The 72,089-nt window shown below is 34.9% G+C and overlaps 1 protein-coding gene across 1 annotated transcript; it reads left to right on the forward strand.

The window, feature by feature from the left end:
* Positions 1–21,554: 21,554 nt before the first annotated feature.
* On the forward strand, positions 21,555–45,349 carry LOC149539474 (uncharacterized). Its single transcript, XM_089800716.1, has 6 exons — positions 21,555–22,475; positions 25,887–26,069; positions 26,178–26,279; positions 26,624–26,929; positions 27,063–27,227; positions 44,643–45,349. Exons 1-6 carry the CDS (start codon positions 22,239–22,241, stop codon positions 44,862–44,864), a joined length of 1,215 nt encoding a protein of 404 aa, XP_089656842.1. The 5' UTR covers positions 21,555–22,238; the 3' UTR covers positions 44,865–45,349.
* Positions 45,350–72,089: the final 26,740 nt, after the last annotated feature.

Consider the following 72,089-nt stretch of genomic DNA (forward strand, 5'->3'; position numbering starts at 1 on the left):
TCAGTATTCTTTTTACTGCCATCAGATGATTTTCTCTTGGATTTATAGAAGATCTTGCCACTATTTCAATAGCTAATGCAATGTTTGGTCTACTATGCACAACATACGGTAACTTTTCAGTCATTGATCTATACATTGTCTAATTTACTTCAGGTGACTCATCACTCTTGGATAACTTATGTCCTATTACCATTGGTGTATTGACTGGTTTTGAATCTTCTAAGCCAAATGTCTTCAGTATCTCCTTGATATATTTTTATTGGGTCACAAATATGCCATGCTTCAATTGATGTACTTGCAATCCAACAAAGAATTTGATTTCTCCAAACATCGACATCTCAAACTCATGTTTCATTTGGTCAGCAAAATCTTTGCAAAGGGAATCTTTTCCTCTAAATATTATGTCATCAACAAAGATTTTAGATATCAGAATATCTTTACCTTTTTCTGCCTTGACATACAAGTTGTTGTTGCCATTTGTTCTCTCAAATCCTATCTTCACAGGATATTTGTGCAGTCTCTCACACCATGCTCTAGGTGCTTGCTTCAAACCATAGAGTGCTTTATGCAGTTTGCAAACCACATCCTTGTTGTTGTCATCAACAAATCCCTCTAGTTGTTCTATGTATACTTCCTCTTCCAATATATCATTTAGAAAAGTAGACTTTACATCCATTTGGTAGACTTCGAAACCTTTGTAAGCAACATATGCAAGTAGTGTTGTCACTCCTTCCATTCTTGCAACAACGAAAAATGTTTCCCCATAGTCCAGTCCTTCTTCTTGTGCATAACCTTTGCAGACTAGTCTAGCCTTATTTCTTGTGATCTCACCATTCTCATCTAACTTATTCCTAAATACCCATTTGGTACCAATCACATTTTTATCAACTAGTCTTGGGACTAATGTCTAGGTTTTGTTCTTCTCTATCTGATCTATCTCTTCTTCCATAGCTTTATGCCAATTATCATCTTGTAGTGCATCTTTCATTATTTTGGGCTCAATCTTTCTCAACAAACATGATTCATTTCTTAGTATGTTCCTTGTCATTGGTCTAGCTTCCTTGTCACCAATGATTTGTTTAGTAGGGTGATGTCTTCTCACATACTTGGATAGTCTTGGTTTTGTCCTTCTTTCTATGTTTGATCTTTCAATTTTAGAATAACTGTGCACATTTCTTTCAAATATTTCATCATCTCTTTCATGTGTACTAATTTCAGAATCAGAAAGTGCATTTTCTTTATTTTGCAACTCGGCTTCTAAATGTAGCTCGACATTCACTGGTTGTGACTCGGTTGATACTGAAATTTGTTGTTGATTCCCAACTTGATTTGTAGCTTCACCTTCAGTAGACATTCCTTCATAGAAGTATACAAAGGATTTGTATTCTTCTGGTTTCTTAGTTGCATCAACCTGAGCTTCTGCATGCTCATCAAAATTTACATTTGCACTCTCCACAATCTTGTTAGTGTTAGTATTCAAACACTTAGATGCTTTACTTCTAGTGGAGTATCCAAGGAATATGATTTCATCACTCTTTGCATCAAACTTGCCATTTCTAGAATCTTCATGAATATAACATTTACAACCAAACACTCTGAAATGTGTTACATTAGGTACTGACCATACCATAATTCAAAAGGTGTTGCATTTGTACGTTTCTTGACTTGTACTCGATTCAGGGTGTAGATAGTTGTACTTATAGCTTCTCTCTAGTAATTTAGAGCAACATTTTTCTCCATCATTAATGTTCTGGCACAGTCTATCACTGATCTATTCCTTCTTTCTACAATGCCATTTTGAGGTAGAGTTCTTGGTGTTGATGTTTGTCTTTTAATTCCTTTGTCATTGCAAAATGTCTCGAACTCTTTTGATGTGAATTCTCCTCCTCTGTTTGATCTTAGACACTTTAGACTCTTTCCTATTTCTTTCTCAACCCTGACCAAATACCACTTGAACATTTGAAATGCATCAATTTTTTTTTAAAACATGGCAGTCATCATCCTAGAGTAGTCATCTAGAAATAACATTATATTTATGTCTCCTTGGTAGCTTTGTACTTCTATTGGACTACATAAATCAATATGCACTAACTCTAGTACTTATTTGTAAGTGTAGGTTTTGCTTTTGAAACTTGATTTGGTCATCTTTCCTAGTTGACATTATTTGCAGATTGTATTTTTAGGCTTCTTCTGCTCAGGGAAAGCTCTGACTTTCTTCATTTTGCTGATGCTAATCAGATTATCAAAGTTAACATGACATAGCCTTCTATGCCATAACCACACATCATCAAATCTAACAACAAAACATGATGCATTTTCCATATCTAAGTAAAACAAGTTACTCCTAGTTTGTTCTCCTTTCCCTATCAGATTTTCATCAATGTCATAGATTTTGATAGATTTGTTTCTAAATTCTACTTTGTAACCTATATTGTCTAATTGTGACACACTCAACAGATTGTAGTTCAATCCTTCAACATAGTATGCATTATCAAATGAAAATTTCTTTGTAAGTTTAATAGAACCTTTTCCTTTGATTTGACATGGAGCATCATTTCCAAATATATCACTATTTCCATCATATTGAGTAAAGGTAACAAACTTACTACTATCTCCTGTCATGTGATGTGAGCATCCACTGTTTATGATCCATTTGTCATTTTTGTTCACACAAGTTACCAATGTTGTTGCCTCATCTTCATCTGGCTCATCCTTCATGGCTACATAGACTACCTCATCATCATTTTCATCAGAATCTTCTTCTTCAACAATGTAGCACTTTTTGCCTTTGTTTTTGTAATATCTGCTATCATCTTCTCTTCTGTTCTTGTTCTTGTTGCCTTCTCTATAGTTCTTTTTTTGTGTGCATCTTGTAGCAATATGCTCTACTTCATTGCAATTAAAAAAAATGATAGGAAGCTTACCTTTTAATTTACCTTTCCCTCTGTGAAATATTCTGGCCAACAATGCTTCTAATTGTTCCACATCTTCTTCATCTGTACTGTTGTCACTAGATATATACTTTACCTTTTTCTTCTTCTTGTTTGGTTTCACCTCCTCAGTGTCTTTTAATGATAGCTTGGCCTTGAAAGTAGATTCAAGATTCTCACGTCTGTAGTTGTCAAAGTTGGACAACTCAAATGCAGTGAGTCTTCCCACTATTCCTTCAAAAGTTAGTTGGTTTCTTGGTACACATCTTAATTCTTGTATGACTGAAACTCTAATGGCATAGATGGGGAGCAAGGTTCTTAAGAATTTGATATTGATAGTGTCATCTTCTAAATGACCACCCAAACTTCTTATTGCACTTACTACTTCTTTCACTCTAGAGGCATATTGAGCAGCATTCTCACCTTCCTCCATTTTCATGTCATCAAACTTTCCTCTGAGGCTTTCTCTTTTTGCTCTTTGAACATTCTGATCTCCTCCATAGATATCAATCAAGGCTTTCCACATCTTGAATATAGAGTCACATCCCTTGATGTCATCAAATTCAACATAGTTGAGGGCAGAGGCAATCTCCAGCATTGCCTGATTATGCTCCTTCTTTTTCTTCATATCTTTTGCAATGGGTACAACTGGATCAATATGTTCTACTTCAATTGAGGTTTGTGCATGATCACTTATTTATCTAAGGTGCAACTTCATCAACTTTTTCCATGTAGTGAAGTTATCTCTGTTGAGCTTGGGAACTTCTCTCTTGGACATCTCTGATCTTCCTGCTTCTAGTACCTTGAAACTAAATTAGTAGATGGCTTTAATACCAATTGTTAGAAATACTTTAAAATAACTAAGAGGGGGTGGGGGGGGGGTGAATCAATTATTCAAGGTCCAAATGTCCAAATAAAACATTTTCATCAAGTAGAGTGAGCCCATTAAACTATTCATGCATCCAAGCATAAACTTTCCTACTTAGCAAGTTACTAAAAATCAACATGCAAGAATAAAACATGAAAGATCAACACATAACACAGTGATTTACATGGAAACCCAATTTGGGAAAAACCATGAGTAACATGCTACTCAATTCTCACTCTTCTAAAGTGATGCCCTATGAAAGGCTTGCCCTATTAAAGGCTACAACACAGTTAAATATGACCTAGTTAAAGGATTTAACCACCTTGTTAGAAGTGGGCTTGATTAGAGGACTTTAGAACATTCACTTAGAATGCCACCCTGTTAAAGGATTTACAAATGGTTGTTAAATCAACCTAAGTCCATAGGATTTTACCCTAACTGATACAATTGTTAGAGAGTAACAATAAGGGCTTTTGACTTGATACAACTCACAAATTGACTTGCAGATTTCAGATCTTTTTTCAGCTCACAACATTGCCTGGCTTTCAGTCTCTTTAGCTCTGACAGCTTGTCCTCCTTTCAAGCTTTGTCTCCTTGAGTCTCCATGCTAGATGTACCAGTGCAATCTCCTATATGGCCACTTATCGAAGCAGAGCTTCTATGCTCTGTTCTTCCTTCTTCTTGATGCCTTCTCCTTGACACCCTTCAACAACTTCGACCTAGCAGCTCTAGCTTCTTAGCCTGTGACTCCTTAAATAGAATTCTAGAATACTTTTCCCTCTTGAATCTTCCTACTTTTAATTTTAGATCGAATGGATTAGGTAGGATTCAATGAATCTACCCCATATCTTGTTCCTTATAGAAACATCATGAAGAATCCTCCTAAATTCACCCAAAAATGGTTTAACTAAAATTATGTGCTTGCAACTCATCATCCTTATCCTCTATCTAGTTCACAAATTCAAGGTAACAAACTTGTCAGCTCAGATTTAGCGAATCTTTGACTTTTCAAATAATGCAACAGCTCAACACTATTGAAATTCTGGTGCTCGACAAATACTGTGTTACTCGGCACCAACTACATTTTATTGATGCTCGAGACCTACTATGGATTCACCCATCATCCACTAAGTTTTTCTAATGCTCGACACCTATTACTTGCTCGACTCTTTCTGTATCACTCGGCACACACTAGATTTTGCATTTGCTTGGCACTAATTGAAAAATCTGCTTGGTATAAACTAGCTTGCTTGGCACTCACTAATGAAATTAGTCAAGCTTTGTAGAAAGCCTTGTTATAACTTATACTTCTAAAATTTCTAAGTGTGGCCAACCCCTGTATCTTCAAGTACATTATCAATACATCATTTACCATTGTCTTAACTGATCCTTGCATTTCATTACAAAACCATAACTCAACCTTTCCCTTAGGTATTTTTGTTACATCTTGTTGATTAAATCCTCTTCATTAATCAACTAAGTGATAGTACTTGGATCTTATAAGCAATTATCATTCCAACAAATAGCAGGTTTGACATCAGTGACAAAACAATGATTGAAAACATTCTTTATCAACAATCGCCCTCTTTGCAAGCACTCTTCCTTCTTCAACAATGATCTTTTTCAATCAGATTTCCAACAAAATACCCATACTTATATGAAGAGTGGGAGAAAATGTTGAGATACACAAATCGTATAACAACAAGTGATGAATAAATCAACAATGTACAACATTTCTTTACAATTTCTTCTAATTTTTTCTTCTTATCAATTGACATGCAACGTTACATTGCATAAATAGATACATTTCATATATTAGTGCATAAATATTTACATTGAACAAATAGTAACTATGCAAAAATAGTTATATATGCTCAATATTGCAATACAATGGGGAACATGATGATATGCATTGATTTACTTGTATTGGACTACATTTTCTACATGCGTTGTTATGTTGTCATTATTAACAACAATAAATTGGATTGTTATGTTAATTATTGGTTGGATTCATTGATTCAAAGTAGACATTGATTTTTTTCTAATAACAACACACCATGACAAGCAATCAAACTATTACCACAATGGTAGTAAATTTGAATAGTAAAGTCAAAATGGTGTAGCTCACATAAATAACACAGTAGTCTTCGAATAGATGTATGCAAACAAGTATAGTGAGGATGGACAACAAATGAATGACAAAATAAGAAAGGTCACATGCAAGGTAAGTATTCCAAATGAGGGTGGCAAGAAGCATGAGTTGGTGCTAAAGTATTCAGAATAACAGTATGAGGAAGACTATGATGAACATAGGAAAATCTCCATACTTAATACAAAGAGGGGGAGAAACTACGAAGATTCACAAATAGTACAATAACAAGTAATGATTTAATTGACATTGTACACTCTTTCTTTACCATTCCTCCAAATTATTTATTTTTGACACATGTCATATATAGTTAGCTGCTAGAATATATTAGTTAACAAAGAGAAAACCCTAATATTCTGCTGAAACTTGCAATGTACATCAAACATTCCAAAAGATTGCAACAACAAGCAATGATTTTATCGACATTGTATACTGCCTATTTCTTGATTCAAAACCCTTGAGTATAATTAAAAAAATTGAAACCTTTAAATTTTACAAACCCTTATAAAAAATCATATCACATTTTAAAGATTCTCTTTTACATTTCATCTATACAATTCAAAACCATTACAAACACCTATTTATCATTCCCCTTTTCCTATAAAAAGTATAAACACATAAAACTCTAATATTCTCTTGAAACGTGTATTGTACTTCAAACATTCGAAAATACCACAATTGTAAGCAATGATTTTATCAACATTGTACAGTACTTAATGCTTGATTTGAAATCCATGAATAGAATAAAAAAATTAAACCCATAAATCATTACAAACCCTTAACTGAAAATGATGTCATATTTCAAATATTCCCTTTTACATTTCATCTATCTAATTCAAATCCATTTGAAACCCCTATTTATCACTCCCCTTTTCCTCCACAAATTATAAACATAGAGAAAAACTCAATATTCTATTGAAACATGTAATGTACTTCAAACATTTGAAAAAAGCACTACACCAAGCAATGATTTTATCGACATTGTACACTACTTATTCCTTGATTTGAAACACTTTAGTAGAATAAATAAATTGAAACCCTTCAATCATTACAAACCCTCTACTGAAAATAATATCACATTTCAAAAATTCCCTTTACATTTCATCTATATAATTTAAAAACATAAGAAACCCCTATTTATCAATCCCCTTTTCCTTTAAAAATTTTAAACACAACAATACACAATGATTTTGTTGATGTTGTACAGTATATATTTCTTGATTTGAAACCGTTCAGTGCAATAAAAAAATAGAAACTCTGAAATCATTACAAACCTTTAACTGAAAATCATGTCACATTTCAAAGATTCTTTTTTACATTTCATCTATATAATTTGAAAGCATTAGAAACCCTTGTTTATAATTCCCCTTTTCCTGTAAATATTTCTTGCATTTCCATTAAAGGTGGAAGGAAACCCTTTAAAAAATGGACATTCTAACAGTGACAAAATATGATATTAGTAAATTCTTCAAAGAACCATATGAAAAATTAGCAAATTATACAATAGAAAAGAATGATTAAAAACCCTCCAAGCACTGACTGAATAAAAATCGTTTAATCATTACAAACCCTTCAATCATTATAGACACATACAAGACCCCATCTGTCATCTGCAACCTATGAGACACTTCAAATTATTACTGGACATTGTACACATTTTCTTTACCCTTCTCCTAAATTACTACATTCTTTCACATGACATGCAATCATTTCATGATGAAACCCCAAAGTCATAAAATGAAAAATGCAGGATAATCATGGAAGCACTAAGTGAATTATAAATAAGAGCAAGAGTAAACACATAGAAAACCCCATAAAGCTCCTGAAGCTTGCAAGATACTATGTACTATATCTTTTAATTATCAATATTTTATGATTTTATTGATATTATACACTATATCTTTACTATATTATCAAATAATTACTTTTTCTCACAAGGGTAAGTGCACCAAGATGGTGTACAAAAAGGGGGTATAAGTGGACACATTTTTTTTCCCCCTTTCTATAATTAGGTAAACTTGAACTTGGATGATATATTTGAGGGTCGTCCACTCACAATTACAAGATGTGTAAAACATATAAATTGTAGTACCCTGAATTTACTTTCTAAAGTACTAGAGTTTTTACAAAATGGATAAGATTAGGTGGGTGAAAACTTCTGCACACGAAAAAATAGCTCCAGTTTTTTTTAGAAAACATAACATATATTTTTTTGTGCAACACAAAAGACATAGTTATATTTAGTATTTTGCAATCCTTTTGGTAGGATGATAATTAAGAGTCATATCTAGAAGTTGTATTTTTTTGATGAGTATTTTATTTTTTATGAATTATTGAACTGACTATATCCTAAAATTTTGGTACATATTCATGTGTTGAGCATAACTTACATCAAAATAATTGAAAATGGAAACTTTTTATAAAGTGTTTAGAATAAAGTATAGAACAATAATATGTAATTTATTTTAAATCTGGTTAAGTATCAAAATTTATAAAAAAAAATGGTAGACATATGTCTATGAAAAATGTCAAGGCATTGTTAAAGTAATTAAAGTTTACAATGTTAATGATGTCCAAAGATTGAAAAATTATATGGTTAGAAAACTAAGAAGACGTGTAAGACTATGGTGGTTATTTTAGAGATACCCACTTCACAATTAACAAACCTAAAGAAGACGAAGACAAGAATTCATCTTAGAAGATGAAAAAACATCTAAAGGAAAAAGATGGAGGGTAAACAGTCTCCCAAGCCTTTTGGTTGTTTCCCTAGGCTATTATCAAGCCATAACCTGCTTAGGTTTTTTGGAATCAAATAACTCGATCAGGTTATGAGAATAAGAAAATGCATCCAAAACCTGATTGGGTTTTGAAGAAGTAAAATATACTTGTTCAAAACCTGATCAAGTTTTGAAGAACTAAAAGTAGGCTTTACTTCGGAGGCCATAACTTTCAAGATTTTATTTGCCATAAATTTGAATCAAGCATATTCTAAAATAGGTAGTAATTATTTTCCAAATACACAATCAATAAGTAAACATGAATTCTAACATATTTGCGACTCTCTTTCTCTCTCTCTCTCTCTCTCACACACACACACACACTCACTAAAGAAATCCTAAGATATCGCTCTCACTGAATTTTGATCTCTCTCTCTCTCTCTCTCTCTCTCTCTCTCTCTCTCTCTCTCTCTCTCTCTCTCTCTCTCTCTCGCTCTCTAATTTGTTACTCTTAAGCATGATCTCTCTCTGAGTAACCCCTAAGCCCCCCCTCTCTCCATCCTATCCTCTTATCTCTCTCTCTCTCTCTCTCTCTCTCTCTCTCTCTCTCTCTCGCCCTTTCTCCTATCCCCTTATAGCTCTCTCTCTCTCTCTCTCTCTCCATCACTCCCTCTCTCTAACTTTCTCTATCCTATCCCCCCTCTCTCTCCCCCTCTCTCCCTCTTCGTATCCCCCCCCCTCTCTCTCTCTCTCTCTCATTCTCCCTCTTCGTATCCCCCCCTCTCTCTCTCTCTCTCTCTCTCTCTCTCTCTCTCTCTCTCTTTCTCACTCTCTCTCTCTCTCTCCATCCTATCCCCCCCTCTCTCTCTCTCATTCTTTCCATATCTCTCTCTAACCTCTATTTTTATCTCTATGTAACTCCTAACCCCCCTAACCCACATCCTTCTCTCCCCAACCTCTCTCTCTCTCTCTCTCTCTCTCTCTCTCTCTCTCTCTCTCTCTCTCTCTCTCTCTCTCTCTCTCTCTCTCCCCCTTTGTGTAGTAGTAATACATAACCCAATTGGGTTATCAGTCCATGTGGATAATTCAGTCAGGACTCAATAACTTGATCGGGTTATTGAAAATTGTAAATAAAACAACATGTCAATGATTATTATGTTGTTTCAGCATGGTCCACGAGATTATACTATTGTTTTATATGCATTTATGTACCACTATGCAAGTATCAACGTTTTTTGTGTTTGGAATGCTAAATTTGATCTATTTTCATGTGCCAACATTTTATTTTATGTTAGCATCTTGTGATTAAGCGTTAAAATTTTGTATTTGATCGTGTATTTTGTTCATGTTATTGTTTATAGGGTAATTTTCTTGGAAATGATGAATTTGTTCTATTTTCTTATGTCTACACGTTAGTTTATGTTTGTATCTTGTGATTGCGCATAAAACAATGATGCAAATTTGTTTAGTTTTGTATTTTATTCACGTTATTCTTTGTAGGGTAATTTGCATCTACAATAATGGGAAATAACAAGAGAGGAACAATTGAAAAATGAGAGGCAACAAAGGCACAAACAAGGGAGCCTATGAGGAGATTACGAGAACGTATATCATCAAATGCTTCTAATGTAAGTGATAAAAATATACCTATTGATATTGATGTCACAAATGCACCTAATTTGACAAACGAAAAATGTTCAACATACCCCAATTGAAATGATTATGACAAATACACTTACATCGCCTAATGCCCCTAATGTGACGTCTCAAGTTGAAATGATGAATGCAAGTAATGAAAATATAGAGCATGCACATACATCAACATCTCCTAGAATACTTCGTAGAAAATCAAAGCTTCTAATTGACATTGATGAAAATATTTTAAAGCCAATGCATGATAAAATGTCAAAAAGAAATTGTAGGAGAATTGTTCAAAAGATTTGGAATAACTATTTTGAAAAATTAAATCAAAGTGGAAGATGCCAACTTCTTGTTGAAATGGTTAAATATCTAAAATTTAGAGAGACAATGAGAACTTTGGGGTTAAGAACATCTGAAAATAGTAGTGAAAGAAGCATTGTTAGAAATATCTTTGATGCATACCAATCCATTGGTTCAAAAGAATGTAGTATAGATGCTAATACAAGTCGACGGGTCCTCACATCAACCATAATGGAAAGAAAATGACAAAATCTCACATGATAAGAAAATCAAGTAAATCATTAAGGATAAGTAGAACAACATTAGTCAAAGCTTTAGTGAGGTGAGAGCAAATCAATAATTCTAATGAGACTTCTTTTAAGGATGCTAGCTATGGAGTTAAATGTAAGATTAAGAATGCTATATTTCCATGTACCTACACTCTAAAAGTTCAACAAACATTATGCAAAATTTGTTAGCAAAGACCAAGGATGTGAACTATTTATTGAATGAGAGATTTAAGGGTTTTCAGAAAAATGGAAAAATTCAATGTTTGTAAGGCTTATGCTTCTTGTCTGTGTGGTAGAGAGGGTAAGAAAGTTTACGACTATAGTGGAAGAAGAGCCGTTTTCGATAGTTTATTACCTCCACCTCTTTATTAGTCTCGTTAAGAAGTGTGTAATACATGAGATTTTTTTGAAAAATGTGCAATCATCCGAAGCATGGTACGATCTAGCTATAAATTGATAACACATATTTGGGTCTTGGTGTGTTTAAAATATATTTATCTCATATTGTAGAATGGAGTCAATTTGGTGTAATTTACTTGCCGCCTCAAATTGAAATAAACTCTGTAGGATCCAACCCTAATTGTCTTGTTCACCAAGGCTCCATGTATAATCTTAAAAAAATTAAAACTATATTGTCACCTCCAGGAAATGCGGTAATGTCACCTACTTAATTGAACCAATGAAAAATATCAATGTAGAGAAAATAAAGAGATGTCAAATAAACACAGAAGTGAGAGCAAAAATAAAAGGGAGGTCTATGAAAGGCAGCATGTCCATTAATGATATTACTATTGAGCAAACTTCCAGAGTAAATAAAAAGTGCTTATGAACTATAATACAAAAGAATGGAATACTAGATTGTTTCCGATCTCCCTCACATGCACTCAAACCATATATTTTGACATCATTATCCTTACCAAAATAGTAACAACCAACAAAATTGGTATTAAAATTAAACCCTTAAAAATGTTTTGCAAACACTAACCAGGAGCTTAAGTAGACTAATAAAGGGCAAACAAAGGGAAAATAATTTTGGAACACAGTAATGTGGATACCTTACCTTTTTTGTTGATGAAATCCACCTTTTGTAGTGAAGCATAAACCACATCTATTGAATTACAAGATGAATTGCACTTTAAAAAAAGAGGATTAATTTTGTGGGTCTTTTTGCCACAACTTCCATATGTTCCATGACCTCCAATTATGTGGAATATGCATTACTACTCAAATGTTGTAGAACAAACATCCTCTTTTTTCCCTAACTGTTTATTATAAGAAAACAAAAAGATCACCAACAAAAATGACCATAGCCAATATGAAAACATTAAAAAAAATTCAAATTTTTTATTTTAATGATAAAATATATTCAAACTATAAGATAAGTGAGATGATTAATAGATAAAGTGTCTTTAGCCTCCTCCCCTTATTAAAGAGACAAAGTAAATATGTAAAGATGTTTAATTATGCCGAGAGGCATATACAATGGGAGAAACACTTCCCAGCACAAAGAATATTCCAAGGAATAATCCGTCTAAGGAAAAAAGATTTGGTGAGAGTTACAAATGAAATTAAAATATGGAATGCCATTTGGCAATCAAAAAGATTTGGTGAGAGTTACAAACGAAATAATAGGCCCGAAATAATGGGGCCCGAAAAAGTAGGGCCCGAAAAAGTAGGACCCAAAAAAATAGGGCCCGAAAAAGTAGGACCCGAAAAAATAGGGCCCGAAAAAGTAGGGCTTGAAAAAATAGGGGCGAAATAATTTCATTATGATTTATTTTTTGTTAAATATAATTTCGCATGCACATTTATACTTGTTTTTTGTGGGGAGTGGGGGAATTTGAAACAAATTTGTGGAATGTGAAGAGACGTCTGTTGGGGGATATGAGGAGCCTCTCAGAAGTTATAAAACCAAGGCTCACAATTTCATTTTCATTTTATGTTTTTGCAGGAAGGAAGAGGTGGAGGTTATTAGAGGATTAGATTGGAGTTTTTGAATAGGAGTAGATTGAAGTTTTGGAGTAACATTTTTGCAGGTGAAATTTCTATTTTTTATTTACATTTTTATTTAGATTTAGATGTAGATGTAAATTGAAATTCAAAATTAGTTATAATATTCTACTTTGATTTAGATTTCAATTTTAATTAATTTCATTTAGATTTAGAATTCTGTTCATAACTATTTAGGCTTGCATTTAATAGTTTAGTCTTGCATGTTTGATATAGATTTAGATTTGTATTCAAAATCTATTTGATTTATATATTTTATAATACTTTTCATTACATATTTTAAAAGAGCATGCGTCAAATTAGTTTTATATTTGCATGTTTCATATTAGTTTTAGATTTTCATATTTCAAAATAGTTTTGGTTTGCATGTTTTAGATTTGAATGTTTCACAATAGTTTTACATTTGCATGTTTCTAAGTATTTATATTTTCATGCTTCAAAGCATAATTTTATCATTAATCTGGATGAGAATGCCACCATATCAATACAATTTATAGTTTATTAAAGTTAATGATTTATTTAAAGTAGATAAATCATATATTTAGTATATATTTTAAGATTATTGAATTATAAAATAAAATAAAATTTTCAAAATAATAGCTAGCCAAAATAATATTAAGCCAAATGGATGCTGAAATAATAGAACCTGAAAAATAAGGCCAAAAAAATAGAACGCAAGAAAATAGGGCTGAAATAACTTAATTAAATTTTTAAATATTAAACATTTGCTTTTTGTTAAATATATTTTTGCATGCACATTCATGCTTATTTTTTGTGAGGAGTGGGGGAATTTTAAACAAATTCATGGAATGTCAAAACACATCTATTGGGAGATATGAGGGTTCTCTCATAAATTATAAAACAAATGCTCTTCATTTCATTTTCATTTTGTGTTTTTGCAGGGAGGAAGAGATGGAGATTATTGGAGCAATTAGAGATTTTTAACAGGAGTAGATTAAAGTTTCATATAGTTTAGCCTTGTATGTTTGATTTAGATTTAGGATTCAAAATTTTTTGATTTAGATATTTGATAATACATTTCTTTTGCAGATTTTTAATGTGCATGTTTCAATTTAGTCTTACATTTGCATGTTTTACATTAGTTTTAGATTTGCATATTTCAAAATACTTTTGGTTTCCATGTTTAGATTTGTATGTTTCATAATAGTTTTATATTTGCATGTTTCAAAATATTTATATTTTTAATGTTTCATAATTAAATTTAATCGTTGATGCGGACAAGAAGGTCACCTTATCAATAAAATTTGTATTTTATTAAAGTTGGTGATTAATTTAAAATAAACGAATCATATATTAAGTTTATATTGTCATTATTGAATTAGATTATATATGTGGCTACTAAATATATTAATTAAGAAAGAAAATCATAAGTCTAAATAGATTCCTTAATGATAGGAAGATTTATTGATTACAATTCTTAATCATTGCAATAAAAATTGCATTAGCATTATTAAAAATTCAACAATATATAATGTTCTCACATCATCATGGAGAAATAATTTTCATAAAATTGACTCTTATATATTCTTTCACACTTTTAACATCATCTGAATTGTTGTGTTGGGACTTATAACTTCCCTTTGATGAATTAATTTTTTCACTATTTGAGTCATTTGTATAACATATATCCCAAATTTGACCATAGTTGTACTCCAAATACTCCAACACTACACCTAAATCTCATACTTCCCTTAACCCTATCCCTTATTTTAGTGTAACATTTAACCACTTATTAACCCTAACCATAACACTGAGTGTCATATAAATGAAATTGTAAACCTTGGATCCTAACTATAACTCTTACTCTATATATGATTGTACTAATCATTTAGTAAATTATATACCTTAGCCTAACCCTATATGTACAAGTATCTAGAAATAATATTTATTTTTTATAAGTGATAATATGTATATACACACACCCAGAGAGAGAGAGAGAGCATATATGTAGACAAGAAGGAGCTCATATTATGTTTCTTATAGAGGCATGTTTTATGTAGAGAGAGAGAAAAAGAGATTATGAGGTGTATCTAGAGAGTAGGCACAAAGAGAGTTAGGGTTAGGGTTAGGTTTAAAATTGGAGTTAGAGTTGGGATTAGGGTTAGGGTTAGAATTAGGGTTAGAAATATATTTAGGATTAGAGATAGAGTTAGGGTTAGGGTAAGGGTAAGAATTAGGGTGAGGGTTAGAATTAGGGTTACAAATATAGTTAGGGTTAGTGTTAGGGTTAGAATAAGAGTTAGGGTTAGGGTTAGAGATAGAGTTAGAATTTAGAGTTAGAATAAGGCCTGGAGTTAGAATTAGAGTTAGAGTTAGGGTTATAATTAAAGTTATGATTAGAATTAGTGTTAGAGTTAGGGTTATGGTTAGTGTTAGGGTTATGGTTAGGGTTAGCATTAGAGTTAGGGTTAGGGTTAGTGTTAGAGTTATGGTTAGGATTAGCATTAAGGTTAGAGTTACAATTATAGTAAGAGTTAAAATTAGAGGTAGTGTTAGTGTTAGTGTTAGTGTTAGTATAAGAGTTAGAGTTAGAATTAGATAGACCTCATAATCTCTTTTTCTCTCTCTCTCTCTCTCTCTCTCTTTTTACATAAAACATGCCTCTATAAGAAACATAATATGAGCTCCTTCTTGTCTACATACTCTCTCTCTCTCTCTCTCTCTCTCTGGGTGTGTGTATATACATATTATCACTTATAAAAAAATAAAAATTTCTAGATACTTATACATATAGGGTTAGGCTAAGGTATATAATTTACTAAATGATTAGTACAATCATATATAGAGTAAGAGTTATAGTTAGGATCCAAGGTTTACAATTTCATTTATATGACACTCAGTGTTATTGTTAGGGTTAATAAGTGGTTAAATGTTATGCTAAAATAAGGGATAGGGTTGAGGGAAGTATGAAATTTAGGTGTAGTGTTGGAGTATTTGGAGTACAACTATGGTCAAATTTGGGATATATGTTATACAAATGACTCAAATAGTGGAAAAATTAATTCATGGAAGGGAAGTTATAAGTCCCAACACAATAATTTAGATGATGTTAAAAGTGTGAAAGAATATATAAGAGTCAATTTTATGAAAATTATTTCTCCATGATGATGTGAGAACATTATATATTGTTGAATTTTTAATAATGCTAATGCAATTTTTATTGCAATGATTAAGAATTGTAATCAATAAATCTCCCTATCATTAAGGAGTCTATTTAGACTTATGATTTTCTTTCTTAATTAATATATTTAGTAGCCACATATATAATCTAATTAAATAATGACAATATAAACCAAATATATGATTCGTTTATTTTAAATTAATCACTAACTTCAATAAAATACAAGTTTTATTGATAAGGTGACCTTCTTGTCCGCATCAACGATTAAATTTAATTATGAAACATTAAAAATATAAATATTTTAAAACATGCAAATATAAAACTATTATGAAACATACAAATCTAAATATGGAAACCAAAAGTATTTTGAAATATGCAAATCTAAAATTAATGTAAAACATGCAAATGTAAAGCTAAATTGAAACATGCACATTAAAAATCTAAAAAAGAAATGTATTATCAAATATCTAAATCAAAAAGTTTTTGAATCCTAAATCTAAATCAAACATACAAGGCTAAACTATATGAAACTTTAATCTACTCCTGTTTAAAAACTCTAATTGCTCCAATAATCTCCATCTCTTCCTCCCTACAAAAACACAAAATGAAAATGAAATGAGGAGCATTTGTTTTATAAATTATGAGAGAACCCTCATATCCCCCAATAGATGTCTTTTGACATTCCATGAATTTGTTTCAAATTCCCCCACTCCTCACAAAAAATAAGCATGAATGTGCATGCAAAAATATATTTAACAAAAAGCAAATGTTTAATATTTAAAAATTTAATTAAGTTATTTCAGCCCTATTTTCTTGCGTTTTATTTTTTTGGCCTTATTTTTTCAGGTTCTATTATTTCGGCATCCATTTGGCTTAAATATTATTTTGGCTAGCTATTATTTTGAAAATTTTATTTTATTTTACAATTCAATAATGTTAAAATATATATTAAATATATGATTTATCTACTTTAAATAAATCATTAACTTTAATAAACTATAAATTGTATTGATATGGTGGCATTCTCATCCAGATTAATGATAAAATTATGCTTTGAAACATGAAAATATAAATACTTAGAAACATGCAAATGTAAAACTATTGTGAAACATTCAAATCTAAAACATGCAAACCGTAACTATTTTGAAATATGAAAATCTAAAACTAATATGAAACATGCAAATATAAAAGTAATTTGAAACATGCACTTTTAAAATATGTAAATGAAAAGTAATATAAAATATATAAATCAAATAGATTTTGAATACAAATCTAAATCTAAATCAAACATGCAAGACTAAACTATTAAATGCAAGCCTAAATGGTTATGAACATAATTCTAAATCTAAATGAAAATAATTAAAATTGAAATCTAAATCAAAGTAGAATATTATAACTAATTTTGAATTTCAATTTACATCTACATCTAAATCTAAATGAAAATGTAAATAAAAAATAGAAATCTCACCTGCAAAAGTGTTACTCCAAAACTTCAATCTGCTCCTATTCAAAAACTCCAATCTAATCCTCCAATAACCTCCACTTCTTCCTTCCTGCAAAAACATAAAATGAAAATGAAATGATGAGCCTTGGTTTTATAACTTCTGAGAGGCTCCTCATATCCCCCAACAGACGTCTCTTCACATTCCATGAATTTGTTTCAAATTCCCCCACTCCCCACAAAAAATAAGTATGAATGTGCATACAAAATTATTATGCCGAGAGGCATATACAATGGGAGAAACAATTCCCAGCACAAAGAATATTCCAAGAAATAATCCGTGTAAGGAAAAAAGATTTGGTGAGAGTTACAAACGAAATAATAGCTGGCCGAAATAATAAGAAGCCAAATGGAGGCCGAAATAATAGGCCGAAATAATAGGCCCGAAATAGTAGGGCCCGAAAAAGTAGGACCTGAAAAAATAGGGCCCGAGAAAGTAGGGCCCGAAAAAATAGGGTCGAAATAGTTTCAATATGATTTTTTTTGTTAAATATAATTTTGTATATACTTATATATACTTATATATAAAAGTATATATATATAAAATGCTGAGAGTCATCCTTCTCGAGGCACCTATTTTAATTTAAATCGTAATGGTTTTTTTGTGTTGGATACAAATTTTATTGATAAGGTGAACTTCTTGTCCGCATCAACGATTAAATTTAATTATGAAACATTAAAAATATAAATATTTTGAAACATGCAAATATAAAACTATTATGAAACATACAAATCTAAACATGGAAACCAAAAGTATTTTGAAATATGCAAATCTAAAACTAATTCTTACCCTAACCCTAACCCTAATTCTAACCCTAGCTCTAACTCTAATGCTAATTCTAATCCTAACCTTGATTCTTACCCTAAATCTAACTCTAACTCTAACTCTAACCCTAACTCCAACTCTAACTTTATTCCTGATTCTAACCCTACCTCTAATTCTAACCCTAACTCTAACTTTGACACTTTTTGTAACCCTAACCCCAATATTAACCCTCACCCTAACTTTGACTATAAACCTACCCCTAATCCTAACCCTAACACTATATATAACTCTAACTCTAACACTAACCCTAATTCTAATCCTAATCCTAGCCCTAACTCTTACCCTAACCCTAAATCTAATAATGTAACTTTAACCCTAACCCTAATCTAACCCTGATCACAATTCTATCTCTAACTTTAACTCTAACTCTAACTTGAACCCTAACTCTAATTCTAATTCTAACTCTAACTCTAATTCTAATTCTAACTCTAGCTCTAATTCTAATTCTAATTCTAACTCTAACTCTAATTCTAATTCTAACTCTAATTCTAATTCTAATTCTAACTCTAACCCTAATCTAACCCTGATCACAATTCTATCTCTAACTTTAACTCTAACTCTAACTTGAACCCTAACTCTAACTCTAATTCTAATTCTAACTCTAACTCTAACTCTAACTCTAATTCTAATTCTAACTCTAATTCTAACTCTAATTCTAATCCTAACTCTAATTATAATTCTAATCTAATCCTAACTCTAATTCTAATTCTAACTCTAACTCTAATTCTAACTCTAATTCTAATTATTTCTCCATGATGATGTGAGAACATTATATATTGTTGAATTTTTAATAATGCCAATGCAATTTTTATTGCAATGATTAAGAATTGTAATCAATAAATCTCCCTATCATTCTAACCCTAACCCTAATTTAACCCTAATTTAACTCTAATTCTAACCCTAACCCTAATTTAACCCTGATCACAATTCTATCTCTAACTTTAACTCTAACTCTAACTTGAACCCTAACTCTAACTCTAATTCTAACTCTAATTCTAATTCTAACTCTAACTCTAATTCTAATTCTAACTCTAATTCTAAATCTAATTTTAATTCTAACTCTAATTCTAACTCTAATTCTAAGTCTAATTCTAATTCTAATTCTAGCTCTAACTCTAACTCTAACTCTAATTCTAACTCTAACTCTATTGAATTTTTAATAATGCTAATGCAATTTTTATTGCAATGATTAAGAATTGTAATCAATAAATCTCCCTATCATTAAGGAATCTATTTAGACTTATGATTTTCTTTCTTAATTAATATATTTAGTAGCCACATATATAATCTAATTAAATAATGACAATATAAACTAAATATATGATTCGTTTATTTTAAATTAATCACTAACTTTAATAAAATACAAATTTTATTGATAAGGTGAACTTCTTGTCCACATCAATGATTAAATTTAATTATGAAACATTAAAAATATAAATATTTTGAAACATGTAAATATAAAACTATTATGAAACATACAAATCTAAACATGGAAACCAAAAGCATTTTGAAATATGCAAATCTAAAACTAATGTAAAACTAAATTGAAACATGCACATTAAAAATTTGCAAAAGAAATGTATTATCAAATATCTAAATCAAAAAGTTTTTGAATCCTAAATCTAAATCAAACATAAAAGGCTAAACTATATGAAACTTTAATCTACTCTTGTTAAAAAACTCTAATTGCTCCAATAATCTCCATCTCTTCCTCTCTGCAAAAACACAAAATGAAAATGAAATGAGGAGCATTTGTTTTATAATTTATGAGAGAACCCTCATATCTCCCAATAGATGTCTTTTGACATTCCATGAATTTGTTTCAAATTCCCCCACTCCTTACAAAAAATAAGCATGAATGTGCATGCAAAAATATATTTAACAAAAAGAAAATGTTTTATATTTAAAATTTAAATTAAGTTATTTCAGCCTTATTTTCTTGCATTCTATTTTTTTGGCCTTATTTTTTCAAGTTCTATTATTTCAGCATCCATTTGGCTTAATATTATTTTGGCTAGCTATTATTTTAAAAATTTTATTTTATTTTATAATTCAATAATGTTAAAACATATACTAAATATATGATTTATCTACTTTAAATAAATCATTAACTTTAATAAACTATAAATCGTATTGATATGGTGGCATTCTCATCCAGATTAATGATAAAATTATGTTTTGAAATATGAAAATATAAATACTTAGAAACATGCAAATGTAAAACTATTGTGAAACATTCAAATCTAAAACATGCAAACCAAAACTATTTTGAAATATGAAAATCTAAAACTAATATGAAACATGCAAATATAAAACTAATTTGAAACATGCACTTTTAAAATATGTAAATGAGAAGTATTATAAAATATATAAATCAAATAGATTTTGAATACAAATTTAAATCTAAATCAAACATGCAAGACTAAACTATTAAATGCAAGTCTAAATAGTTATGAACATAATTCTAAATCTAAATGAAATTAATTAAAATTGAAATCTAAATCAAAGTAGAATATTATAACTAATTTTGAATTTCAATTTACATTTACCTCTAAATTTAAATGAAAATGTAAATAAAAAATAGAAATTTCACCTACAAAAATGTTACTCCAAAACTTCAATCTACTCCTATTCAAAAACTCCAAGCTAATCCTCCAATAACCTCCACCTTTTCCTTCCTGCAAAAACATAAAATGAAAATGAAATGGTGAGCCTTGGTTTTATAACTTCTGAGAGGCTCCTCATATCCTTCAACAGAGGTCTCTTCACATTCCACGAATTTGTTTCAAATTCCCCCACTCCCCACAAAAAACAAGTATGAATGTGCATGCAAAATTATATTTAACAAAAAAAAAATCATATTGAAATTATTTCGCCCTTATTTTTTCAGGCTCTACTTTTTCGGGCCCTATTTTTTCGGGTCCTACTTTTTCGGGCCCTATTATTTCGGGCCTATTATTTTGTTTGTAACTCTCACCAAATCTTTTTGATTGTCAAATGGCATTCCATTATTTAATTTCGTTTGTAACTCTCACCAAATCTTTTTGATTGCCAAATGGCATTCCATATTTTAATTTTGTTTGTAACTCTCACCAAATCTTTTTTCCTTACACGAATTATTCTTTAAAATATTCTTTGTTTCTCCTAATTCTAACCCTAACCCTAACTATATTAAAGAGACAAAGTAAATATGTAAAGATGTTTAATATAATTTATACTCCGATAATACCACCGTATATGCATTATGAAAGCTCGATTCTTCAAATAATATTGGGAGAAAGTTGTATTGAAATATACAAATTTCAACAGTCACATTTAAAAAATAAAATAACCCAGTTGCCTATTTATGAAAACAATGGATCTGCTTGCCTCCCAAGTAGGAAAGCTTCCATGAATTGCTTTCTTTATTCTTCGGATGGGCTGCCATTCAACTTCCTTTCAGGACTACAAAGCCAAGGCACATATATCCAGTTCGGGGTCCACCTGACCGTTTTTCACCATGATCTTCCAATTATATCTTCATTATTCTTCTTCCCTGATTGTAAAATAAATTCTATTGACTGCGATTGTTAAAGCATGAAAGCTAGCAAGTAAACGCGTTTTGTCACCATTCCAATTCAAAGCCTTTTGCCAAACAAAGACACATAATTTAAACCAAAAACAAAACCACCATTTTCGTCTTCTGTAACCTCCCTTCGATCTATGCCATTCCCAAAATGTGTTTTCTTAGATCATGAAATCCATGTCAATAAACGATCTATTCTTGGAGCGTTTTTATCGAAATTTTGAGTCTTTTCCCGAAGCGCTCTGCGGGAGGAAATTTTAACAATCGGGGCATCGGAGGTCTCAGAGTCGAATCTCAGCTTGGGTAGACTTTTTTCTGGTATGGCTGGTAGGGGCTACAGAAGGAATACTCCTTATCAGTATGGAGAAAATTATAGGAACAATAATGAGAATCTGCGCGGAGAAGATTTTTCGGTGGAGGAAGACTCTTCATTGGCAGCAGCGATGAGGGATTCTTCTGCGCACAGGGATTCCTCTTTGTCGTCAGTGTATGGTGAATCAGCTTACAGGGAATCTTTCAGGAACAGATATTCTTCTAATACACCTTCGCCTCTACAGGTTTCTTTTTTTTTTTTTTTTTCCTCTTTTGGCTATATACTGATCTTTTGTTGTAGATGAAACCGGATGTGATTTTAGCCCCCGACAGAAGAAAAAAAATCCCACTAGTATGAAAAGCAATGTTTGTTATCAACTTTGGGGTTATTGGAATTTGTTTTTGCAGCATCGATCACGAGAAAGGGTTGCAATATTGCAAATTGGCTTGTTTTTGCGCGTCGTTTGATGAAAAGCCCGTTTTTGCAGTATCCAATCAGTGAATGGGCTGCAAGATTCCAAATCTAATTTTCTTGTACAATTTATGTTTGACGAAAAGCCTATTCCTCAGTACTGACTAATAGATGAATATGCACATTTGTAGATTGTCTGCACCGTTATTGGTTTCTTTTGTTTTCTTTATGGAGAATTTTGAAAAGATGGGGTTACAGAGACGCTTCATTCTTAGATATTAATGATGCATTGTTATATTTGAGTGGGTTCAAAACTTGGCTGCTGGATTTCTCGAATAAGGGACGACATTATAGGTGATCTCAATGACACGAGGATTGCATCTACTTGCTCGGGGTATTGCCCTAGTGCTGCAATCTTAGGGAAGTCTTGACCGTTCTACACCTAACTGGGTTTACAAAAAGGATTTATGATTGGCGACAGATGTTGAAAGTGCCATGACTGCTAATTTAATAATTGGATCCTTCATTTTCATCGAGAATGCCTGCCCCCAGCCATTTGTCGTGGCTGCTGTGCAGTTGGGCTTTGGACACTGGTTTCCTAATAGCTATGAAGTTATGAACTATATTTTGAGTCCGAAGTATTAGCAGCTCGAAAGCAAGGAGAAAGGAAACTGGTTTGAAAAATGTTATGTTAGCGCACAACCCTGATCTGTAATTAGCAAAGGAAAATTTGATTCAATTTACTACATGGGCTTTAACATTATTATATAATCCAGTTTCTAGCTGCTGAAAAAACTTACAGCTTAGTACACGACAAGAGACATCAAATATATAAAAAGAAAACCCTCCTGGAGGAGAAAAAATTGCACAGGAAAAAGGATGCCACAAATGTCCTGGGATAAAGTACAGATGTACAGCTTAGCATAGAGTCTTTGCTCTCTGAGCATGGGAATCACATTTTCTTTGATGTTTTCTATTTTCTTCTGGAAGTCACCTAGAGATCTGTCTCTCATGGAGGTGGTGGTATTTATTTATCAAGATGATGGTCGGACTTTGCATATCCGTAGTTTTGTTTTTACCATGCAGACCTATCTTAGTGGTTTGGAAACAATATTCTGTAGCTGTTATCTGTTTCAGGTCATTACACCACCAAAGCCAAGAGTACACTGAGATTGATTGAAGCAGACATACATCCTTGGGTGCCTGGATTATTGTACATTCAGTAACTCACCAATCAGAGATAATAACAAAAAAATAAAGGAAAGGATCTAAAGACTTGCATACAACTCGTTTATTCAGTAATAAGAGATTTCCACAATCCATGGTATTAAAATGTAGCTGCTTCAGGATTAAATTGCCTAAAAGATGTTTGTGTCTACAAACATTCTGGATCAGACTCCATGATCCATCATCAGGATGAAGATAGCCAAGAGAATGAAAAATATCACGAATACCACAAGTGAATTAAAACATCACTGTTACCACTGAGGTTTATAAAATCATACAGGATAATGATGTATTTAATCAATGTATTTTCTATGAGCAATGCAGTGATGGAAATGCAAAGATCTAAACATACAATTTATTTCATGTCACAAAGAATTTCTTTATTTACTTAAATTTGTATTTCGTTGATGTCAGATCTTAATTGGCTGGTAAAATTCAATTATACAGTGTAGGTTCGTTGGTTTATTGTTGAAAATTGTTTAAATTCTAAGACATTTCATAGCAAAGATTGACTATAGGCCAATTTTAAATCCATTGAAGTAATGATGAGGGAGCTTTAAAAACAAACTTACAATAAAAGGTCTTTTCTGATTAATGATATGTTACAGAACCATAACTACTAGATCTGCATCCTAAAAGATTGGTGTGGGTTCGGGTATGCCAGTATGGCAAAAGAATATTGGGGTTGGGTATGTTAGTACAAAAGGAATTCATAAATTTTTATATATTTACATCCTAAAAATGGGAACTTAGTTCAGAATACTGCATCCTAAAAACAGGAGTCAAGTTCTGAATACTGCATGGAGCTTAAAAATTAAAAATACTTCAATGTCAATTTTGAATGTCATGATAGATATTCAGTGTTTGATACTAAATAAATCAACAATTAGTGTTGTATGGACCTTTTTAAAAGTCATTTACATTCACATTGAATGACATACGTAGATTGGAAGAATCACAATGAGTGTCCTGGCACTTCCACTAAAAGTATGCTGACTTTTGACTCCTTAGAAATGAATGTTCCTGGGTAGTAGATGCATCCAACTGAGTATGCACTGGCTCTACATTCCACAGCTTTGTTTCTCCTTCTTCATTGTCATTTTGTTTTTGTAATAGAGGGCACAAGTTGAAATGCACATAAACTAAGTCCTCTCCCTTTTTTGATACCAGTCAGTTTCACTTTACAAAATAGTATGTACTTGTATTTTGCTAAGGTGCTGATAAATTGGCATCATTTTGAGATAAAGTTATAAAATTATAAATGAAACTTCAATCTTGAGAACATTTATTTCAAAACTGAAATAGAAAAGGAAACCTAAAGAAATAAAACAATAAATGCCACTTTTTGATTGCCCTTGATTTTTGTTACAATTTTAGTGGAAAGGCTTTTTTGCCCTTAGGTTGATGGGTCATTTTGGGATTATAAATTCCCATTCCAGGATTGAGTGATGAGGTTGTAGGGAAAGGGTTCCAATTATAAAGATTCAGTTTATGATCTAGTGCAAACGAATTGTTTGTAACTTGTGGTCCAGGATGATTTGTACCTACTAACCCCTACCTAAAGGAGTACCTTTATTTAGATCTCTATAGCATACCTTCAACCCTACCAAACACTACACAAGAAATGAAACCAATAGGGGCATTGGTACTGTGGCTTCTACCTTTTAATCCAAAAAGCAAAAAGTTGGAGAAAATGACTGATTAATTGCATAGAGGAGACAAAGCCTTGTTCGTAATAGATGGAGTAGTTTCTAAGATAAGCAACTACTTAACCATAATAACTAGGTCTCTTACGTGGATAGATGGATAAGATAGCTCACCAACATTTATTTGTTTTTCTAGCAGCATTACTTGAAATGCATAGTTTTGTGTCAGAAGAATGAAGATTAAATTTGATTTATCTCATTTAATTTTCAGGAATTTAAGAAGTTGAATTTTGAGATTTTTGTTGGGTTCATTTGGCTTCTTTGTTGAAATCTAAACCTACTTTTATTATTGGTTTGTGGCATGTGCACAGAAAACTTATACTCCAAATGAGCCGGCATCTCTAAAAAGTCCAACTGAGTCAAAGACAGGCTTTTGGAGTGCACTTGCAAAAAAAGCAAAATCGGCTCTTCTCGAAGAGGGCAGTCCAATACAATCACCCAAGTCGGAAACAAGAAGTGGATCCCACTTGCAACAAGCACAAGCAAATATTCAGGTAGTATCCTGAATGCAGTCTGCATATTTTAACTACAAGAGAACAATTCTTTTATCATTTAATAGTTATGAGGAATTGTGTTGTAATTAGAGGTTTTGGATTTTACAGGCTAGCATGCCTGAGAGACGAAAGCAAACAGATGCCCCTGTGATACAGAAAGGGATAGAAGCAATTGCTTCTTCCATTAACTTTATTGGTGGTGCTTTAGAGGTGATTAGCTAGTAATTCAAAAAATTAGGAATTGTGATTCTTTCCATGACTTCAGATGTGATTCTGTTGAATTTAACTTAGTGCGAATACTCTAATTTCTGGCTGCTTTGAAGTTTGAACCTTTGAGTTTGAATTCTTCTCTAATTTTTATTACAATATGAGAAGACAAGTGAGACAATACAAGATGCAGTTTTTTGTCTTAATGTATAATGAAATTCTTAATTGTTATATTCTGGTATTTCTATTTTTACAAATGCCTTCGGTTGTAGTATCTGGTGAAAGGAATATTCATGATGTGAGAAGGCTTACTAAGTGTTTTCCATAATTTGTGGAGTGTCTTACAGGAGGGGCTGAACATTGTTGAAAACAAAGCTTCAGATATTATATCTGACACTAGACGTTCCATAAAAAAGAAGAGTGATGGTGGTGCAGAAATTAAAGCTTCAGACATTATTAATGGGCCTCGACAATCTACGAAAAAGAAGGCTGATGCAGGTGTTGAAAGTAAAGCTTCAGAGATTATCTATGGAACTCGACAATCTATGAAAAAGAAGACAGATGCTGGTGAAACAATTAACTTCCAACGACAAAGCAAGAAAGCACCTGCTGTGGAAACAAATTATGAGACACAACTAAAAGCTTCTCGCGACGTAAGGTGGCAGTACGCAGAACTGGAGTCACAATTTACTTTTCTACAATGCTTTGTCTAGTTCTTGATCTTTTTATAATTGATTATTGAACATAAACGATGAAAGATGATTAGGATGGTTATTTGTATGGCAGGTTGCAAGCGCAATGGCTGCAAAAGTTAAACTTCTTCTACGCGAGCTAAAGACCCTAAAAGCAGATCTAGCATTTGCCAAGGAACGCTGTGCACAGTTAGAAGAAGAGAGTAAAGTACTGAGGGAAAGCCTCGAGAAGGGTGATAGACCTGATGAAGATGACTTGGTGAGTTCCTTATTAGTTTTAAACCTTTTATCCTCACAGAATGTGCGTGCCGACTGATACCCTGCAAAGCAGAGACAGTCCCAGTTGAGCTGATTTTTAATAAGATTAAAGATTGTTAAGAATACATTTATATTGAAAGATGAGTGTGTGTGGATTACAAGTAAGAAAACTACATATTTTGCAGGGCACATTGCATATCAAATCATGGTTCGTGTTTGGCAGTTGTTTTATGTAGCATGGATGCAATCAAAGTTGATAGCTTTATATGGGCGATATGAAATTATTTTAAACTAATACTCTTATTCAACATCCAATAAGCCATAGTTACAAAAGAAAAAAGGGTGGAGACTCAGGTCCTTTATCATTCAAATGTTGGAAAACAATTGGTCATTTTTTTATTATATTAATTTAGAATTTGAATGAAATATTCGTCGATTTTTCAGTGTATTTCTATGGTTACTGTAGTTACAACATAGACTTATCATATTTTTGTAATGCATGTTTCAAATTTTTAATTCTAATGCCCTCCTTTTTCTATTTTTAATTTTTTATTTAAAGGATAAAATTTCTAATTCAGATAAATGTGATAATAAATTAATCACCATAATTTTTGTTCTATTTCTCTTTCAATTCCTTTTATAGGTACTTCCTGAAGCATTTTCAGGAATGGGGGATTTGGTACAGACAGACCATTTTCAGTGTATTGCATACATTGATTGCATAGAGCAATTGTGAGCGTACACGAGTTTTACCCCTCCTTCAGGACGATGAGCAAGCCATCACCAAATTATTCAGGATGACGAGCAAGCCATCACCAAATTATTCATGAAGGCATAGTTTGACTTTAATGGATGTCCTCTTATTGCGGTTTTGGCTCATAGCTCATGCCTTTTACTGGTTTGACATGCCTTTTTACAACCCATAAAAATACTTGTCAACGAGGTTGGTATAGCAGATTCCCAATCAACCCACATATTGTGACAGTGACACTTCTTTAGAGGGCTGCAGATAACTCTTAAAATGGAAGGAAAAACTCTCTCGTCCCTTGGATCACAGATTATTCTCTTGGAGAAAATACAAGAAACAATCTTAGAAGAGATAAATTATATCAACTCCCATCTATGAGAAAAAATAGGTCAAAGGGACTCAAAAAATACATTCAATCACAACAGAGAAATAAGCAAAACCAAAACCCTAGATTACTGGAATGTTTTTAAAGCAGAAAAGAAACATAAGCCTGCCAAGAAACTTAAAAATTTAAATAATTCAGACGATTTCCTAGATTAATTTAAAAGACAAAATTGTATGCAACTTCCTAGATGAGTGATTTAATGTATAATTTGAAATTTTTAGTCATAAATTTTCTCATCCATACCAACCAACAACATTCAGATACAGAGGCAAACTCAAAATCATTTCCTTGCATTTATCTGTTATGCTTTTGTTTCAACTCTAGAGCTCACTATCGGATTGGTTAGATTCATTCTAGTATTATTAAACCTTGTTACACGGCTAATCGCTCCTCCCACCCACCCTACTGTTCTAAAGCCCTATAAGAATGATGGAGGCTTTGTGCTTTAAGGCTTGAGAATACTGTATAAAGTTGAGGCTTGGATGTATAAGAACATTTTTCAGTTAGGAATGTAGAAGCAATAATCAGCAAAATTCCTGACTATACCTGATTAATCCTCAATCCTAGAACCAGCTGATTTATTTCCTGAGTCCTGATTCATGAAAATATTGTTGATCTGATTTTCTATGACTTTTTTTGCACTTAAAGTGCATTAAAATCATATTAAAATCCCTATATAGTGGCATTAAAACATAGAAAATAATTGCAAAGACCTAAAAAACCCTAAAAAAACTCATAAGATTGACGAATCACTCAGAAATAGGGTTGTTTTCAAGATGAAAATAAAGTCAATGTGGAATTGGCATGGAAACAATTTATTATTTGTCCCTTTAGTTTTCTTCCTGAACTCTAGGAAGCCCTAAACGGAGGAGCAATGGCGGTCATCAACCGAATTTGAAAGGTCCTCAATTCATCTTAAATTGTGAGGGGCATGTGAGATGGTGTTGAAGCTACTAATGATCTTTCCTAAATTGTAGTTTCAATATGACATGAGCTCTCTGTATGCCTTGCCCCATTGGTTCTGATTCGATCAAATATATAATTAATATTATACTCTTATTTTAAAACTATAACTATTATTCACTATTATATATAGCCCTTTAACGAGGAAGCAGTGGACATGTATAGTTTATATTTATAATTAATAGCTTTCTCAAATATTGAACTATCACTACAAAATGCCTTCCCTTAATCACAATGAATGCCTTGGATCACTTCAAAATAGTTTTCACTTTTAATAAATTCCACTTTTGATATATTCCTACCAGTAGCTAGATTGCTCTCTGATAAATTTTGATCTCAGTTGCTTCATGGACTTGGCTAATATTTGATCCGACATAGTCACCTATTTGGTGACTGTCCTATTTTAAAATCGGATAAGTTCTGATCCTAGTTACTTCTTAGACATAGTAGTATTTGATATTATAGTTAGACAGCTATTTGGTTACTGCTTTCTTAAAAAGTTAATTGAACATTTGCCTATGTATCAGTAATATGAATATAATTGAAAAAATCTATTTCAACAAATTCATTTTGATCTCAGATTTTTCATGGACTTGGCGAATATTTGATCTCACACTAAGGAAACTATTTGGTGATTCCCCTGTTAAAAAGTAAACTGAACATTTGTCCCATCAACAATATCAATATAAACGATAAAATCTAGTTCCTAGAATTCAGGAGTTAAATTCTATTTCTCCTTTCTATAACTCTATGCTATGAAAATGCCCCTAAGTTTTTTAAGAAAATAGTTTGTCTATTTTTTACTACCATTGTAAACATTTTTTAAAAAATTCAAAATTTTCCCTTTTTTTTCTTAATTTTCAAAAAATCTAATACTTTTGGTTTGTTGATTAATTTTCCAAGTGATTTTGCTCCTATGGTTAGGAATATTTCCCCAGCCTGCATGCTCCAGGCAGTTTTCCATTAAATTTGAATTCATACTTAGAATCCTCTCTTGTATAAAACACTGAGAACCCACAGGGTTATACTTGGCAAGTCATATATATTAATATTTGTGCACTTTGTCCAAGTAGGGCTTGACAACATTGGTAATAGGGAGCAATTGAAGTAAGCAAATGGGCTGTTTTAGCACTACAATGGTATTAGGGAAGTAATTGGTAAAATACTTGCTTGTTATTAACAGAGACCAAGAGGTCAATTTATAGAAAAGAATAAAGTGATGTTTCCTTAGGAAATTATTAAAAAGAATAGAAATATTCTATTCTAACAGATAAAGCTAAAAAAGTGAAAGCTAACTAAAGCTAACTAGATATTTACAATAGATAACCATTAACTAATAATAGACGACTTATCTAATATTGTAATACCCTCCCTTAATGGTTAATCTATCTAGAACACCAAGCTGTTCTCGGAATTTGACAAACTTATCAGAACCAAGAGGCTTGGTGAGAATGTCTGTAGTCTGATCTGTGGTAGGAACATACTGCAGATCAATAGTCTCGTCTTCAACCAACTGTCGTATGTAATGACAATGAACATCCACATGCTTGGTTCGTTCATGAAAGATTGGATTCCGTGCTAACTTGATAACGCCTTCGTTATCAACAAACAGAGTAGTTGGTCCTGTTGGTGACATTTGCATATCCCCAAACATCCGACGAAGCTAAATAGCTTCACATCCTGCCTTAACGGTCCCTTTGTATTCAGCCTCTGTAGAAGAGAGAGAAATTGCTTGTTGCTTCTTGCTGGTCCATGTGAGTAGCAGAGAGGTAGATGAGGCTACCTACTAGTTGCCTGTATGTAGTATCATCAACGGAAGGAGAATCAGACTTTGCTGATAACTTGAGACCTTTCTCCATAGGTGTAGATGCAGGTTTGCAATCTTGCATTCAGAATTTGTCTAACAGGGCCCTGGCATATTTGGACTAAGAGATGAATATACCAGAAGATTGTTGCCAAACTTCAACACCTAGGCAATAATGCATGAGCCCAAGGTCAGTCATATCAAAAGACTAGCATAAGTTCTGTTTGATTCCCTAAATCAAAGATGCGGAACTGCCAGTGATGATCAAATCATCTACATAAATAACCAGAAGGATGATGTCATTGTCAGTAGTCTTGATGTATAGATTTGAGTCTGAAGAACTCCTCTTGAAGCCTTGATCATTGAGGTACTTATCAATCTTGATGTACCATGCCCGAGGGGCTTGCTTCAAACCATAGAGAGCTTTTACTAATTTGAGAACCTAATGGTCTTTACTAGCAACCTTGAAACTAGGAGGCTGCGTCATGTAGACCTCTTCATGGAGATCACCATTCAGGTAAGCACTCTTTACATCCATCTGATGGACCTTCCAGCCAAATTGTGCTGCCATGGCTAGGACTAATCTGATGGTGCTCATCTTTGCTGTAGGAGCAAAGGTCTCCTCATAATCAATGCCTTGACATTGAGAAAAGCCCTTTACCACTAAACGAGCTTTGTACTTATCCAAAGTACCATCTGATTTGTATTTGATTTTGTAGGCCCATTTGTAGCCAATGGGTTTCTTCCCTGGTGGAAGATCAGAAAGGACCCAAGTGGTGTTCTTCAGCAGGCTCTGGTGTTCAATGTCATGGCTTGTTCCTACTCTGGAATTCCTTTAGCCTCAAAATATGTTTGAGGTTCAAATACATTGTGAATGTTGGCCATAAGAGCAAAGTTAACAGAATCTGTAGTATTGCTCTTTTTTCGAGCAGCGCTCCCATCTACGAGCTCATCATCATGAAGATCAGCAAGTGTCTTAGCCTACCACTTAGGCCGGATAGGAGAAGGACCAACAGTAGTACTAAGAGATGTTTGATTAGCAGGATCCGCATCAGAAGAAGCTAGATCAAACTTAGGTGAAGCATCTTCAAAACGAGGTGATCCTGCAGGAGAAGCCAGAGGAGTCTGTACAGGTATCACTGGAATAATTGGAGCTGTAGGAGCTACTGGAGCCCTCCCATCAGGTGGACCTAATGGAAGCCGAACTCCCAAATCATGAGCTTGCATAGGTTGGTTTGCTAGATCAGGAACAGGAGAAACAGGCATGAATGGTCCTCGTTGCTCATCAAAGACTACATCACGACTGTATATGAGATGAGATGTCTCAACATCAATCAGGCGGTAGGCTTTGTGAAGACTGTTATATCCAACAAGCATCAGTTTTTGACTCTTGGCATCCAACTTGGTTCGTGAAGCATCAGGGATCCAAACAAAAGCAAGAGAGCCAAAAACCTTTAGGTGACTGATTCTGGGCTTGCGACCTGACCAGGCCTCTTCCGGAGTTTTACCTTTGACAGCCAGTGTGGGTGACCGGTTCAACAGATAAACTGCAGTGTTAACTGCTTCTGCCCAAAACTGCTTCGGAACATGTCTGTGTTCGAGCATGGAACGAGCCATCTCGGTGATTGGCCTATTCCGACGTTCAACTACACTGTTCTGTTGTGGCGTGTGGGGTGTGGTGAACTGGCGTTGGATGCCATGTGTATCCAAGAAGCTAGAGAAAACATTAGAACAAAATTCCCCTCCATTCTTTGATCTAAGAGTAATAATAGATTTCCCAGAGTCTTTTTCAACTAAGGGTTTAAACTTCTGAAATACAGTAAATGCATCGGATTTCTTTTTAAGGAAATACACCCACATTTTTCTACTGAAATCATCTACAAACAATAGAAAATACCTGTACCCAAGAACAGAAGGAGTGGCCATAGGGCCGCAGATATCAGCATGAACAAGTTGAAGTACCTGAGAAGCTCGCCAAGAATCGCCACTGGGGAAAGGTGGGCGATGTTGCTTCCCAGCCTGACATGCGTCACAAACTCCAAGGTGTTGAGTTTGAATCTTTGGCAAACCAAGAACAAGCTCATCCTGAGCAAGTTGTGAGAGATAATGCACATTTCTGACCCCAAAAATCTGCAAACAAAAAAAATTTCTGACCAAGAATCTCGAAAAACCCACCAAGAATCTGCAAACAAAAAAAATTTCTGACCCCAAAAATTAGGGTTTCAGGCCAAAAAACCAGTCTGCGGATTTGAAGGTCAAAGCAACAGAAAAATGGTGTTTGCAGGTCTGAAAAGACGATTTTGATCAGAACAGGGGCGTTTTTGCCTGAGACAATATAGGCAAAGAGATTTTAGCATAAAAAACTGTGATTTCACCCTCAAAAACGCTGTTCCTTGACTGCAGAAAAACAGATGCCAAAACTGAAACCCTAATTCGCGATTTTCAGATATGATGAAGATCCAAGTTGCAGAAAAACAACCTCCAGATCTGCGATTTTCAGCAGCTGAAAAATGACAGTGAACACAAATTCTTCAAAAAATGGAAATCCCTAGATGGGTTTTTGAGAAATCGCAGAAAAAATTCCGAAAATTTTGAAGCAAATAATTTCAAAAAAGAAATTATAGAATTTTTGAAAAAACTTCAAGTATTAGCTCTGATACCATATTACGGAAGTAATTGGTAAAATACTTGCTTGTTATTAACAGAGACCAAGAGGTCAATTTATACAAAAGAATAAAGCGATGTTTCCTTAGGAAACTATAAAAAAGAATAGAAATATTCTATTCTAATAGATAAAGCTAAAAAATTGAAAGCTAACTAAAGCTAACTAGATATTTACAATAGATAATCATTAACTAATAATAGACGACTTATCTATTATTGTAATAAGTGAAAGCCTTTTGGTAGTTTATCAATAGGCATGGTATCACAGCAGCCTCACTTATAGTAGGCATTACAAGAATTTTGAACCTATTTAGTATATAACATTCTTCTATGATCCAGAGCATTAGAGAGAATTTGATAAATGATAGAGACATCATTAAATTAATATGCTAAGATTAGCAACTGCTTCATAAACTTTTCCCAGTGTAACGAAGGATAACAAACTAGGGCAGTTGAAAATGACTTTAGTGGATAAAGCTAAAACGCTCATACCCCAGAAGAGACTATTAAGTACAAAATAATCATCAAAGTAAAGAATTCCTCTCAATGATTTTGTTGCTGGACACACCGAAATGCTGAGCAGGGGGTGGGGGGAATTGGCATGTGAAAAAACTTTAAATTATTTCTTTTTAATGACGATCAGACAAGGAAAACATGCACCAAAATAGTCAACACAAGAACACCAAGATTTTATGTGGAAAACCATGGTGAGAGTTAATTCACATGATATGATTCAAGAGTTACAATACATGTTGTAAGGCTCTCTGCTTAAGGAAACACATGGCGCATGTTGAGGACTTGCTGAGCAAGATACGATTGTATGAAAACTTGCTAAGGAGGTATGCTAGCTTAGAGTAGGATACTTTAGGAGTACAATAAAAAATAGAAGCATCAACTGCTATAGAGAAGCATGTGTTATATGCTGATGTTGCATACCCTCTGTGGCACAATTATCTTGTAAACCAACTTCACACTTTTCATCATTGTCTGATTTGATTCCCATCTTCTTTTTTCGCACCAGTCAAATGATCCATCCTTATTTAGATATATCCTCTAGTACACTTCAAAATACTAATTAGGTCAACATCAATAAGATCTAGGAAGAAATGTGTAGTATCACATGGGCCGGCACCAAATCACTGATCCATGACACAGAACATAGCGGACCATGCAAGGAGGTTACTTGATCCCAAAACAATCTCATTATGTTGACACACTTGATACAAGTTCCAAGGCATCATCTGCAACATTTCCACAACCCTAATCAGGTAAGCTCAATTATACAACACCTTACAAGTCTGCTTTCTAGCTTATTTTTCCAGCAAGCATCAGATGATCCTTAGTCAAAAACAAGAGGACACATGCATGAGCAATTATTATGAGTTGTGGATCAACTCAAATTGTGGGCTTTCCACCAGCAGTTCAATGCAGTGAGCTGATATTGAATGTGCTAAGAATGCTTCCACTTGCGCTAGATGCATCATGAGTCATGGACCTAGCATCACCATTATCCATCATCGTAGTCAAATCACGAAGTGTTGCATAGAAGTTTGCACACTTAGGGAGTACATCCCAAAGTTTGGCTGCCCCATCCATGTATTCATCATCCTTGTGTGACAAAAGGCGCAAGTTGGTATGAATGTAGACCAACTCCTCAACTTTCTTTGATCTCAACCAGCTGCATTTCACTAAATGGATATAGAAGTATGTACTCCAATTCCTTTCAGCAGTAGAATAACTTGCAACGTGCATTCACATTGTGTTTACAAAATTAATTTTTGAAAATTAAACATACAAATGAAAAGTAAATGACAATATGACAAATGTTTTAAACACTAGATTGTAGAATACATGTTGTAATCTAAAAACAAAAACCAAAACTTACTTGTGAGAGGATTTTGATTGCAAGAGGTTGTAGATGCTTATATGGCTGACCATACATGTACCACCATGTGATTGCTCCTATTTTATTTTGGTCCTTAATTGCAAATGGAGTAAGCTTTGCTCCGGAAGCAAATAAGCCAAACTCTAGCCTCACCTTTTCATGCATTTCATTATCTTTGAAGATTCTTGCAAAAGCTTTGGAGCACCCATTAGCAACCTTTTCATCAGCATATGGTGCAATTCTATTTGGCATAGAAAGTACCACCTCGCTATAATACCTCGGAGATAAAGCATATGCAAGTAGGTGCAATGGGGTGGTCATCTTCTCCCAATGATGAATAATTATTGCTTCCACTTCATTGCATAAGGCTTGACATTTTGTAGGGTCACTCTTATGTGCTTGTATAGAATGTTTTACCTTCTCAACCATGGTGTCCATGCCATCATACACATCTCCCAAGCAAGGTGTATCAATATCGACAAAGCGAAGCATAGTCATGATGTGCTCGCTGATATCCAATACATATTGCACATGAACCCACCAATGTTCATTCAAGATCATACCCCTAATCTTTAGGGCTCTTTCTTTATTCGAAGCCTTCCATGCACCCCACTGAGGACAGATGACCGTTTGACTCAAAGCATCTTTCACCTTGAGAAGTCGTCTCATAACAATAGTATGAGATGCAAAACGGGTCTCAACAACCTAAGCAAGTTAACAATATGTCAATTGACTATGAAATTATAAATATTTACTAAATTACAAATCCATGGAATTTAATAATTGCAAAAAATTAATTTACCTTTAGCAACTCCAATTGTGAATATGTTCTAAAAATGAATTGTGACATGTTGTGGTTAGTCACAAACATTTGTATGTCCTCTCCCTCTTCGTATATTTGCTTCACCCAATCTATTTGAGTGCCAATTTGTTGCATAATCAAGTTGAGGGAGTGTACAACGCATGGTGTCCAAAAAATATGGTCATACCAACCCTCAATTAAAGCACCAGCTCCCTTGCAATTTTTGGTATTGTCTGTGACAACATGGACCATATTCTCACTACCCACCATATCTATGGCCTCAATGAGAATATTAGAGATGAATTGTGAATCCTTCACCTCCCCTTGACAATCAATTGCCTTTACAAACATTGCTTCTTTTGGGGACACTACGATCACATTAATTAATGGCCTGTTTCTTGTATCTTTCCAACCATCAGACACAGTTGTCACACCCAAAGTTTTCCAAGAATTTTTAATGGGTTGAAGTGATTTCTCTATAGAAATTCTCTCCTTTTGCAAGAGTGTGGTACACACCTTTTCATACCTAGGACTAGTGTAATCATCTAGTGCTTCTTTGATGGATTTTACCATTTCCCTCCAATATGATGATCTTACCAGGTTGAAAGGAAGGCCATTAGCATAGAGGCAACGTGCAATGGCTTCATCAACACAGTCTCTTGCCTCCATTTTAAATGCAGAGTGCAATGAGCCTCTTTTTCGGTCTGCTGCAAAATTTTCTACTCCATCCTCCTCTCCCGGTACAAGTACTTGCATGAATGGATGTTTGGAAGATATAATTGGTTCCTTTTCAATGGATGGTTGCATTTTGTTCTTTTACAAACAAAGCTATCTGTGCATTAGACGACCCCTTCTCGTCTGCACCTTTGCACATTCCAAAACCGTCACCAGTAGGGCCCATGAAATGAAATTTTACCTAAGAATAAGAGCTATTGAAAGGGTTTCCTTTATTACTTTGACAATAATTATAACTCCAAATATAGGAGCCACCACCTGCAACCTGTGATATTCTTGTTGTATGTCTCCATAGAGGAGACCCTAAAACAATTTTTAAATTATCCCCTCCTTGCCCTACCATTGAACTTTGACCTTGTCCTCGCACTGAACTCTAACTGCTGGTGGCAACCATTCTTGCACAATACAATGTAGTTTCTAATAAGAAATTAATTAAATATAAATCAATAAAAAAATTATGAATATCAAGCATACAAGTAAAAAACAATGATACACCATTCAAATAGATACCTAAACTTGTTTCTCAATTTCTTAAAAAAATTTTGAAAAAAAAACTTTCTTCACAAAGCTGAAAAAAATCATCAAAATCTCTAAAAAATTCATTGAAACAGTCAAGAATGGGATAAAATGCTTACCTCTTGGTGTTTTAATGAACTTGTGGAAGCCAACTCTTGCCCTATGAAGTTCCTCTTTGAAAATAATCAAGTTGCCTTCAAAATGCCAAAATGGAAGCCAAATGAAAAAGCAAACCCAACTGCAAATAAAATGATGGTTGAATTGTTAAAAGGCCTCTATTAGGGCCATTTTAGGGTTTGGAAAAAAAAAGTTTTTATAAGCCTAAAAGGCACCTGTTTTAATTGGACTTAAAGTGAAAAAAGCATTTTTTTGTTTTCTTTCCCTGATTTCTCCGGAGGTGCCCGAAAGCGCCTGGATGCCCTGTAGATGCCATCCACAGGCATCCGGATGTGTACCGAACCGTGTTATAAGCTTCTGTCTGCATCTGGATGCCTGTGGAAGGTATCCGGGCAGCATCCTTAGGGCTTTGCCTCGCCTCCGCGTGCTCGTCCACCTCCGCCTCCACGTCCACCCTCTTGACCTGCGAATCAGTATCTTAGCTTAACAAACATCTGGACTGATATTCTACCATGGATACAATTGATGAACTTCTAGACTGTCTTGAAGCGTGCTGATTATATCCCAAACTCTCTCTCTAGATTGTCTCACCCACGACATCTGCCAGCCTCTCCATTAACACCAGTGACAACACTTTGCAGTACTTTTCCCCTTTATCATTAATGGCAACACATTTTTAAAAAAAAATTCTGAACTTTATTTGTATAAATTCCTTTGACAAACAACTTATCTGTACAATCTCCTCCCCTGTGACACTAAGGACAAAAGGGCATAATATCTACAATACCCCAAAAATAGTACATATGCTCCCCCTAACTGTGTACACTTATTAAAAATTTACCCCCCTTAGAGATCCCTGAATAATGATACTATGTAGATGAAATCTTCAACTATAAACCAAAATGGGTAGAGAGTAGTTGCTTCATCAACACAATCTTTAAACTCCTTTATTCTTTCCTTTAATTTATCATGCACATTGGCACACTGGTCAAATACTTTTGCCATTCTTTATCTTTCAACTTCCTCATAGTCTCTTGTTTTTCCTTTTACTCGATATGTGAGGAATATTCTTGTAAGGGATTCATCAAGAGTTTCATTTTTGGTTCCAGAACAAGAGAGGAATGCAAGTTCATCTCAGGTTGATTTTCTTGGATGATTGTAATTGCACCTTCAACGAGACTTTTTTCTAGTATCTCCTTCCTCGTAGACAAGTACAATATCTCCAAGTTGCAGCTTATGAAGTGGAGAGATGTTTGATAGATCAACCTGTCCCTCAAGAGTTGGAATTTGCAGCAACTGAGGTATTACCACAAGTTGAAACGGATCTGCATGGACAAAAAAATCTTTTAATGAATTTGCTACTTCTAAGTTGCATGCAAAAGCACCTTGCTTCTCATCTGACTTCTCTTTGGATCCTTGGACTTTCTTAGAGTTGTCATCCATGTTTTGCTTGATTTCCATTAAGCACATCTGCAGAAGCAGACCAGAGGGTCTATCCATCCGCGGTCGTCTCCTTCTGTGACTGACTTCTTTTTGCCTAGAAAGGACTCCTGGTCCTTGTTGTTGGCGCTCTTTGTATCTTTCTTCTTCTTGTTTTTGTTGCTCGCTTTTCTCGGACATCATTTGGTGCTCCTGATGTTGTCAGATATGTTGTTGTAATCTTCCAGTTCCATAGACCTTTTGGTTGTCTTTTGTTGGATATTAATATTATTATCTTATCTTCTTTGCAATATTGTCTTTCGTATTCTACACAGGGGAGGTGTTTTGATTTTTAAATGCATTTGTTTTGTCTAGAGGAGAGACCTATAATGTCATGTTTTTCTTCACCAATCTCCTCATTTTGCTTATTGTTCTTCTCTCTATCTTATGTTACAGAAGTATCATAGGTAGGTCAATGTCCTGAGTGGATACATCTGGAATATTGTATAGCTCATCATCATCTGAAAGAGATTGCTCTTCAACAATCATTTCAACTTTCTTCATCTCATTTAGGATGCTAGCAGTTACTTCTTCAATTTGTTTCTCCATTCTTTCTTTCTCTTCTTTATCCATCCTCATGAGGGTATTCACTCTTTGTTTGGTATGGAACTCTTGTGCCTGTCTTTGGGATAATTTATTACTTTCTTCATGATAAGTGGATGATGCTGTCTTATCTAGTGCTTTTTGCCTCATTTTTGCTTCTTCCAATACTGCTTTTTGCTGTTTTCATTTAGTATGCCCACCAGACTCTCTGGAAGTTGGTCCAGGATATCAGTGAGAGCCACATTGTATGTCATCAAGTACATTACTATTGCTCTTTCAATAGTGGTTGTCAGCAGGACGCATGCCATCATAAAGATTTGTTGCATCTTTTAATTGCCTGCCTTGTGCAATTGTATTCAATGTTTGTTCTAGTTGCTCGGGTGCATCCTGTGGATCCCTTTTTGTCTTCATTCTTTGCTGCCATTTTCTTCTCCTTGTCTGGTTCTCTTCTTTCTCGTTTCAATTTAGATGGCTTTTCTTCCTTCTCATTGTTTTCCCTTTTTGTCTGTTGCATAGGCCTCTGTATCTTCCTTTTTGTAGTTTTCATAGGAGCTGATTTCTTTCTGCGAGATAGTGCTTAGGGAGGTTTGAATGACTCAGGCGGTGCAACAGTAATGGAGGTGGACCTACCTATCCTTTTAGGTCCTTCTGGAGTTAGTTGGGATGGTAGAAGGGACTAGTGGTACCACTGTAGGACCCATAGATGTTCCTTTTGGAGGAATACCCTTCGATAGGTTCTTTTGAACGTTTTTGTTTATGACCTTATTCCTTCTGCAACCTATTTAGGTTGAGAGACTTCATAAGATAATTTGGGAACCCAGATTGCCCTAGGTTCAACTGCTTCCATGTAGCACCTAGCTTTGTCCACCATGAAGTGACGTTCTTGAAAATTTCAAAAACACTAGAATGCATCTCACTTTGTAATGTTTCAAAGATGCTCCAAACACAGTATTGTATTGTTGAGTATCTGGAAACCTCTGCGCGTAATCCGTAATTTGTGCAGCTACTAAAATATCTTTTTTCCAAATCACTCCTTTCAAACTAGGCAATTGTTTTAAGAAGTAGAACGAAAAACAAACAATTAAGGTAGGTACCGGAAACAGTGGCTGGTCTTCTTTTGTCTTGTACAAATTCTCCTTTAATCACTGTTGCAGTCATAATCCTTTCCTTTCTTCACCATCTAATAGGCTGTGAAGATGGCAGTGGCGGACCCCTTTGTGTGTAAAATTAATTTCATATGCTATACCCATTGCAGCATATTGGACCCCTTGGTCAGTAACGTCACCAACAGTTAGGGTTTGTTTGCCAGACCCAATTCCTGTGAGTCTTATAACCTCTTCACTTTTGATGCACTTTAATGCAGGTACATCTCCAGTGGAGCATATTATGTAACATCTTTAATTCTTTACTTTGTAATCTTATAGGGTTGATCAAGATAAGTGAAATTATCATGAATCTGACTCAAAGCAATTCTTGCTCATTCATCTTTGTGTATTCTGATTTGAGTAGAAAATTGTTTATTCTGAAATATTCCAATATTAACTTACCATATTCACCTAATGGCGTGTGGGTGGACTGACTTATATCTCGTGTGCAACACGTTACTTGGAATACTGGAAAATGCTCTATTCTTGTCAGTTAGCATATGGAAATAGGGATGTCTACTGAAATTGGCATTTTTTTCACAATTATTGAGAACTTGAGGAGCAACCATTATAGGGTTTGAATTTGTAACTACTAGGATATTGATTAGGTGTTTCAATTCTTTCAAATCTCTCTTCTTGGTGTATCTCTTAATTCTTCTGCCATAGAGCTCTGTGATATCATTGTAAGGTAGAATCTTTCAGCAGTCCTCCACAAGATATAGTTCTACTGTGGAATTTTTAGCAAATGTCATGATAACAATCTGCCAAATGAGTCCTATGATTGGGAAATTTTCCTTCACCAGAATGTGATAAAATTTAGACTATTTCATTTGAATGAATAGCATGAAAGGAAAGTTCGGACCACTATAATCAACACAGGAACACCAAGATTTTTATGTGGAAAACCGATTGAGGGAAGAACCATGGTGATAGTCAACTTACACTATATGAAACAAGTGTTACAATAATTGTTTTAAAACTCACTGCATAAGGAAAATCACTACTCTTGGAGAGGACTTGTTAAGCAAGATACAATAATATACTAACCTGCTAAGTACACTATCTCAGAGCAGGATACACTAGGATTACAATAAAAATAGAAGCATGACCTATTGTAGAAGAAGCATCTTTTATATGGTGATGTTGCACAGCCCATTTGTAGGACAATTATCTTTTCAAAGTAACTTCTGCACATTTCATCCTTGTCTGATTCGATTCATAACTTTTTTCAACAACACTTAACTAATCCGTCCTTATTTATAGTTATCCTCCAGTACACTTCAAAACACTAATTAGGTTGGCATCAATCATACCAAAGAAGAAACATGTAGTATTACATAGGTTGGTCTGAAATCGATTGATCCATGAGATATAGAACATAGTATACTATGCAAGGAGGTTAACTGATCCCAAAAGAACTCCGTTATGCTGGCACACTTGATACAATATCGAAGGCATTGTCCACAGCATTTCAACAACTACAATTGAGTGGGCTCAAGTATACAATACCTTACCAGTCGGCTTCCAACGCACCAGAACTGTTATGAGCTGGGGATCAACTTAGACTCTAGAGTATAATTTTTTCAGGATATCCTTCAAAGAAAATTATTTCAGCATATCCTTCAAAGAAAATTATATAGGTCAGGGTCAACCACAAACAGAGGAACTTATGGTTGTAGCCCAAATATCAACACAACTGTCAAAATTGTTATCTGTTTGACTTTGCACCAGCAGGGAGAAGCCAGAGTCATCATGCAGACCAAAATGAAGGCATTGCAGACCCTCAACAACCTCTCTACAACCATCCCTTGAAGAAATCACTCATTAGATGCTGACACGAATGAATTTACTGAACAGATAGAAACAGGGCAATCTGGATAGCCTGTGACACTTAAATATATATGATATAACATTGCAGACCACCAATATTTTTGAAACACAAATCACCGAATTTTTTTAGTTAATACCTTCCTGAACATGTTCCTAAATCTGCCCAAGTATATCAATCACAGCAGGAGAATGAAGAGCATTATAGTGAGTCGACTATGTTACATTTCAGAGTCAGACTGTAATCTGGGGATAAAAAATATGTAACTTATTCTGCACAAAAGTGTGTAATTTGAAAATCACAGAAAAGATTGCTTATACATTATCAATCTTAACTCCAGATCCACATATCTAGAACATTCAGTGCAGCAAGATGCCGACCGAAACACTAACTCCCAGTCATAGAAAAATGCACTGTTAAAGCCTCAGACAGATTTCCTTGATTAAACAAGTATGCATTTGGTCATAAATATCAACCACTTACTTCCTTGAAGATGAGGCCATTAACAAATGGAACTGCATCCTCTAACAAAAGCTTAAAGCATATGTAACAGGGTTTTATCATATACTTACCAAACATCCAGACTGATATTCTGCCATGGATATAACTGATGAACATTCAGACTGTCTTCAGTCACACTGATTATATGCCAAACTCTGATGAACATTCAGACTGTCTTCAGTCACACTGATTATATGCCAAACTGTCTCTTCAACTGTCCCATCCACAACATCTGCCAGCCTCTCCAATTACACCAATGACATCAATGACAGCACGTATTGAGTTGACGTCAATGACCACACATTGCAGCACATATTGTCAAAAGCTCCAATATGGCATATATCAAAACTGGAGATCAAGACTGAAAATCAGCACTTTATGAAAGAGAGAGGCATTGTTAAATATTAATTTACATTCACATTATTTAAAGACTTGTGCAAGGGGAATCAGAATACTTGACCCAACACATCATTAACGCTATTCTAATGTAACTTTTAATGTTTGCATGCTAGAATGTGACCGCATTATGACTGTTGGTGGTGCATAACAATTAATCTGTGGATATCTAACATGTACATATAATTGAGCATCTCGTGAGAGGTATTCAGGCTAGGTTTTTGCTTTGTTCTGCTGCATTTTATGAACGAGATTGATATGTTCTCAGCATTTCATGTGTACATCCAATCTCAGATGTGATTCTGGTACAGTTTCTATTAGTTAGATGATATATTACAAAACATTTTTTCTATATTAAATGACATGATATGCATGATTCCAAGAAAATTACTCTGAAGTTTGAACAAATCCAGGGTGGTGGGTAGGGCTTTCCCTTCATTCTCGGGCTGAGACATTTTATGTTGTACATTGTGGGGTCTGATAGTCTTGTATAAATTTTCTGCTACAGTTTCTACAAGTTAGATGATGTCTACAATTTCTGTTCTATGTGAAGTAACTTGATAAAATGATTTCAAGAAATTGTGTCTGAAAAATTCAGGTGGGGAAATGGGCCAGGGCATTTTGACTAGAAGATTTTAGGGTCTGATAGGTCTTGTATATTAGTCTATTGAGCTCTGGCTATTTTGAAGTAGTCTCAATGAGCAGTACATGGGGACTGTTCTTGAAATTTATCAAAGCTATGTTGCGCACATCAATGGGGTCTCTGAATTGCAAATTTGAAGTTAATTGAAGGAGACATGTTTGCCTTGGAACCTGTGACTCATGATGTCATTTCAAAACGAATTATTTCATGCGATGACATTCGCATTATGCACAACTTATGATATGTCTTGTTCATTTTGCAGGTACGGCTTCAGCTGGAGACATTGCTAGCAGAGAAGTCACGTCTTGCACAAGAAAATGCCAATTATGCCCGCGAGAATCGATTTTTACGTGAAGTAGTTGAGTATCACCAGTTAACTATGCAGGATGTTGTTTATTTGGACGAGAACATAGAGGAAGTGACAGAAGTTGGTTTAGATCCTCTCAGAGGAACACAAAAAGAAAGGCTTCCTTTTGAAAAGTAAATTTTATCATGTCATCAAGAAAATCCAGCTAAAGTGCCATCACTTGCTTATGCAATCAACATGTGATTACCTTGGATGGTATATATCCTGAAGTGACAGCTTTCAAGTCCATTGGAGAGATGAGGATGGTGAATCTACATCTCGAGAAGTCAAGTTCATGTCTGTGATATTGGTTGTGCCATTGGAGTCAGCTTGGTGGTCTAAAACTTTTTGATAAGAGGCATGCTAATTGGGTGTCATCTTCTTACTTCCATACAGATTGTTGTGTATTGTTCAGGCTGTGCACTGCTGCAGCTTTGGTATAATGTATAATAGCTTCATCCAATTGTGGCCTTGCCTTATGGTTTGTATGCACACGCTCTATTCTTTTTCAAAGGTTCTAATTTCCATTGTATTTTCAAATTTATTTTATTAGCTGTAATGGCTTTCAGGTTTTGCTCTAATATTTAGAAATGAGTCAGATGTGATAAGCACATTTTTCTTCATTTGTCGGTTACTAAAAAGAATTGTATTGTTCTGAACTGAACTCATCTTTTAATGCTTGTATAGATATTTTCTTGACTACAACTGCTTATGAACTCAATCAGTTTTTCCTCCTGGAATCAGTAAACAAATAGCAAATTTTATTGTCAAACATATACCTTTTAATTTATATTTGATTAGTTTATTTTAAAGCAGATCATTATAGTAATCACAAGTTTCAGCTTGGAACAGCTCAATATGTTTCGCAAGGCAGGTCTATCAATTATGTAACTAATAAAAAATAGCTGATGAGCACATGGGGCTAATTTGGATCATTTGGGATTTGAATGATCAAATCTATGGGTGTTTGAAGGCCTCTTGACTTGTGAAGCTTTGTTGGTAATTGTCAGTAAAAGTTCTCTTGGCAATTTTAATTTGACAGCAATTTATCAATAATTATATATCAAATAGATGGACAGAAATATGTCAGGAAAACGTTTGTTGAGGGCGTTCAGAGATATTCCTGAGGGATTGACGAGAAATGCTATTCTTTTAAGGATTAAAACACAGCAACAAATTTTGCAACAAAGAATCCAGAATATGCAGATGTGTGAGGCTTGAGATTGATGTTGCATTTAAAGGCAAGTAAAATAATCTGTATAGATTGCTATATACTACAGGATCAACATCTATTGCTTTGTATTTGTGACAACGAAAATAAACGAAAGAATGAAATACTCTGTGATGGGGAATTGTGCAAATGATATCCACAAATAATTGATCTTGCAAAAAAGTTTCTTTTATTAATAATTTTCTAGGCTGTTTCAAATTACTAGTTGACTTTTTTAGTTTTTTGTTAGATGGTATGGGACCTGTGATAGATGGGACACTTGAACCTCTGTACACAGCGCAAAAGGCATTTCGGGGATGGTGGGATGTCCCTTGGCCGTTCTACACAAATTGAGGGAATGTGGGAATGTTCTAGAATGTCTGTAAAAGTGAAAATGGTATGAAACGTATAGGTGATGCTTGACTGTGCCCAAATTCTAGAATGTCCCTAAAAGTGGAGATGGTATGAAACGTATAGGGGACAGCATGAAACGTATAGGGGATGCTTTGCTGTCCCCAAGGTGGTCAGATGCTTCAGATTCATAGTTAATTATTTAAGTTATATAAGAGTTAACACTAACAACTATAATTTGGATTTCCTCTTTCATTGTTGAAAAATTTATGATATTAGAGTCAGATGAAAGAGAGATTAAAAGAGATTAAAGGTGTATTTACCATGGTCTGCTACAGAGTGGTACTGTGTGAGAAGTACCACAAACAATTTTCTTTTGGATTTTGGTTGGTATGCAGGCTTTTATGGGTATCATCCAATCACCTTTTTAACATTGTCATGTTATATTGCAGGTCATTTGTTATGTTTCTATTTTACAATAGAATTTTAATGATGATAAAATTATAAATTACAATCAGTAATAATATAACAAATATGAAATAGTAATAAAATAGTAGTATCAATAAAATAAAATTTAAAAATAAATAAAATTGAAAAAATTACAAGGGATAGATAATATTGTAAAAAGTAAGTAAATAAATAAATAATATAAAATTAAATAGTATAAGTTAACTTAATTGAACTAAAAATCAAGAGTTACATAATAAAAAGACACAGTTCTTTCAAAATAAGATATAAAAGACAGTTCACTTCAAAAAGAAGAAAGGAAGAGGAGTACAAGATAGATTAATGAAGGAGGAGTAAAAGACAGATTAATGGATGAAAGTAATGTGAAGAAAATAAAGAAGTGACTTTCTCAAAAGGTATCAATGATATTGAACGGATGTGACTTTTCAAAAGATCATTATTATAAAAGAAAACTAAATGGTCATATATATCATCCAATATCGTTTTAACATTGTCATGTTATATTGTTGTCCATCAACTTGTAGAAATCTCTCTCTCTCTCTCTCTCTCTCTCTCTCTCTCTCTCTCTCTCTATATATATATATATATAGTTGTCCCCCCAAAATAGTCTGTAGATTGTTGTTTGCTATTCAAAACACGTTCCTTGCTTTCTCACAAAAATGTAATGTTCCATTGTTAATGGGGGGTGACCTATGAACAATGGAGGAATTTGTGCGAGCCACACAGTTGCTAGGAATGGCTTCCAACAATCTGTACGATAGGCAAATAGCTCGTACGGTGTAGGCCAAATAGTTCACATGGTGGGGTGGGAGGCAACAGTACGATGCATCTTCTAACAAGTACATGGTGTGAAGCTGAAGTGTACTGTGGGTATTGTGGGAAGAGGAAGGAAGATGGCGTGCAGTGAGTAAGGAGATGAAGGATGTGAGAGAATTGTGCGTATGGATGGAGGGTTTAGGTCATATGTGCGATGGGAGAGTAGGACAACATATGGAGGATTTTGGGGAATGTCAAATAGGTCGTACAATGTAATGTGCTTTAGTGATGCCAAATCCAAACATGAATTGAGATAGTAATACCAAATGCACAAAAGATGCCAAAATAGGTACTTGCATCTAATCCTATTGTAGACACCCAAAAATTGAAAAAGACATGAATTATGCAATTTTGATCAATCAACACAAATTAAAAAGGAAATTAGAGGAAAACAACAAACTTTCAAATTAAGGATTACATCAGGTCATTAATCAATTAAATCATCTATCAAATTAATAAGACCTAAATCAACTTCAAAAGAGGAGAAAAGCAATTCAAAATCATAAAATGAAATTCAAAAGGGAGAGGGAAAAGACAAATTTTTGAAAATAACTGAAACTTTTATTAAATCAATAAATCCATTTGTCCTCACAAAATGAAAATTCTCCTTTTATATAAAGAATTGAAAGAAATCCACATTTATCCTCAAAATCAAGACTTTTGGACTCCTCTTGTCTCTTATGAGACATTTTAGTTGAAAAGAAATCCACATTTATCCTCAAAATCAAAACTTTTGGGTTCCTCCTCTTGTCTCTTATGAGACATTTTCAATTTCACCTCTATCCACCAAGTAAAGGTAAAACTCAGATTCTTACCCCAAACCCTTCTAAAATCTTATAAATAGAGGAAGAATTCAAGAGCAAAAGGACCCAAGTTTTAGGCATCTGCATTATAGGCATATTCAGAGTTGTCATATTGAGCATATTAGCATTGTTATTCTAGCAAGTTTATGTCATTTTGATAGCATTTTGGCTTTGTTTTCATGTTATTTAATATCATCTTAACACATGTTTAGCTCATTGCATGTCCATTTTGATAGTATTTTAAGAGTTGTTACTCACATGTGATCTACATTTTCATCTTAGATCCTACATACATACTGGTAGATCTGCATTTTAAGCATAGTTCTCATTCTAGAACTCTCATTGAGGTGCTGGTCTAAGAGCATTCTTAACAATTGTAGTTAGGGATACATGGGACATTTGTAGAGTTTGCATTTTGACAATGATTTCTTGCGTTTAGTCTAGTTCGTTGTCATTTTATCTACACTCTGCATTAAGGTTTCATGAATACATGAATATACCGTGTACAAAATGGTGCCTATCGTGGGGCTTCGTATTAAAGCCTTTGTTCTTGAAGTTTTCTTGCTAATCTATTTTTTTTTTTAAGATCTGTTATTCTTTTTCTTTTAGATCTACTACTTTTTTCTCTGGTTTTTGGTGCAAATCTGACCTTCTGCAGGCTTTATAGAGTGTGAGAATCTCCGTAATGAGACCAAAAAACTTTCAAAGATGTTTTTCCAAGCTCACGAAGATTAGATTCGCCACTCCCTTGACGCAGTGGCGCTTTTGCACACTATTTTAATGCTTCCGTCCAATCTTTAAAAAAAATTGAATCTTTCTACAACGCATTTGCTTATTTTTATAGCACATTTAATCATTCTTATAGTGCATTTGATCATTCTTATTGTGCATTTTCTTATTGCTATAGTGCATTTGCTCATTCTTATAGCGCATTTAAAGATTACTATAGCATGTCTACAACTTTCTGTGATGCATATGCTGTTTTCTATTATACATCTAATCTGAGCTATTAACCTTCACATCTAATGTTCAGATCTGATTTTTGATTGTTTACAGACCTCATCTAAGCTGACAAGAATTCTCAGGTTGCTAGAAATGCGCAACAGGAATGAAGACCCTAAAAAATGCGCCTAGCCTTTGCTAGCTCCGAAACAGGTAAGTAGATTTGAACCCTCGTGAATTAAATTACGACATTTTTTCAATCCATAACTTATTCTAAGTAGTACATTTGACCTCACTGATCTAATCAGAAGTAGGCCTATGCTCTCAACTCACGAGAGTTGATTAGAATGCCAAACCTTCTGCAAGGGTTAGTAAGAGTCAAACAAGGAAATAACAAACACATAGTTTAACTAGGAGCCCCTTTGTCTACTGTAGTCAAGGGCTTGGAATTGAACAAAACTTGTTTGTTGTGTTTGGGAGGTCAGAATAGTAGGGATATGCTCTCACTCTCCTACAGAGATCAAATTCCCAGACCTATTTATGATTTCTATTTTCTTGCTTTCTACTAGGTAGGATTACTCAGCCATAGAAAGGCTACCTCCTAAGTTGCCTTAGTAGGGCTGGTGAGAGGGAACGCCTCCCAATCTTGCATTTCCAATCGAATGCAAGCCACCTATGTTTGAAACATAGCCTTCCTCTAGTAGTCTCTTAAGGGATTGCATCAAACCTCTTTAGCATTGGTGGGAACCTCTCTGTTATAGGAGAGGTAAATCTGACCATTGATGGTTAAAAACTAAAACCCGCTAGTCACCAACTCTAAATAACCTTGTTAGGAAACCCTTTTTTTTCCATTTTCTAGGTGCATCTAGTTTTATATTTTTTGTGGCTTCTACTATTATGATTGGATGTGTTTTAAAAAATTAATAAAAAACTCTAGTTCAAATCACAGTCCTTCTAAAAGACGTGACTATAAACTGATAATGAGAAACCAAGTTCAAAACTAGAACATCATTGAAAGACTCTAAAACAACACATCGACCACTCCAAACAATGCATCTGGATAATCTTGTGATGCATTTGAACTATGTTATAACAGATATAACTGCAAAACAATGCATCTGAAGCTTTAAATAGCGTATTTGCCGTGCCAAAAAATGCATATGACAGATAACATGATGCATTTGAACATTTAAGTAGCGCATATGATTAGTGAAATAGCGTATATGATCAATAAAATAGCACATTTGATCAATCCTATGATGCATATGAGAAAAAATCCAAAATAGAGGCTACCTGCGTACACGACACTTGCAAATGAACAACAGATTTAGATACCATTTTTCCCATTGATAATTTCTAGATTGAGAGATCCTGAAATTGACCAAAACCATTTTTGAAACAAGCAAATCTACAAACATTATTATTAATCCAATAGTTCTCATTACTTCATTTCACATATCAAGCCAAAAATGTTTGGAGAAACACATTCATTCCCTACTTGACTTCGCGAGAGTGAACTTATCCTATCAATATTTCCAAACACCTTGTCCAACCTAGCTTGTTACTCCTAACGAATCATGGTCAACATAAATCCTCATATTGTGAAAATGCATAAGAGTTAGAGGAATCCTATTCACTTCTCATGCCATTGCGCAAAACTAGTGTAACCGCAAAGCCAAAATGATCACCTATACGGGTGAGTACCAGAATAGCTAGCAGAACCATCAAATGCATGAAACCTCTAGATCTCATTGAACCTGTTACCTCGATAGATTGTTCACCAAACACAGTTACTCATGAGTCGCCCCTGTTCAACCAAATTTTAGAACCCTTTGCCAAAATGGGTTCATCTAACATATGGGCTAAAAAGAGCATTGAAACTAAAATTGAAGACTTTTAGCAAAATCCTGAACTTGTTGATATCATGGACAAGATACTTGAGAAATACAAAGAATGCTACATAGTAGCATTAACACAACAAGGTGCGAATTTTCCGCCCAACTTTGATGTGACCAATCTAAAACGAGATGAAGTCACCCTTAGATATTGTCACACAAAATTTACAAGACTTATAATTGGAAATGGAAAGGATGAAGCGAGGGAAAATACAACCTGTAGAATTTGGCCTCGGAAAGGTATGCCCTCTTCCATTTGATAAAAAATTACCTTTACACCTGTCCCTCAAAATGTGTAGATACCAAAATATGATAAATATAAATATTTTGGTACATTAGATCCACAAGATCACCTTAGACAATTCTGTGCACTAAGTATGGAGTTTCTCCATGACACGACTTACTTAATGTGTCTGTTTCCCAGGAGCCTCGGGGGGCAAGCCATGGAGTGGTTCTCCAAGCTACCTCCAACATTAAAACCTTTGATCAATTGGCTTCCATTTTTATCGCCCAATATTCCTATAACATAGAAAGGGAAGTTACAATGATCAATTTGTGTAACACAAAACAACTTCCTAGAGAATCATTCAAGGTCTTCCTACAACGACGGAGACACACATTTTCCAAGTATCATAGAGACATACTAGACAAAGAGAAGACAAACATGTTCATCAATAGTCTCTCAAAACCCATGAATTACTGGCTGCAACTCCAAGGGCCTAAAGATTTGAAGACTACCTTAGAAAACACCGCTAAGGTAGAAGAAACCTTGATAAACAATGACATTATTAAATTATCTAAAGATGGTAAGGGTTTCTTCAGAAATTCCACACAAAATCACAATTCCTCTGATTGATCCACTAACAAACAAAAATTGTGGTGGAGAAACAATAACAAAAACACTGCCAATGATGGGGTGGTTGAAGCCAACCATGTCAAACCTCAAAATCAACCCCCTCTAAATCAATCGGGTCCTATCGTCAATAACACCAATCCAAACAAACCTCGACAAGATAATGCCCGTCCATTTTATTGACGTAATACGACAACTCTCTCTACATCTAATCAACAAGTTGCTTATAATCAAGTTCCTCCCCCACGAAGATATCAGTCTTCTGATATACCCAAGGAGTATACACCTATCGAGGTGTCTTATGAGAGTGCTTTACAAACCCTCTTGGCTGATGAACTCATTATGTTACCCAAGGTCAAACCTTGTGAACCCCAAGTCAAACCGACATAACATGGATCTCATCATCAATGCTTAACAACAAGGCTACAAACAATGAGTAAGGTTATTCAAGAACAAGTCACCACCCAACATATTAGTTCACGGTTAACACTCTACTATTGTGGACTCGGTCTCATCACAACACTGCCACCTTGCCTCGCACTCCATTCTCGCCTATCATCTATTCCGCCTATTGCATTATGTGGCTCTTTGAATCTCAAACAATTCTAGTCACTATTCCCTTTTATCAAATTTCATTTCTCATTACACCACATCATCTATCACATTATGTGGCTTTTAAATCTTAGACAATTTCATTTCATCACATTTTATTTCCTCCCCTCTTCTTTTGTTTATCACAATTCGTTACATTCAATTTCATTTCATTGCATCCCACAGTGCATTTCATTTCATTATATTTCATTTCCCCTACTTCGTTCCATTTTTGTCACATTTCCATTCATTTACAAATTTAATATTTCATTTCCGTCACATTTCATTACCTCCCATTTCATTTCCTTGCATATCACATTATGTTTCATTTTATTATATTTTCCCTCTTTCGCCACATTCGTGAATTGCATTTCATTTTCTTCATCACATTACCTTTAATTCATGCATTTAATCTCTTCATTTCATGGCTTTTGAATTTCAAAGGTTGACGTCCCATCCCATGTCTTTCGAATCTCAAACAATTTCATTTCCTTCCATTTTTCACTTTCATTCACCTTCCATTTGTTACATTTCATTTTACCGTGTTTTATTAAATTACATTCTCATTACCTATCATCATATTACATTTTCTCACATTTTCATTAATTATTTCATACCATTACTTCCCATTTTCACATTTATTTCATTTCATTCTCATTTTATCACATTCCATTCCATGATACTTTGTCACACTTCCATTCATTTACATTTTTTTAAAATTTATACATTCATTTCATTTCACTACATCACATCACATCTCATTTTATTTTCATTTATCGCACTTCATTTATCACATTTCATTTATTACATTCCATTACATCAAATCTCATTTCATTACATCACATTCTCAATTTCATTTTCATTACATTTCATTTGTTTCACTACATTTCCTTACATTTCATATCATCCCATTATGTTGCATTACATCTCATTTCATTGCATTACATTCTATCACATTTTCATTACATTATCATTTCATGTCATTACATTTTATCACATTTTCATATCATTCCTTTCGCTCCATTTTTATTTAAATTCATTTTATTACATTCCATTCATCACAATTCGTCTCATTACATCAAATTTCATCTTACCATATTTACATTTCATTCACGCTTATTTCATCACATTTTAATACATCACATTTCACAATTCATTGTATTCCATTACATCTAATTGCATTATATCGCATTTCATTTCATTACATTTATACCACCCCATCACATTTTCATTCATTACATTATTATTGCCATTTAATTATTTCAATTATTATTCACATTTCATGCTACATTACTCATTCACTTCCATATCATTATCTACTACTACTACTATATCTATCAAATCAAACCATCACATGCATACATGAGTCCATGATATAAAAAGCATACACGTCTGATAATAAAAAAGCTCAGATATCTCATAAAGAAAAAGATCACACAATACATCGATAGGATAATATCAACATGACTATAAGATAGACAACAAATGATCAAATAACATAAACCTCAACATATCACAATGTCTATCCACACAAACATCCAAAGATCACCAAATACATCAACATGAATATCAATTGCACATCAAAAGAATAATCATACATAATGATGAGTAATGCCATAACACATAATGTCCACTCATCCTTGTGTAGGCGGCTGACCCAAACATCCTTGCTTGTTGGGGGCATTGTATCCTCTCGTGGTACCTGCTCAGTCACATCTGTCGTCGGCGCGACTTGTCTGGCTATAACTGTCTAACTAGTTGATGCCCCATCTATCCTCGGTGGCGGTGGTGGCTTCAGTGTCATCACAGCCATAAATGCCTGTAGTGTACTCATCAACTCACCCATCCAAGCCTCCATGGCACTCATATGAACCTCCAAATCAGTGGATCCTCCTAGCCTCTCTGGTGGTGGCTGTGCATCTGGCGACACCTAGTATTGTCCCTATGGCTATACATCCGATGGATCTCTGATCGGAGCCTATACCCATGGCCTCTATTTTTGGATAAACTGTATATCATCGGGCAACCTGGCCCTCACCTGCTCTGCCCTACCCTACTCAACACCTCTATCTCACTGACTAGCTCCCACTCCACCACCCATCCCCCTCTCACCCTCACACCTCTATGGCCTCAGATCCCTCCAACCCTCCCTACACGTACTGGTCTATGCATTGGACCTCGTGCCACACCCCTCTGCGGTAATACCATGGCTACTCTGCCTCGCCCTCCATATCTCCCCCCGTGCTCTAAGCACACCTCTCGCTCTCCCTTTGCCCTGATGTCTCCCTCTCCCTCTCCCTGGACCACCCTCATCATCCTCATCCTCGCCCCCACTCGATGGCTCATCAACCCCTGGAATAGGCTCTGCCGGATCCATGTACCTGGGTAAAAGCATAAATCTGTGTCACCATTTATGATACCAAAACCTATTTTGGTCAAATCTCATTTCTCTATCAAAACTCAATCTTTTTCAAAAACTAAAAATACCCTTTTATAGATCTTAGATTCAATATCAACATTATATAAATTTTTGAATGTTTTGATTAGTTATAATATGTTATAATCTCAAAATATTATAAGTTGATATTTCAACATTTCAGAAGATGCTCCCTTGAAAAAGGAAAAAAATAGTAAATCATATCAAAAAAATTAAAAAATTACATTTATCTCTAGAGGAGAGAATCCTCTTCATGAATATGTAATTTTTTTTCAAGAAGGTATAGATTTGATAGGGAAGTTTTCACGGGAGGAAAAAACTATTGGATTCTGATAAGGTCGAACTTGAGTACTTATAACAAAGAAAATATACATTAAAAATAATTATTTATTTTTTTGTTCACTAGCTATACATGTCATCTCTAAGATATTTTCAAATCAGAACAAAAAAAGATGATTTTCATATACTTGTTTGACGGGAACTACACCCTATATTTTTTACAGTTAAAAAAGGCACTTTAAAATAAAATAAAATGAATAAATTCTTACTCAAAAAAATAATAAAAATTTTAGGCATAAAATTCATCCAATTCTACACATTTCATTAGTTTACATCATCTTCATATTTTAAACACAAATACCATTTTTTTTTGTCATTAATTTTGAACTATCACATTCTGATATCCCATTTCTTTATAAAAGGTGACACAGGTTTGTGCTTTTACCCACCTCAAAAAGGGATGCTCTTGAAGCCATCATGCATAGTCCCCCTCCATCCCTGCATTTTCCTCTCCATCCCGCAAAGCCCATGGCTGTGGTGTGTTTATCATCTGCAAAAAGGCCTCTAGACAAGCCTCATACTCCAAGGTCGGCCCCCACACTACCCTCTCTGACTAAACCTGAGCATATGTACTGAACCCTGTGGCATGCCCTGCCACTGCCCAAACTGTCTCACCACCCACCAGAAACAAAATTGCTCTATCACTGCGGGTACCTAACCAAGCAAATATCTCAAACCAAAGAAATATACCATCTCATCATTTTCCTCGGCCTACAGCTCTATGAACCTATATGGTCTCTACACAATCTCATCGATATCTTGCAACATACGCTGCTAATATTTTGTCTTGCCCAAATGGGGCTACATGATCACACCAGAGTACGTATACATGTAAGGTATACCCTGAGGCCGTTTTCACACACATACCAGATGAGTAATGGGTAAATGCTCCCATGTCCATAGTTGTAACAAAATCACTCCTACTGATAGTGACAAGGCTCTCAAATATACAACGTGATGCAAGTCATGGTAAAAGTGGGCCAATATACAACTGCCCCATGCAAATCTTTGTGGCTGGTCTATTATATCCTATATCAACTAACCCCATCCCACTGGACATCCTCGCCCTTGTCGGTCTGGCAACAAAAACCCTCCTATCAATCTAGCCAAAATTGCAGGCAATGGATCATACTACATTTAGAACCATGATCCACTGTCATTCTCAATACTGTCATCTTCAAAAAAATCTCTGAAAGCAATGCCATTCGCAGTTTGATCATAGTATACTAGATCCCCTACTGTCAGGATCCACAATATCCAATATACATCCTCTGGAGTCACCATCATCTCACCCATCAACAAATTAAAAGTGTTGTGGTCCGAGTGCCATCGCTCAACCACAACTATCAATAGCCCCCTGTTCACTCGAAATTGGGGCATATGTAGTAAATAAGTAAACCCACATCTGTCAATCACCTGTTGCTCCTCAACCAACTATCTACCTATTGCATCAAGAGGCCATGGATACAATCCTCGCACCATGAGCTTGCGCCCATGTACCTGTTTGCATTAATCAAACACACGATATCGTTAGTTTTCATCCCAAGTGATCATCATACATCAGTCTACTGTCTATATCTAGCCAATCAGTTACGGGTTCTATCTTAGACCTGTTACTTGTCCTTCTCTATCCTGAGCCAGACCTGTTTGTTTTCCCTATTCTATATCCTGAGCTAGGGCATCATTCTATCTATCATCAGACGAATCCTAAGACATCACTTCTTGACTACCTGATTGTTATTGTTTACTCACTATAACACATCCCTGGTTGATTTTGCATTATCTTATGCTCAATTACAGCTTTACAATTTGTTTCTGCCCTTCACAGTTCATTTGCACTATTTCCTAGGACATATGCGCTATAAGATCCATCAAATACACTAGGAAATCCATATGCACTATTATAACATTTGAATGCGCTGTTTCCTGGATCAAATGTGCTATAACATACGTATGCGCTCTCAAAATGCTCATTTGCACTATTTAATAGTGCATAAGCACTATTATAACCACATGCGTGAAAACACAATGCATATGCACTACAAGATCATTCAAATGTGCCTGAACACTTAGATGCATTATTTAATGCTACAAATGCGCTATTTCCCTAATGAATGCGCTATTTTGCTCCTACCCTAGGGTTTAATGTAGTTCACCAGCAAGTCCGATATTATTATGATCTAGTGATTATAACTTGATTACAATCCGTAACCCCTTACAACTCAATACCGTCACAAGAACCAATGTTTGCATCACCACTATAAAATAATCCCTTACACTAAGCTCTTTTATACAAGTATTTTTACCACTTTAGGGTTATAATTAATAATTACATGTCGGCCTGAAATCCCAATAAAATAGGGTCCAAAATTTTTGTACAATACTTTCTTGATTAGTCACCACAATCTAACAATCTCCCACTTGGGGACTGATCAGGCTCCACACTAAACAACAATCTCCCACTTGGAGACTGATCATGTAGCTATGTTGCTACTCCATGAGGCTCCCACTGGATCAAACCACCCTGGAGTTTACTATTCTATTATTTATGTTTAGTCTAGAAGACCAACCAAAGCTGAAGAGGAGTTCAACTTCTCCCTTGTTACTACCTTTGTCAACATATTTGCTGGATTGTCATTTGTATGTATCTCCTCTAGCTTTAACTATCCATCCTCCAAAATTGACCGAATGAAATGGTACCGCAACTTTATGTGTTTGGTCTTTGAATGTAGAGCTGAATTCTTTGCAAGATGAATGACACTTTGACTATCTGTAAACAAATAATTATCCTTCTGAGGGTGTCCCAATTCTTCCAAGAAGAATTGAAGCCATATCATCTCCTTGGCTACCTCTGTAGCAGCTACATACTCTGCCTCTATAGTGGATAAAGCATTAACCTTTTGTAACCTAGAAACCCAGCTTACGGCTGCCGCATGAACATTAAAGCATAACCTATAGTACTTCGCCTAGTATCAATATGCCCTACCAAATCTAAGTCAACATAGCCTTGTAAATCAGTAGTAGAGCCCCTAAAGTGTAAACACTTATTAGATGTTCCTCTCAAATATCTGAGAATCCATTTGACGACATTCCAATGCTCAATTCTTGGATGACTCATATACTTGCTAAAGACTCCCACTGCATGTGCTATATCTGGCCTAGTACATACCATAACATACATCAAGCTTCCTACAGCTAAAGCATAGGGTACCTTGGACATCTTATCCTCCTCTTCCTGTGTCATCATCCAACATATAAACATAAAATAATGTAGCTGTCATCATCCAACCTCTTAACATAAACACAATGATCTAAATGACACCTATTGTATCCATGCTCATGCATAAAACTGTCAAATTTCAGATACCATTGTCAAGGGGCTTGCTTCAAGCCATATAAACTTTTCTTTAATTTGCACACTAAGTTCTCCTTACCTTTGACCGCAAATCCCTGTGGTTGAGCCATATATATCTCTTCATCCAAATCACCATGAAGAAAGGTTGTTTTAACATCAAGTTGCTCTAAATGAAAATCTTCAGTAGCCACAAGACTTAAAACAATATAGATAGAAGTCATCTTAACAACAGGAGAAAATATCTCATCAAAATCAATGCCCCTTTTTTGTGCAAATCCTTTCACAACTAACCTAGCTTTAAATATTTTCTTACCTCCTTCCTCTTCTTTCAACCTGTAAACCCACTTATTCTGTAAAGCTCTTTTACCTGCAAGAAACTTGCATAACTCCCATGTCTCATTCTTCAACAAAGAGTCCATTTCATCTTTCATTGCAGACTCCCTTTGAATCTTAGTATCCACCCACACAACTTCATCATAACATTCAGGTTCACTAGCATCAATAAGTAAAATTGAATATAAAGAGGGAGAGAATCTTTCTGGAAGTATAATTTGCCTTGTTGATCATCTAACATTCAACGGTATGTGTGGTATTTGTTGTTGTGGTTGTTGCACATCATGAGGAATGGCTGGAACATTAGCTTTTGGAGTATCATCCAACACTACATAATCATCTAATTTCTTCTCATGTTGTTGCAACAGATCTTTGTACAACACTTTCTCATTCAATAAGACATCACTACTTAAAATTTTATGATTTTCAAAATCCCAAAGCCTATAACCAAATTCATTAATGCCATGTCCAAAAAATACACATTTTTTTGACTTAGCTTCTAGCTTGGTTCTATTTTCAGAATCTTTGTGAGCAAATGATTCACAGTTGAAGGTTTTGAGAAAAGAATAACTCACCTTCTTACCAGTCCATGCTTTCTCTGGACTACCACAACCCAAAGGAGTAGAGAGACCTCTATTAATCAAATATACAGTAGTTTTGAGAGCCTTCACCCACATGTGTAAGGGCAACCCAACATGCAACCTCATGCTCCTTGCGCGCTCCATTATAGTCCTATTCATGTGTTCAATCACTCCATCTCCTTGTGGAGTCCTTGAAACAATTTTCTATCGACGAATACCATTAGTGGAGAAATAATCTTCAAATTCATGACTGTAATACTCACCACCATTATCAGATCTGAGACATTTTAATTTCTTATTAGTTTCATTTTAAACCAAGCATTTCCATTTTTGAAAAGTTTGAAATACATCAGATTTCTGTCTAAGGAAATAAACCCATACTTTTCTAGTTGTGTCATCAATAAATGTAACATAATAATGAGAGCCACCAAGTGAAGATACTTGTGTCGGTCCCCATACATCTGTATGCACAAGCTCTAATTTATCCTTTTTGCTTTCCTTCCTAGTATTTGCAAAACTCATTCTCTTTTGTTTTCCATACACACAACTTTCACAGAAATCCATATTAATACATTTTAGACCTGGTAAAACTTTCTTTGAATGAAGTACTTTTATACCTTTCAATCTACCTCAAAATAGGTGTATCATAGTCATGCTCTGAGCCATGCTTAGGAATAATATATTCAAACTAAGGATTAATTTTTCCCACTATAAGGTGCATTCAATCTTGTCAACCTAGGGACATATACTTGAAATGGTCGGCACAGTATGTGCACCAGGTCTCTTAATGAGTCACTAAGCTTATGCTTCAAGAAAGTAAAACACAAGAAAAAGAACTTACACTATTGCTATAGGAAACTAACACTTAACTCTATGAATACTCTAAATACAATGAAAGGCTACAAATATTCCAACTCAATTCATCCACTACAACTGTTCTTACATATGCTGCAGGAACATTCACGAAGTGCGATGCTACAAGAAGGAACTTACAACTTCTACTTACAATACTAAGAATACTTGGAAATAAATCTATTCTATCCTAATCTAATCCACCTTCCAAGTGGGTCCCCTTTGTCGGCTTCACTAAACTACTAACACAAAACAAAAGCCAAAAACTATTTCATTGCATTTCAGAAATTCATTACATAACACAAAACTGTAAAAACATAGCTTCATTGTAAAAGCTAACAATCTGTTCTTATAAACTCTTTCTTCTAACTGGCTAAACTAACACACTAGGGTTTATTCCTATATATAGGAGATCAACACTTATTCTCATAACAAAAAAGTAAATGACCTAGCTTTAAATTTGCAAGAGAGAAAGAAGGAAAATAACAACTCAAAGCGAGAAGAAGAAATAACGGCTTAAGGCAGGAATAATAAAGTCTGAATATCCGCTCACCATGGAATAAATGCAAAGAAGGCAATAAGTCTTCATATCTCCTCCTTACTTGTTGCCGTGTCTTCTGGAACTGTTACAACTTCCCTCCACCATGGCTGCTCCTTAGCATTCTCTTCTCCTTGAATGCTGTTGGTGCTCATCTTTTGAATTCTTCCAATCACCTTTCAGTCTTCATTGCTAACATGTTAGTTATTATGCCAAGACATGTTTGCAAATAAACATTTATCAAATTAAATTCAAATATAAGAACACACATTTTGATAACTATATGAAATAATACATAATATATATAATACTAGCAAAAGATGGCATGGTATCTGCCCATAGGTTTATCATAGGTTTCGGTAAACATAGGTCCACAAATGTTTTGACAAAGATAAAATAGAGTATCAAAAAAGTGTTTAAAAACTATCATGAAATAAAAGCAATATTTGGTCTCATCATCTGCCCCCTACTAAACTAATGCTTGTCCTCAAGCATTGCACTTCCATGTTAATGACCTGAAATCTCCAATTGTTTTCCTTCCTTTCTTTCTGCTCTTGAAGGTATAGTAAAATCCTCTGGTGGTCTCCCACACTTCCCTTCTGTGATCTTCCTGCAGCTTGTCGAGTCTGTCGGCATTAATGTGATATAAAGGCCACAGGAGCATTGGAGGCTGCATGGTTAGGGGACACCACAACTCTGGTCTGGTCTACTTCCCTAACTCTAAATATTTTGAAACCTTGAGAAGTGCTGCTTCCAAGTTGATGGGACTATGTGGTTTTGACTTTTTAAGAGATTTAGGCAATCTGGCCCATCTACTCCTAGTACCAGTCATAGCTCTCTGGAAAGAAAAGTAGGGCAAATTCTCATAATCAGCATAAACCTTAGCTCTGGCAATAAAGATCCCATCCCTTACTTTTGGATTCTTCTTTCCATAAGTTAATGTGAACCAATCCTTGAGAACTTCATCTGGCTTACTACTCTCAGCTCTTAAAGGCAAGGGTTCTATCCTTTCCTCATCCCTGTAATTATTCAGTTGCCTATCATAGTTTGCTTCATTGGACATCCAGGACATGAGGGCTCTTAAATGTATGTCCCCTATGTAGAGCAAGGGATTCCATTGAGTCTCTGAAGGGATAACAAAATTATGAACATATAATTCACAAAGTAAATTCTGCTGCTAGGGTGGCAGAGTCTGATATAGTCTATAAAATTCTTGTGTTGACTTGAACTCTGCATTAATATTCTTAAGAGTTAACATTAATTGAAAGAAAAGAAATTGTTCTTTCAAATAGAGAGAATAAACTCTTGGTGGTGGTCTACAAGCAAGGGCCTGATCAACTAACTTGAGGGCATGATCCATTCATTGCTTTTGACTTGCTAATTGTTCCTTTAAATTTGCAATTTCTTCACCTTGAGATGCTATGAGTTTATGTATCTTTTTCCTCTCTTCTTCCCACAATGCCTCAACAAACAAATGCTTTCCATACAACTAAAAAAGGAGTTTCTACAGTGTGATAGAACTGCTATCTTCTTCATGATTTCTTATCCTCTTTCTTTGTTCCTTCCATAAATGTTCTACAAAACCAATAATCCATGTTGGTTTGTGGGGAACTAGGGTCGTGTTTGGATCAACTTGCTCAGGAACTATTTCATCCCTATAGCTGGAAGTACTTGGTTGGTTTGTTGGGGTATCATCTAGATTTTTTTTGATTTCATCCCTACATTCCTCAGTAGGATTTTTGGGAACGCTTGTAATCTCAGGATGGGGAGGAGAGTGATCATAAACAATTTGGACAGGGGATTCCTTAGTAGATGTTTTGGACAAAGTAGAATCTTTAGAAACTTGCCCTCTCATCCTAGGGCTTCTCCTTACGGGGGTTTCTTCTTGTATCACAACCTTTTGCCTACTTTTCCCTTTGGGTGTCTTTTCTGTAGGAGTAGTTTTTGCAGGACTTTTCTTTGTTCTCTTTTGTATCACAATTGTTGGGTTCAACTCTTCCTTTTCTTGAATAGAGATTTCTGTAGGATTTGAGCAAATAAGCCAATCAAATCCACAAAGCCTTCAAATCCCTGCATGCAAAAACCTGTCACAGAAGAAAAAGACAAGAGGAGGCAAAGGGTTTTGCTCTGAAAAATATGCTAATGTATTTTCAGAAATGGAAAAGATAATTGAATACAAAGGAGATCAATCCTTATAAAAGGAGATCAAAACTCTAAAAAGGGTAACCTAAAGCCTAAAAAAGCTAGGTTGCACAATATAATTAATAAAATATTAATTATATGCACCTACAAGATAGCTTAAGCAAACTAGAGTAATAGGCAACTTAATTAATTAAATCAAAGTGATTTAATTAATAAGTGCAAACAAATAATTACTCTAACACCCCCCCCTTAAGCGAAGCTTGGGAGGAAGCTAACCTAGCACAACTATGAAAGAGAATTGGGTCCCGAAAATAAGGCTAGATCAGGTACCCAATTACAAAAAAATCTCTATAAAGAGGAGAAATAGAGAAAACCACATGGGAAAAATCCTACTCCAAAAAGAGATAGCAAAGAATGTTCCAGAAGAAGGAACAAAGAGATCAGAAGAGAATCATTGAAGCATGAAGAACCGCAAAACTCTGTCAAAATTCTGATTTATAGAACCTCCATGGAAATAGAAGGCACGAACCAAACGTTTCTATATGGTAGATGATCCATCTCACCGAAATGCATAGGTAGCCAGCCACTGCAATCGCCTAGTATGTAGGATCAGGTACTAAATACATAGCTCACACCAACGAACCATCAACCAAAGAAGCATAGAACAACAATATAACCTCCCCTTAAGGCAGGTGAGGTGACAGGCAGCTGAAAAGGTGGGCCAAAAAATCTCCTACAACACAGGAACCAGACACATCGAGAGTGAGGTACAGACACCAATAAAGGCACGTGTCATCGACACTACATGAGAAAAAAGAGAAAGAGGGCCTATAAGCGACAAACAACTATCCCTCCCATGGCACTTTATATAATAGTGCGAGTACAACGAATCACAATGATGAAAAGGATCCCGAAATGCAAGAGTGGCACTTTATCTCAGTGCGTTGCATAAAAATGCTTACAATGAATATTAACAATGATAAGAAAAGACATAAGGCTGAAACAACAGAAGGTAGAGCCCAAAACGAAGCAACTGAAGCAACAAAATCGATCTCCGGACCTGAAACAATCAGGATATCCACCAGAATGCTAAAATGAAAAAGACTGAATAGGATGTGCCTAGAACAAAATCTGCAAAAACAACTAGCATCACTGGAAAGAGGACAGAAAGAGCTTTCCAGCGATATAAAGAAGTCCAAAATCAGAGATCAGATGCTCAAGATACGCCTCCCGGAGTGCAAAATAGAACATCTGACTTTGACTACCAAAACAAGCAACCAAATTGCATCAAAATTCAAAAACACCTATACCAACATCTCTGTCTCAGAACCAGCTTTCTGGCGCATTTTTCGGATTGAAAAAATACATCCGTATGCTCGAGTTACGGAAGAAAAACCTCCAGGGCCTCTGAAAATGCATGAAAAATTATTTTTTTAATAAAAAAATAATAAAACAATAAAAAAACTTCATTAAAAAAAGCGCCGCCACTGGGTGGAGGCGGAGCTGAGGAAGGCGGCAGAGCCGCTGGTGGCCGCGGTGGTGGGTGGGCGGCGCCACCGGCGGCGGAGGCTGCAGAGCGGCAGCGGTTTACCGCAGGCGGTTACCGCTAACCACTAGCGGTCCCGGTGACCGCAAGCGGTTTTTTTTAACCATTGCGGCAAAAAGTGCAGCTTTTTAATTTTTTTTTGCAATTTTTTGTCTCGGATTGCGTGCAAAGGCCGTACGGCCCTGTACGGTAAAAAAATTTGCCTCCCAGATCAACGTTGTCCAAATCAGATAAATTTTATATCAAAACGAGAGTTTTGACGTCTTCTGAATCCATCCGTGAGGTCTGTTTGGCCTCAAACTACTCTGAAAATTAGTGACCCCCCTGTTTTCTTAGAAAAAAGCCTGAAAAAACACCAGATCTGATCCACCAAACCCTTGTTCTCCCTTTTTCTTGAAACACTGAACAAGCTACAACAGATCTGGCTCTGATACCATGTAGGATTTGAGCAAATAAGCCAATCAAATCCACAAAGCCTTCGAATCCCTGCATGCAAAAACCTATCACAGAAGAAAAAGACAAGAGGAAGCAAAGGGTTTTGCTCTGAAAAATATGCTAATGTATTTTCAGAAATGGAAAAGATAATTGAATACAAAGGAGATCAATCCTTATAAAAGGAGATCAAAACCCTAAAAAGGGTAACCTAAAGCCTAAAAAATCTAGGTTGCACAATATAATTAATAAAATATTAATTATATGCACCTACAAGATAGCTTAAGCAAACTAGAGTAATAGGCAACTTAATTAATTAAATCAAAGTGATTTAATTAATAAGTGCAAACAAATAATTACTCTAACAATTTCTTCTTGCAGTTTTCATTTCCTGTTGGCTCTACTAGAAGTAGGCTTCGGGGTCTCTTGCACAGGTGAAGGCATGGTCTTTCAAACAAGGATAGTTTCTCGCACATTTCCTTGGGTATTTTCAGCTTCAACCTCTTGGGTATTTTTTTCAGTAGGCTCATTGGTGGGGACATTTTCCTCACTAGGCTATTCACTAGGGGCAGCTTGGGGTTACAGAGTTTTGGCTTGTACAAATTCATCGCATGTCATGGGGGACACATCCCTAAGCGACCTCTCTATTAGTAACTTGATTAAGGCATGATGGGTAACAAAATTATCTTTTCCTTTCTAATTTTCTTCCACAGTAATATAAAGCATATTATACAAGAAATTTTGAATGTTTACCAAAAGATTATGCCTTATACAACTAAGTAATTTGAAATGATGTGCATGCAAGTATAAGAATCTACCTTCACATGTAAAATACTTGATAATATGCATTGCTAATCCATTGCATGGTGGCAATAGTGACATTCTCTTGCAACCTTGCTTTGTAATGTCCATTTGAGAATCAGTCAATCTAGTAAATTGAGCTCTTGCTGACCTCGCATCATGTGTGTTGGGATAATGCTCTCCAACTGCAGGCAACCCAGTTACTTCAGTAATGCATTCCTCTATTGCAATCACTGTTAAACCTCAAACGGAAGCTTCACCCTCATCAAATGTCCTTGTGAATTTTGCGGCCGCCTCTTCATCATATGTAGTCAAACTTAAGAAATACCCTTGCCATCCTCATGCATTAAACCTTCTTGTGACTTCTACATTTGAAAGCAACATAGTATGTTCCACTGGTTCTCTCCTCTGCAACTGTCCACCCATTTTCTTAACACTTTCTCTGTTTGCTCTATTTTCCCACTTTTGAATTCAAGCTACTTTGTTGTTTATAGACTCAACTCACATTTCTTTGTTTTAACAGGCAAATAATGTCACAAAAAGTTGTTATGCACAATAATATGGCTTTTAATAGAGGTAAATCATGAATATGTGTGAGAATCATCCAAAAATTGGGTTCAGATCACATAAAATTTAAACACAAGTCACATCACAACTTGACACATAAAATCATTCAAAAATAAGGGGCACGACACCTCACTTGTGTACTTATGGCAATTAAATTCCATTAATGAAGGGAATGCAAATATTTGAAAAAATATTTACGGATAAATAGAAATGCCATTGGATATTAGTGACCCCTGCTAAATATGGACAAGTGTCCACACTTGTCAGACCTAGTATGGATAAGGGACTAGCATAATGCTGCCATCATATAAACTATGCAATATTAAATATAATTAACAAAATCTGCAGGCTATAAGTGAATAATAATTTGAAAATGTTATACCTGTCAATTGATCATCACACGTACCAAAAAAAAGGTGGCAGAAGTGATATCAACATCGACAACATCCGTCAACATCTCGTGGGGTTTATTGAAAACATGAGAAATTGATGATGTGGAAAGTGGGTGGATGGAAGATAAAGAAATGAGATGAGGTGGATGGGTGGAAGGTAAAGAGATGAGAAGGAATGAGAAAGTGAATGAAAAAGTGAACTTTATGTGGACATAAAGTCTTTATTATGAACATGTACAAAGGAATTAATGTTGAAGAGCGACAGTCGGAAGGTTGACAACTTCGGCTATAGGAAGAGTTACTTGATGTGTATTTGAATCTAGCTACTGACACTACTGCAGGAAATCCTCTTTGGTTTGGGGCCATTTATATAATTTGAGTCTGTGACCATTGAATAGTAATTTGAAAGGTATTGGATCAATGGTAGTTAATTGAACAACTACATTGTCAAAGACATGACTAATTTTATATGGTCCGATTCAAATTCGATTAGAAGCATTGCTACCTTTCCATACAGGAGCTCAAATGGCATAAATCCTATAGTAGTCTTCCAGGTTGTTTTGTAATCCCAAAAAACTTCTTGTAATGTACTAGTCCAATCCCTACAATGTAGATGAACCATTTTTGTTAGGATATTCTCCAGTTCACAGTTTGTGACCTCTACTTGTCCATTAGCTTGAGGGTGATAAGGATTGGATTTTTGGTGTCTAATGTTATATTGTTTCATCAACTCTGAGATTAGATTAGAGGTAAATTGCATATCTTGGTCAGGGACTAGCTCTTTGGGTACACCATAGTGAGTAAAAATTTCTTCATATAGAAATTCACCAACTTTTTAATCACAATCATGCTTCATGGCCTTGACTTCAACCCATTTTGTCATTAGATGGAGGATCGATTGGACCAATGAAGTCCATGCCCCATTTATCAAATGGAGTTAATGCCATATGAGGATTAAGAGGCATTTCATCTATTCTTGTTGGTCAGCCCATCCTTTGACACTTGTCACACTTCTTTGTATAATTGACTGCATCTTTGTGAAGTGTAGGTCAATAATAACTAGTTGTCAAGATTTTTAAGGCTATTCTTTTTGCTGCAAAATGTCCTCCGCATGGTTCATTATGACATGCATGTAGAATATCATATGTCTCATATTCTCTCACACATCTTCTCATAACTTGATCAAGTCCAGTGTAAAACAAGAGATTATCTATCCAGGAGAAACGAAAACTTTTCTCTACAAGCAACTTCTTTTCCTTGTAAGAAAAATGTTCTGGTATTTTATTGGCTGCAATGTAGTTAGCAATGTCTACATACCATGGAGTTTGAACAACAATATGAAATAACTGCTCATCTGGAAATGCATCATCTACCAAAGTAGTGCCAATCTCATCATGATGGATTCTTGATAAGTAATTAGCTACAACATTGGCTTTTCTAGGCTTATCAACAATAGTTATATCAAATTCTTGCAACAATAGTAACCATCTTGGTAATCTGCCAGTTATGGCAGGTTTATTCATGAGATATTTAATTGGTGCTTGATCAATATGAACAAATATCGAATAGCCAGTGATGTAATACCAAAATTTGTTAAGGGCATAAACTATCGTTAGCAATTCTTTTTCTGTCACTGTGTAGTTTAATTCTAGTGCATGAAGGCTCTTGTTGATATAATAGATTGCATTTTCAAGATTTTGGGATTGCTGTGCTAGGACTACACCTATGGCATAATTAGAGGCATCTGTATATATATGAAAAGGTAAATTCCAATTAGGGCCTTGTAAAACTGGGGCTATAGTTAGAAGTTGCTTAAGCTGCAGGAAGGCTTCATCACATTCAGATGTCCAACTAAAATCAACTTCTTTTGTGAGTAACTTATACAAGGGACTAGCTATTTTACTAAAATCTTTTATGAAACGTCTGTAATATCCAACATGACCTTGAAAAGATCTTACATATTTTTATTTTGTAGGTATGGGAAATGTTTGAATTACCTCTATCTTAACTGGATCCACTTGTATTCCTGCAGCTGATATGAAATGACTAAGTACCATGCCTTCCTGCATGAGCATGAAACACTTTTCACTATTAAGTGCCAAATTATGTTCTTGACACCTTACCAAAACCTTTTCAAGATTCACCATTGCTTCCTCAAAAGTGACTCCAAATGTTGTGAAGTCATCCATGTATATTTCCATACAATCATGTGATATATCAGCAAAGATGCTAATAACTGCTTGTTGGAATGTTGCAGGAGCATTACATAGACCAAATGGTAAAATAGAGCATGCAAAAGTACCCCATGGACATGTAAATGTGGTTTTGTCTTGATCTTTAGGAGCAATACTAATTTGATTATAACCATTATACCCATCTAGAAAAGAGAAATACTTCTTTCCAGCTAGGGTGTCCAAAACTTGGTCTATAAATGGTAAAGGAAAGTGATCCTTTTTGGTGGCCTTGTTCAATTCTCTGTAATCTACACCAATTCTCCATTTTCCTCTTTTTTTAGGCACTATGACCAGGGGTGACACCTATCTACTATCAGATATAGGATAAATAAAACTAGCATCAAGCAATTTTTGCAATTCAATTTTAACTATCTCTCTGAGGCTTGGATTTATCCTTCTCTAGGGTTGACAAAGTGGTAGATAACCTTCATTAATGTATATTCTATGGGTGCACAATGTAGGACTCAACCCTTTCATATTACTATAATCTCATACAAAGGCCTTTTCATGCCTTTGAAGTAATTCTTTTAATTGTTCCATCTGTGTGGGTGTTAATTTGGAATTGACATGGAGATTATGTCCTTTAGTCAGTTCAATAGTAGTGGTGGACTCTATCATAACAGCTTTAGAGATTGGACTTGCTTCTAATTCACAGGGTAAGAGTGGATAAAGAATATCAGGTTCTTTGAGCAAAGTACAATTCTTATCACATTCTTCATATGTGATTAATTCCAACACATAACTTTCGGATACATCTTGTTCTACCACACAACTATTAGTGAGGATGCTTTGAAGTACTGAATCTTCCTCTTACAGTTTTAGAAAAGACTATCTATGTAACATCATGACTTGTACTATAGAATTTAACTCTTCTTCTTCATCCCCTAAATTTGGCCAAATAGATGTGCTCAAATCTGGTAATGGTTGGGCTAGAGGATATAAGTCAAATTTCTTTGTTGCTGGGCCATTTGAGATGGTCATATTCCCTAATCTGCAACTTATATTTGCATCAGTTGTGGCTAACCATGGTCAACCTAGAATGACAGGGTAACCAGATAGATTAACTTTGGGGGATAAAATCATGAAGTCTGCAAGATATTCTAGAGAATCTAAGGTTACAACTATGTTTTCTATCATCCCATCAGGGGTGATAATAGAACTATCTGCAAGTTGCAGAATTGTTGGTGTAGCCCTTAGTCCTTTCTATTTTCAACTTCTTCACAATATCCTTGGTCATGAAATTTATAGCAGCTCTAAGATCTATTGAAGCATTTTTAACGAACTAACCATTTATACTGACATTCACTACTGGACTTCCTGGATCAGAATATTTTGGTGCGATCAATTTCCCTAGCATGATGTTAGTCAATTGTCCCACAACATGAACTATGGTGGGGTCCTTTTTCTTCCTTCTAGGCTTCTTCAAGAAAGCATCTCTAATGGCTTTTCCATAAATTGGAACATCCTTAATGGCTTGAAACAAGGGTATTTGGACATGTATGTTTTTCAACTGATCAACAATATTAAAAGGTTGTTCCTCTGTTTGTTCAGGTTTCTTTTGTATAAGCTTTTCTAGAAAAGGAGGTTCCACTACTGGTTGAGCTTGGGTTGACATGGTAACATTGGCTGTCAACTATTTTAGCAACTAAGAGTTTTGATGTTGCAGGAGGGTCTGGTATTTCAGTTATAAGAGGTGGTTTAGGCGCTGGTAAAGTTGTACCAGATCTCAGATGTATATCTGCAACACCTAAAGCGTAAGAAGGATACTGTTGAGCATCATCACTATACATGGGCTACTGTGGCTGCTGGCTATTTGGGTTTGGCTGAGGTTGTGTAGGTAACTATGTTTGCTATTGAGGTCTAGGATTTGTAGGTGGTAGCATTAGAGTAGGTTGCTGAACTGGAGGTGTTTTGGTTAGGCCATTGTTGAGATCCCCTCCATTGGTTCATAGATTGCCAATTCCCTTGGGGTGGTTGCCATTGGTTCTACTAGTTCTGCTAGTAGTTCTATTGGTTCTACCACTGGTTACTTTGTTGGTTAGGCCAAGGCGGTTGGGATTTTTGTGGGTTGTTTTGCCCAACATTTTCCAATTAGGTTGATATTGTGGAGGACCTTGGGAATTACAGTTTTTCCATTGATTACCATATGAATTTGAATTTTACAAAGGGTCTTGAGGCATACCTTGATGTTGGGCCCATGGTCAGTGTTGAACAACAAAGAATACTTGCTCATCATCTCCATCTATCTTGACGTACTCAGTTGGAAGATGTTGGTTCTCCATGCTTGCGACCAGTTTACATTAGCTATCCTTCTTTTGCTTCCAACAATGAGGGCAGTATTCAGCTATTTGTAGCTTAGCTTCTGCATACTTTTTCTTTGCAGTTATTGTATCAAGATGTGTATTGACATCGTTGATGATGTCTTGTTTGAAATTTGACAATAGGTTAGATATCTCGAGCTTTGAAATGCCTTGATTGATTCCTTTAGTGACTGTGGAATGAGATCCTCGACCTTTCTTCATGGTTGACCTTGAATAGTTCTGACAAATCTTCTTGAGGTCCCCCAGGAAGCTTGGTATACATCACCACCAGCCATTGGGTCTAGTGCTTCTAGACAGTCATCATTCACACCTCTTAGAAAGACTAGCTTTTGTGAATCCTCAGAGAACACATGCTAAGGGTTCTTCTACAGTGTATATAAAAAATGTGAAACATAGTCTTCCAATGTTTCTTCCTCCTTCTGAGATATCTTGAAGACATCATCTCCTCTTGAACCAAATTCTTTGCAATACCCTTTGTACTTATCCATAAAGAGTTTGCATTTCATCCCAATTTCCTGCTGCATTGGCTCCTAAGCCCATGAACCATCATAGAGATGATTCTTT

Source organism: Cupressus sempervirens, chromosome 9, assembly GCF_028749045.1.
Source record: "Cupressus sempervirens isolate cs-2001-9-10 chromosome 9, ASM2874904v1, whole genome shotgun sequence".
In the NCBI taxonomy this organism is placed as follows: domain Eukaryota; kingdom Viridiplantae; phylum Streptophyta; class Pinopsida; order Cupressales; family Cupressaceae; genus Cupressus; species Cupressus sempervirens.

Excerpts from the sequence above, each read along its gene's own strand:
- LOC149539474 (XM_089800716.1), top strand. The coding sequence starts at position 22,239 with ATGGCTGGTAGGGGCTACAGAAGGAATACTCCTTATCAGTATGGAGAA. Across the intron at positions 22,476-25,886 it reads ATACACCTTCGCCTCTACAG|AAAACTTATACTCCAAATGA; the intron begins GTTTCTTTTTTT and ends GCATGTGCACAG. Across the intron at positions 27,228-44,642 it reads GACCTGATGAAGATGACTTG|GTACGGCTTCAGCTGGAGAC; the intron begins GTGAGTTCCTTA and ends TTCATTTTGCAG.